The following is a 72,089-nucleotide window of genomic DNA, read 5'->3' on the forward strand; positions in this document are numbered from 1 at the left end:
TCAAGAGCAAAGCACCATTTAAGTACTTCTGAACCCACAAAGTATTGGTTTCACAAGAACTTGTGTGAGGAAGAAATTACGCTTCCTCGCTCTCAACATCATATACAGAAGTGACAATTTTTTTTATACTGTTGCTGCTGATTTTAGAAACATGACGGCAGATAAAGGCCAAAGGGCCTCTCCAGTCGGCCCGCCCGCACAGGGCCGTGAGCACCATAATTAACTTGTGCGTCAGAGCAGCTACAGGGCTCAATATTACTTCCTTAGAAAAATATATGGTAGGTACAATGGCACCAAAAACCCCAAAGAAAATATTAGCCAGATCCAATGATCAGCGCCATGTTTTCCAACAGTCAAAACAAGCAACTGGGTAGGGGCAACCACCATGCCATCCTAAGCTCCCACTCCTTCACAGGAACATTACCATATTAGAGGAGCCAAGCTGTCATCAGCAGGCTATGCCCCTCCCCTTCCGCCACATCTAGTGATTCAAGAGGCGTGCCAACCCCTCTTGTTCCAGGTGGGCATTCAACTATATGTGCTTCAGGGCAGTTGGAGGGTTACATTCACTGCTGCCCATGAACGCACTATGGCCCTTGTGCTAAAAAATAAACACACTCACCTTTGTGCGTTTCATTGCGTTAGTGCTTGGTGTTTTCGGATAGCTATTGTTAGAGATACATGCACCCTGTCATATTTAGTGCAATCAGAAACTTAAAACAATACTTAAACCGTAGCACCCAAAAAGTGGAGCAAGAGAGACCTCGAAATAAATGCACCCACATAATTCAGCACATGGGGCTAGTCACTCAAAAAAGCTCCACAGTACGATACTGTCCATTCGTACATGCAGCCGAATCTTCTTAAACACAGGAATCCACCACAACTGGAAACAGTTCTCACAAGAGAAGGGCAGAAGGACAGCAGACAGAAAACCAAAAACTCAACATCCTGTACAGGGCAAGTTTTTCCTTTGCTTTTCGGTTTTTTGATTAGGACTTGGGAGTTTTTGAAGGGGGACATTTGCCAGTGCTCTTGAAGCTTCAAAGTGATCAGTCCAGCTGCATGTAAAAATGGAATCAAAGGGTGAAAAGGCAAGGTTTAAAATATGGCCATCCTGGTGTGTCAGGACTGTGTCTGAATTCAAAAGGGCTGGGATAGGCACAAAAGGGCTGGGATAGGCACATGGGATCTCTCGGAGAGAGAGATAACGGTTACTGCGGATGGGCAGACTAGATGGGCCATTTGGCCTTTATCTGCCATCATGTTTCTATGACCTTAAATCTCTATGACCTCACAATGGAGTTGTAAAGAGCCTTAGCCTATAGGAAGAGGAGATGCAAATGTTAAGAGCCTTAGCCAATAGGGAGAGGAGGAGATAGTGGATGCTGTGGATGGGCCATTTGGCCTTTATCTGCCATCATGTTTCTATAACCATAAAGCTCTATGACCTCACAATGCAGGTGTAAAGAGCCTTAGCCTATAGGAAGATGAGATGCAAATGTTAAGAGCCTTAGCCAATAGGGAGAGGAGGAGATAGTGGATGCTCTGGATGGGCCATTTGGCCTTTATCTGCCATCATGTTTCTATAACCATAATGCTCTATGACCTCACAATACAGGTGTAACGAGCCTTAGCCAATAGGGAGAGGAGGAAATAGTGAATGCTGCGGACGGGCAGACTAGATGGGCCATTAGGCCTTCATCTGCCATCATGTTTCTATAACCATAATGCAGGTGTAAAGAGCCTTAGCTGTTGTGGTGGATTAATTTAGTCCTGGTGTATTACTGTGTTTAAGAAGATTTGGCTGCAAGTATGAATGGACAGTATCATTCTGTGGAGTTTTTTGAGAGACCTGGACTAGCCCCATGTGGTGAATTATGTGGGTGCATTTGTTCCGAGGTCTCTTTTTCTCCACTTTTTAGGTGCTGCAGCTGACTTATCCCTGTTTAACTATTGTTTTGAGTTTCTGATTTATATACAGTATAGTTCTTGTGATATCCAATGCACAGCACAGCAGCTAGACATTTACAATGTACCTATCACAAAGAGCTTACAGCTGCAAATAGGCAGACTGAGTAGCTTGTTTAAAAATCCCACCTTTTTCCTTTGAAATTAGAAAGGTGTGCTAACTAGGAGAGCAGCAGCTTATGTTGGCTGTAAACATGGTTTTCTTCAGTTTATCATACACATACAAACTATCTAACAATCGTATACACTTTTTTTTATACCAAAAAGTAGAATTTTGTTTTTGTTAAGAAAAAAAACCATACATAGTTGACCAGAATACTGCCTTCTTTCGGAACATATATTAAGTTAAAAGCCAACTTGTGCATGTACAGGAAAGCAAATCCACTTTTTCAAAAAGAAAAGAAAAAAACCAAAACAGCTCTTTTCCCCCTAAAACGTGATCCTAGGGTAATTCTTAAATTCATGTTAGACCTTTTTGGTTGTCTACCAATATTTCCTTAATTTCTAACAGGAGGCGGGACAGTGCATTTAAGTGTCAGGGTGCTACTGCTTCACCACAGGATGCTTTGCCACCACAGTCATGACTCATTTGCACATAGCTCAGCCCGCGTACTGCTAGGATTGTGCCATTTACAGGAAAAGGAAAAAAAAAACTATCCTAAAATAATACTGATTGGCTTCTAAGTATGAGTTGATCTAGGAGAAGTCAGGCCCAGGGCCTCCTCGTGCCCCTCACACATTCTGGTACTTCATTACCAAGCCTTGCTTTTCCTAACTTAAGGCTTTTAACAGTGCATTCGTGGATAGTGCTGCATTTTTAGGTACATTATATTCATTTTCTGAAGCCAAAAGATAATTGGAGCACAATTCACTTTTGTCTCCTCGGCAAAAAAAAAAAAAAAAAAATATCATTGCTTCCTGCTCAATACATTTTTTCTCAAGAGCACTGACCGTCACGTTGCTATAAACCGTTGCGTTGCTCTGTCCCCACAACTCTCTCAGAACTTAGTGGCAGATGCTTGCGTTTCTAACAAGCTAAAGTTAGTGCAAACTGAAAGTCATCCAGAACCCACCGCCAGGCCCAAAACAGCCTGTGAATGGACTCAATGGATGGATTTTCTAGCTTTTGAAGGTGATAAAGGAGGGAAACCTGCACTCAGTATACCATATTTTTATTCTAGAAGGGTCCAATACTTCTCTCCTGAACACTGTCAGCTTTCCTTTGCTATGGCATTCTATGAAGCACCCTGACAGCTTAACAGGCCACGGACTCACCCAGATAACCTTCTTAAATGCTAAAAGAGTAAGGATACCTGCAGGGCAGTCCAACATTTCATTTATAAATGAAAAGATCGAACTGGTATCTCAGTGCCAGTGGAAAACATGAGTTTCCTATGACCAGCTAAACATTTTTCCATTGCATAATTTACATAAAACCTAGTTTTTGTTGCAAGCTATGCTATATGTTTGGAGACAAGAACTGATTTCCAGGCTGGAAATTCAGTTATCACCTGCATGAAGACATCCTACATACTGCATGAGAACTTGTAATATCAGCCCATTTGACTTGGCCACCCCAAAACTTATCAGTGAAGCAAGTCCCAATTCACAGGAGTGAATGGGACCTTACCGGGAATCTAGGATGATCCAGCGCTGAATCAGCCAAGATAAATCTTCCTACACCTGGCCGTCAGCTCGGGGGCATCATAGCAGCACCTGACCTGGGTGGGGGGCAATGACCCCATGCCCTCTCCTTGGTCTTCCCCGTGAGTAGTATCTTCCACCTCCTACTCGCGTCGACCTCGGCTCCCCTCTGATGTGACTTCCTGGTCCTGTGACTAAGAAATGGCATTAGAAGGCGCGAACAAGGAATGGAAGATGCTGATTGCATCGGCAAAATTTTCAAGAGGTATGCGGGGGTGGGCAGAGAGAAGAAGAGGCACCAACACTCCTCAACAAGATGGCACCCAGGGTGGTGGGGGAGGCAGTCCACACACTTCACTCCCTAGTATGGCACTGGGCAGAGAGGAGAGGCACCAACAGTGTTGTGGAGAGAATGATTCAGCGCGGCCACGATGAATCGTCCTATTCTGCCTTACTGAAGCTGGGTCATTTTGATTTATTATTATAATACTGATGATAAAAAAGGCCTCATGTAGCGTACAGAGAAATGCCCCTTATTCCTTTCACTGAAACCCCCTGCCGAGCTGCCAATATCCTACATATCACTCATATTTATAAAGTGAAGTAAAGTACTGCAAATTAAAAAGAGTGACTGGATGCTGAGGCAAGGAGGGCAATGCTTTCCCTTAAATATCACCAGCTAAATGTACTATAGTGTGGATGAAAGCAAGAAAGCATGACATGGAGGCACTTGTGAAAAAGGACCGAGTTGCATTTAAAACAACATGCATTAGAGATAATTAGTGTCACCTTCTTGACAGCACAGATGAGGCTGCAGAGCGGTTCAAGCCAAAATTACACCAGACTCCTTAGCAGTGTCTTACGTGGTACATTCAGACAAACTAATACAATATCAGACTTAACTGCTCCGATCAAAGGCTGGACCAAAATAGCTCTGGCAGGGATGAGTATTTTTTGTGAACTTGGACCAACTCACACGTCATCTGGTACTCCTAATGAAGGCAGCCAGTGGATCCTGCTTGTCCTCAGCAGTAGAGCCAAACCCTTCCAAACCGTCCTAACACACACGGCTGGGCCATAAACGCCATGGCTTTATCATCAGCTGGTTCTGTGGCTCCCGCCTCCTGCAAAGCTTTCTGGAGGGTTCCTCGGAATGGGGAAAGATTTGCATAAGAGGAGGCGATGAAAAACCAAAAGCAACCTGAGCTCAGACGACCAGATGAAGTCTCTACCATTATGCTAGCAGATGTCGTTGAAGCCGAAAACAAACCCTCAAGAGCCCCACCCCTCCCCCCAACAATTTAAAGGTGCAGCGTGGATAGCACAAGCCTGCACTAGTTATTAAGAAAAAGTATTGCTAATAGTACTAATTAGTGCACAAACACACGTACACAACGTGTACACAAACACGATCATTTTCTGATCCACGACGCGATGCATCTCATCAGTAAAGGCCACACGTTCCATCCTATATATGAAATTTACAGATGCCACCTGAGTTGTTATTCCCTTATCCTAGGCAAGACTCCTTCACTCACTAGGGAAACAGGGAATGCCAGGCCTCGTTGGCTGAGCTTTCCAAAGAGTTTTGGTTTCGAGCTGTGCAAATCCCTCTTAAGCTCCAGGCAATGAAGTGAGCACAGTTGTATAGCACGGGAAGGCCAGATTTCCCTAAGCACAGGACCCGTATCAGGCAAGGTTTCAGAATCTAGCAACCAGTGGGCCAGCACAAAACTTCTAATTTAAGAATGGCGAATACATAGCCCCAGAATTCAGGAACTGTCAGTTAGGGCCCACATGTAGAAGTTGACTGAACTTCGGTTTTGGCACCAAACCTGACCCAAAATTTGGGTTCGGGTTGCTACCAAAAATGCCTGTGTATTTCTGGCACAATCTAAAAAAAACTGTAGCCCCGCTCCCACCTCCTCTGACAAAAAAGCACGCCACCCACCAATCTGCACTCCTCCTTGGGCCTACCTTGTAAATACATTAGTGGTATAATGGTGTCTTTGGAGCAGGAGCATCGCAAATTGCTCCTGCCCTGTTCCTCTGTGCTGAAAAAATGGCAGTTGCGGGAGGTCAAGGCCATCGTTTTTTCAGCAAAGACAGGGGCAGGAGCAGCTTGGGATGCTCCTGCTCTGAAGACATCCCTATACCACGAACTAGGGTCTTTACAAGGTAGGCCCAAGGAGGGCCTACCTCACCGGGGAGAGGGAAAGGGGGCATATTTTCTATCAGAGACTGGTCTGCAGCAGCTGTGGCAAGGCCACAGTTTTGGTTCTGGTTCTGACCAAAACCGAGCCGCGGATCTGGCCAGAAGCAAACTGCTGTTTTCAGTCAGCCTCTACTTACCTGATGCAGATTCCACTTTCCGAAGCAGCTCGGAAAACAGAGGATACAATTCACAACCTGCCACCAAATTTGTAACCAATTTTGGAACACGGTACGGCTCACACCATACCACCAAGCTTCTAGAAAAGGGAAAGGGGAAAAAGGCAGTAAAAAGACCAACTAAAGCAGGGGAGGGTATCATGTACCCCGAGGGCCTTACATGGCCCACCACTGAATTTTATATACTCCGAGACTATAGGGAGTAAACACAAAAAAACAGCTCACAGAGACATCATTAACTAGAGTTTTGTTGTCAGTGGATCTGCTGAAGGATACAAGAGGATAAGACTTGTTTAACGGTGTTAGCAACTGTTTGGAAAGACAGAAGTATATGGTATCAGACCATTCCGGTAATAAGTTATTGTCATTCAATCATCACACTGAGTTTTGTTGGCGGTGAATATATGAAGCATTTGGTAATTTTCTTTGTGCGGCCAGCTAAGGGTAGGACTAGCATTCATGCAAGCCCTCTGTATATAAAGGTTACCCACCCCTGAACCAAAGCATTCCAAATTTGTAGTTCCAAACCTGGTCTTTTAAACTTTCAACTTCATGTCCCAGCTGTTGTTGAGGAAAAAAAAATTGCTACAATGAAAGAAAAAAACTTCCTAACATGTAAAAATTAAATTATAAATCAGCTGTTTGTGTTGATTAAACAAATTCCTTAGCTCAACTAGGGAAAAAGCCATTCACTCGGTCCGCATCATGACTTTCTACCACAGCATCAGCCGAAGGCCACTTCATAAGGCTCTGACTTGGAGGTGGAAAAGAAAAGACTGAAAGGGAATCCCCCTGCTAAGTCAGTTTGAGAGAAGATTCTGGTGTATTTGCATGGAATGGGTTCCAACAATCTGGGCCACTCCAAATTTCTACCAACATGCTACCAAGCTGCAGATGGTCTCAACACTACTTTTAAAAATGTTTTCGATAACAGCCCTTTGTGTGTCTGATTAATGCTATCCACCTGACACAGGAAAGTGACAGAAGACCCTCCTTACGTCGATGTGCCTCTCTTTCAAGGGCGCATTTAAAGGGGCTGGGTTGAGACCCCAACGTCTGGGCAAGATAGCACATACCCCACAGTGCTATAAAAGTTCTAAACCACCACAAACAGCGTTTTCTTAGCCCCCAAAAAACAACAACAAAAAAAACCATTCAGTTAACCTGACACCACTGGTATAAAACAGCACAAACAAGTACATTAAAAAAAAAAAAAAAGTTGCTTATTTTCAGTAGCTATGAAAATGTGGAATATCTGCAAAGTGCAATGTTTAGGATTGGTTCTTTTGTAACTTTGTTTAAGGTTATGGACACAGATCAGTTCCTCCTGGTGGGCACAGAGGTATCGCTAAAAAACACACTTCCTTAGTTGTGTCTCTTCGTCTTTTAGGACATATAAAAAGTTGACATTTGCAGCATAATAGTAAGGCACTCACCCCTGGGAGAAAAGAAAATCTCTAGCCGAAACTCACGTTAGGTAACTCTTTTAACATTTTGTGGCAATGTAGGAGAGACCCATTCTTTTTTCTTCTTTTTGCCAGTTCTGAGCTAAGTGAAAGGTGCCTTACAATAACAAAACAAAGAGGGTGAGGGTGAAAGTGAGCAGAAAGAAGGAAACAAAATTAATCTGTTAGAATATTTCTATAAACTAGAAATTCTAAGTGATTAATCATCACAGATCCTCAGTTCCATTAGCCTAGCAAATCTAGTCTTGCTTTGGTTGGGGGCAAGGAAACGCCCCCCCCCCAACCTCTTCCTAAACTCACAAAACTGATCCGTGTGCCATTCTAGCAGCCTCTTAAGATGCAGAGAGTTTGAGGATCATCTTGGTTTTCACGGTCCCAAGTCTTTAGAAGTATTGCATTTCAAGTTAGATCACAAATTCTGCTTTTCCCTTTCTGCAGTCAACAGCGCGTGGGGTTCTCTCCGTCTCATAAAGATTCCTTCATTTTGTTTGGTCACGTCAAGTCGGCCAAAAAAGCGAGAACGTTCCCATCTCTTATCACAGGTGGTTCTTCTTCCACCAGTGTGAACGGTTTCTCGCCCGCCGACTTCTTAACACACAAAGTGCTCCTCCCCACAACGCTGTGTGTGTGTGTGGCTCCTACAGATCGGAAAAACTTCCGGAGTGACTGAGGTATCAAAAAATAAAAAAAATAAAAATAAAAATCAAGACATAGCTACGCCTTCAGGCAAAGTACATAGTGCGTAAAGTATCCTGATGAACCTGCACTGCTTTTGCCAGTGCCTGTGGGTCTCTTCCATTGCTCTGGCCTGATATATGGCTGCCCTCGCCGCTGGAAGAGAGGAAAAGGAATGAATCATTTCATTTAATATACCCCCTTAACATTCACTGCATCAATGGTTTACAGCATACAAAATAAATAAACTACATACTAGATACAATACAAATATAAAATCTACCAGAAACAGAAGGCAATGGCTCCATATTGGATAATTTTTTTTTTTTCCTTCAGTCAGAGCAGATAAATCCAGAGACAAGTGGTTTATGTCCATCTACCAGCAGGTGGAGACAGAGAGCACCAAGCTGAGCTCTGTCATATATAGGATGGTATGCTCACTGGTAAGCCAGTATTCCTCAAAATAAAGCAGCAGAATCAGCAGAATAGGCCTATCGGCCAAGAACTCCCTCTTCACACTATCACACCACACTGCTAACCACCAGGTCCACATCAAGCAGGTGCTATCTCCACTTGCTGGGTAGATGGGCACAACCTACTTGTCTCTGGATTCATCTGCTGCCGATGACAAGAAATATATAAAATATAAAAAAGAAAAAACACCCCCTCATTCCCCAAATACCTACACAAGCAGTCAAACCAACCGGCCTGGAGGAAATCATGACAAGGGTCTTTCACCAGCTACTGCCCTGCCTTGTTGAAATTTCTGACATGTAACAAACCCAATCCCAGAGGTTACCCACCTTAAGAGACCTCACTCCTGGCTACTCCCCAGTGAGCAGAAAGCACAGGAGATACTACCTTCACAGGACATGAAAGCAGAAGAAAAACAACGAAGGTGACCAACTGGTGTTCCATCTCGTTTACTGAATTAAAAGACTCGACACTGTGAGAGGCAAACACTGAAGGAAGCGACAGTGGAGTGTTATTGATTGCTGCTCCTTTCCAATTCATTCAATGTCCACATACTGGAACATAGAATTTACAACTGAAGATTGAACAGCCAGATAAAACATCATCTCGCCATACATTCAGACTCCTGAGGCAGGCCCGCTTAGGGCCAAAACACAATCGTGTCGACTCTTAATTCAATAAACGAGATTGAACACCAACCAGTCACCTTCGTTGTTTTTCTTCTACTCCCCAGTGGGTACAGGGCCTGGACACAAGCACTGTGCCCCTTGCAAAAAGCACCCATGAGCTGTTCCCCCAACTCTACCTTCTGACCTCATTCTGCAGAACTATTAGACTTACTGTCAATGAACAAATATTCATCTAGTGTCACTGGCCAAAATACACATAATTAACTAAACCTAGCTTATGGGACCTTGAGTGCTTCACTGCATACAGGCAACTGGTCTTCACGGTCCATACACAAATACAGCCAAAGGCCTTGCCTTTTCGAGTCAGCTTTTAAATCTCGAGCCCTGGCTCTCTTGCTCTTAGTTAGCTCCTATAATAAATAAAGTTCCCAAAGCCTCTCACTTGTCCTCCATGTTTACCAACCAGGCTAGCAGCTCCAAGAAGCAAAGGTCATTTTATGGCACTGTAGCAATACTTCAGTAATAAACTAACCAAGTCAGCTCATTTGTACCCAATTTCCAGATGTGATTATTTCACAAAAGCCTTTTATATCAAAGCACATTATCACTGTCTGTACCTTGAGCCTGCCTGCTTTTGCATGGCCCTAAACACCGACAGTTTACCTGATGTCACCCTGATGCCCAGTTTTCAATTAAATAATATAAATTGACAAGAGAAAAGAAACTTTAGATTCTGTTCCAGCACAGTATCCCCCAAGCTCCATCCAGCCGGAAAAAAAGTGACAAGAAAAGGCCACTAATCACATCCAACAGGCCCTAGCTAACAAGAGGAAAGACCGCACAGGCTTACCACCTCCACCTGCTGGAGACTGAGAACAGACTGATGGTAGATGGGACTGCAGAGCCCACTTGGATTACTGCCAAAAGCCAATGTGTTCTCAGTCATAAACCCATCCGTCTGTGCCGGTCTGGAGGGACGATAAAGAATTTTAGATTCTGTTCCAGCTCAGTCTGTCTTCAGATGCACGATCGCTTTGCGCTCTCTCTTCAATGTGCTCACCTTTTTTATGTCGCTTGAACAGGGCCTGGGGGGGCCAGGCCTCTTCTTTTCAGCGGCTACGGAAACCAATCACAAGAAAGTAACTTCTCCATGCAAGGCGGGGGGGGGGGAATTGAAACCACTCACCTGTCGTGCTCCTTGTCTACTAAGTGGTAGCGTGCTCTGAAGGCCACCAGCCTGGCATAATAAGCAGGGGCAGGGATAGAGACAGACCGCGTGCAGCGCACATACGTGTGACACAGCTGGTAAGTCAGGATCTGTAACTCGTCTGCTGTAAAGCGGTTATCATCCCACAGGACATAGTAGTGGGAAGGCCTGCTTGTACCCTTGAAGGAAAGAGAAACGCAAAGTGAGAACAATACAATACAATAGTCTCTCTCAAACCTTTTTATTTCACATTCTTTCTTTTGGCACTGTGAAATTGGTGGTGGGGGCGGAGGGTTGTTGGAAGTTGACATTGCCCAGAGCAGCAGAACCTCCAGAGACGTCGCAGTGGTGAAACAGTGTCCCACATGGAGCAGCTGCTTCTCGACTACCTTCCAGGGGCAATTGTTTCGACCTCTCCCCTTCCCCAGCTTATTAGACAGATTTCTTCAAACTGTCACAACATTTTGTGCTTTTCTTTCTCACATTCAAAAAATGTCTAGCAGAGATGGCCTCACATAGTAATACCAGCATGAGCGCAACATGAAATAATCCATATGAGAGAGAGAGAGAGGGAAAGAGAAAGAGAGAGAGGGAAAGAGAAAAAGGGAGAGAGAAAGAGAAAGAAGGAAAGAGAGAGAGGGAAAGAGAAAGAGAGAGGGAGGGAAAGAGAAAGAGGGATAGAGCAAGAGAAAGAGAGAGGGATAGAGCAAGAGAAAGAGAGAGGGATAGAGCAAGAGAAAGAGAGAGGGAAAGAGAGAGAGGGAGGGAAAGAGAAAAAGGGAAAGAGAAAGAGAGAGGGAAAAAGAAAAAGGGAAAGAAAGAGAAAGAGAGAGGGAGGGAAAGAGAAAAAGAGGGATAGAGAAAGAGGGATAGAGCAAGAGAAAGAGAGAGAGGGGGAGGGAGGGAAAGAGAAAGAAGGAAAGAGAGAAAGGGAAAAAGAAACAGGGAAAGAAAGAGAGAGAGAAAGAGAAAGAAGGAAAGAGAGAGAGAGAAAAAGAGAGGGAAAGAGAAAGAGAGAGGGAGGGGAATAGAAAGAGAGGGAAAGAGAAAGAGGGATAGAGCAAGAGAAGAGAGAGGGAAAGAGAGAGAGGGAGGGAAAGAGAGAGGGAAAAAGAAAAAGGGAAAGAGATAGAGGGAGAGAGAAAGAGAGAGGGAAAAAGAAACAGGGAAAGAAAGAGAAAGAAGGAAAGAGAGAGAGAGAAAGAGAGAGGGAGGGAAAGAGAAAGAGGGATAGAGCAAGAGAAAGAGAGAGGGAAAGAGAAAGAGGGATAGAGAAAGAGAGGGAAAGAGAAAGAGAGAGCAAGAGAAAGAGGGATAGAGCAAGAGAAAGAGAGGGAAAGAGAAAGAGGAATAGAGAAAGAGAGGGAAAGAGAAAGAGAGATAGAGCAAGAGAAAGAGAGAGGGAAAGAGAAAGAGAGAGGGAATGAGAAAGAGAGAGGGAAAGAGAAAGAGGGATAGAGCAAGAGAAAGAGAGAGGGAAAGAGAAAGAGAGAGAGGGAGGGAAAGAGAGAGGGAATGAGAAAGAGAGAGGGAAAGAGAAAGAGAAAGAGGGATAGAGCAAGAGAAAGAGAGAGGGAAAGAGAAAGAGAGAGAGGGAGGGAAAGAGAGAGGGAAAGAAAGAAGGAAAGAGAGAGAGAAAGAGAGGGAGGAAAAGAGATAGAGAGAGGGAAAAAGAAACAGGGAAAGAAAGAGAAAAAGAAACAGGGAAAGAAAGAGAAAGAAGGAAAGAGAGAGAAAGAGAGAGGGAAAGAGAAAGAGAGAGGGAGGGAAAGAGAAAGAGAGGGAAAGAGAACGAGAGATAGAGAAGAAAAAGGGAAAGAGAAAGAGAGGGAAAGAGAAAGAGGGATAGAGCAAGAGAAAGAGAGAGGGAAAGAGAAAGATAGAGGGATAGAGCAAGAGGGAAAGAGAAAGAGAGAGAGAGAGAGGGAGGGAAAGAGAAAGAGAGAGGGATAGAGAAAGAGGGATAGAGCAAGGGAAAAAGAGAGAGGGAAAGAGAAAGAAGGAAAGAGAGAGAAAGAGAGAGGGAGGGAAAGAGAAGGAGAGAGGGAAAAAGAAACAGGGAAAGAAAGAGAGAGAAAGAGAAAGAAGGAAAGAGAGAAAGAGAGAGGGAAAGAGAAAGAGAGGGAGGGAAAGAGAAAGAGGGATAGATCAAGAGAAAGAGAGAGGGAAAGAGAAAGAGGGATAGAGCAAGAGAAAGAGAGAGGGAAAGAGAAAGAGAGAGGGAAAGAGAAAGAGAAAAAGGGAAAGGGAAAGAGAAAGAAGGAAAGAGAGAGAAAGTGAGAGCGAGGGAAAGAGAAAGAGAGAGAGAGAGGGAAAAAGAAACAGGGAAAGAAAGAGAGAGAAAGAGAAAGAAGGAGAGAGGGAGGGAAAGAGAAAGAGGGATAGAGCAAGAGAAAGAGAGAGGGAAAAAGAAAGAGGGATAGAGAAAGAGAGAGGGAAAGAGAAAGAGAGGGAGAGAGAAAGAGAGAGGGAGAGAGAGAAAGAGGGATAGAGCAAGAGAAAGAGAGAGAGAAAGAGAGAGGGATAGAGAAAGAGAGAGGAAAACAGAAAGAGAGAGGGATAGAGAAAGAGGGATAGAGCAAGAGAAAGAGAGAGGGGAGGGATAGAGAAAGAGAGAGGGAAAGAGAAAGAGAGGGAAAGAGAAAGAGGGATAGAGCAAGAGAAAGAGAGAGGGAAAGAGAAAGAGAAAGAGGGATAGAGCAAGAGAAAGAGAGAGGGAAAGAGAAAGAGAGAGAGATAGAGAAAGAGGGATAGAGCAAGAGAAAGAGAGAGGGAAAGAGAAAGAGAAAGAAAGAGAGAAAGAGGGAAAGAGAGAGGCAACCCCCAAGCTCGCCTAAGGGAATTAGAACCATGTCGCACGAAATACATTCACAGCTGCCACCCATGCAAAAATGGGAGAAGTGTACTGAGACCTAAAGGATGACTGGAGATCCCCCTGAATTATGCCTCTAAAGGCGCACAGACTACCCTTATGTCACAACATAAACTACAACTTTGCAGAATCTGAAGACACCAAATTGTCCTGTGGTCCAAGCAGTTACCTGGATGCCCGCATGACTGCAAAGGTAGAAATCAAACTCAAATGGATGGGTGATGTTTGTGTCCACGGTTGTGCCAGCTGGGATGTTTCCACTTTTGCCGATCTGTATGCAAGAAGACGTGAACGGTTACACAAGAGTTATATCACCACCCTCCCGAACATATGGAGAGAGGTGCCTGCTAGGCACATGGCTGCTGAACCAGCGACTCCATCGCAACTAAGGACATGGAAATACCTGCCAAAGCCTGACAGAGGCAGAAGAGCAAACGACAAGAAGACAAGGCAAGAGAACACGAGAGAGGAATGGGTCTCAGGCCCAGCAGGAGGCTTTCTCTCTCTCCACTCGGCAGTGAAATCTAGGCTTAACTAAGAACATTTCCTGCAAGACCGTGGGTGTTCCTAGTTTATTCTTCCCTCCCCAGCCCTTTCTTGCAATAGCTCACCCGCTCGTTCCTGTCTGCACAGAAAAGCCGTGTGTGGTGCCGCTTCTGTACGACAATGTAGGTTATTCCAGGCTGATAATCCTTCTCCAGTTTAATGCAGGCATCTCTGATCGCTAGCAGCTCATAGTGCAGAATCTAAGGAGCAGGGAAAGAGCACCGAACAATTTGGGATTCAATCCTACATTAGTTCATTCCAGCTTCTGGGCTGTAGAATCTTCCACCATTCGATAACCCTGGCCTTAGATTGGGATGTATTTCTTAAGACACTTATTTTTTCCCCAGCTTTAAAGAGTTCACACGTTTTTCAAGAACTGACTCCAACCTAGTGCTGCCTTTCCCCCTCACTTGCAGGCCACCCCCCTTCCCCTTGCTCCCAAGAGCTGTCCCTTACCGGTCCCCAGCATGGCACCGTTTCCCTCTTTACAGGTGGGACTTGGCCCAAGGCTTCTCAGCCTAGAACTGCCCTGCTGGCATGGTCAGCGTAGCACTGCCCTCTAATGTACGTATGCAACAGTCACACGCTAGAACCAGGCTGTATAATCTTTGCTTCTGCACAGACAACAGCAACCAACTCTGGAACTTCAGGAAGGCCGTGAAAACCTTCCTCTTTACTAACCCAGCGCCTTAAAGTCATTCACCCTGAAATGCCACCCAGTCAACTCACCTTTGTCACTTAATTTCACCAGATGCTACTTAGTACATATGTTTTATTGTCATGTCTATATTGTAATTTATGTAAACTGTCATCTCTGCTCTGTCTGGATTATTATGGATGTACTTTGTAACCCGTTCTGGGCTCTTTTGGGAGGACGGGCTAAAAATCGCATAAATAAATAAATAAACAGAAGGGAAGGAGAAAGGAAAAAGTAGTCGAGTGGTAGAAAGAGAGCAATAAAAAAAAGAAGGAAACCGAGAATCAAGAGTTCATGTCTTCCTTTGCCACACTACCACCATTTTGCAAAGTTAGACACACTAGAGAATGACACGGAGACAAATTTGTTCCCATCCCTGCAGGAACTCAATTTCCCCGTCCAGTTTTGTTGCTATCCCTGTCCCATTAAGCTCTGCCTTAACCGCACAAGCCTCGAACACTTATGATTTTAAAGCGTTTGAGGCTTGTACAGATGAGGACGGAGCTTAGGCATTGGTGGAATGAGGCATTATGACATCACAATCTGAGCTCTAGAATGTTGCTACTTAGGATTTTAAAGTGTTTGAGGCTCGTGCAGATGAGGGCGGGGCTTAGGCATTGGTGGAATGAGGCATTATGACATCACAATCTGAGCTCTAGAATGTTGCTACTTAGGATTTTAAAGTGTTTGAGGCTTGTGCGGATGAGGACGGAGCTTAGGCATTGGTGGAATGAGGCATTATGACATCACAATCTGAGCTCTAGAATGTTGCTACTTAGAATTTTCAAGTGTTTGAGGCTTGTGCAGATGAGGACGGAGCTTAGGCATTGGTGGAATGAGGCATTATGACATCAAAATCTGAGCTCTAGAATGTTGCTACTTAGGATTTTAGTGTTTGAGGCTTGTGCAGATGAGGGCAGAGCTTAGGCATTGGTGCAATGAGGCATTATGACATCACAATCTGAGCTCTAGAATGTTGCTGCTTAGGATTTTAAAGTGTTTGAGGCTTGTGCAGATGAGGACGGAGCTTAGGCATTGGTGGAATGAGGCATTATGACATCACAATCTGAGCTCTAGAATGTTGCTGCTTAGGATTTTAAAGTGTTTGAGGCTTGTGCAGATGAGGACGGAGCTTGCAGGAATGGGGAAGGAGCAGGAGCAGGAAAAGAACTCGCCGGGACAGGAAAATTGAGTTCCCGCAAGGACGGGGAAAAATTTGTTTCTGTGTCATTCTCTAATGCACACAACTAGCATAGCCACCCAACCCCCCACCCCTGAAAAAATTTAGAAGGGACGTTACATCCTCCTTCTCACCTGTGGGAGCTGGCCCTCGGGAACGCCATCTCGATAGAAAATGATGCGTGTTGGCTTGAAACGCGTCGACTTGTAGAACTGAATGAGTAGCTCCCTCACCATATAGGAAAGGTCTTCGATAATCTCCTGGCGAGGTCGCTGCACACGCACGGTGGCACAGTAACGGCTGGGGTGAGCGTCCATGCTGCCAACAACCTGTAATGCACCAGCCCACAATGAGGAGAAGTCACGTCCCTAAGTTTGGATTTAGATCCAGCACATAATTATTGCATTTCCGCTTTTCCATAGGGCTACCTGAGGATTAAATCACCTCTAAATTGCCTCTATATCATCATATATTTATTTAAAACCAATCTTATATAGACTGCAAGCCTGGCGAGTCATTCTATGCAGTGTACAACAGAGTCGTCCCTAATAAATTAAAGCTTACAGTATTTTTCGTACTATAAGATGCACCTGACCATAAGACGCACCCTAGATTTAGAGGAGGAAAACAAGAAAAACCCATTCTAAACCAAATTGTGTCAGTCAGATAGCAGTGTAGGTGGATCGGGATCAGCCCAAGCAGTGACTTACTGCTGCTGGAAAAATAGAGAAGTCTGAAGGACAGGGGCAGGGTGGACCTAAGGGAGAATAAGGAGTACTGAACTCAGAGAAGTGGGGGATCTGAGACAGAGGTGCTGAACTCTTTGGGGGGGAGGAGCTAAAAGAAATGCTAGATAACAGGTGATGGAAGCAAGAAGGAGGAGAAACCAGACTATGGGGAGCTTTTGTAATATAAAGCAGGACCCAACAGAGAACACCAGCAGAAAGCAAAGGCTTCCTAGGCAAAGCGATCACTTTACAGGCTCCTCACAGCCCAGAGCATCCTCAACTGGTCGCTTTAGGAAGGCAGCAGCCACCATTCTCAGGCCGCAGCAGGACCAAGGCTCGTGGCGCACTGATATCACTCCCCAGCCGTGCACTTTTCCCAGCACCACTAGTGGAAAGGAGAACCCAGGCCCATAAGCCACTCTAACCACTACATTTATGGTGGAAAATGTGAGGCCACCATAACCCTACTATAGGTGCCACCTGAAGAACGAAGAGAGAGAGGGGACATGATTGAGACATTTAAATATATCACGGGTCGTATCGAGGTGGAAGAGGATATCTTTCGTCTTATGGGACCTTCGTCCACCAGAGGGCATCCGCTGAAAATCAGGGGAGGGAAATTTCATGGTGACTCCAGAAAGTATTTCTTCACTGAGAGGGTGGTCGATCATTGGAATGAACTCCCACGGCAGGTGGTTGAGGCCAACAGTGTGGCAGATTTCAAAAATAAATGGGATATTCATGTGGGATCTCTAATGAGGTAAGGGCAGGAGGTTGGTGAGCAAACTCATGGGGGAAGGGTCACTGGAGTGGACAGACTTGATGGGCTTTGGCCCTTTTCTGCAGTCATTTTTCTATGTTTCTATGTTTCTAGGTGCCACCTGCAGCCATAAGAGATATTGTAGTGGTAGACAGGTGGGTGTTCTAGGTTTTGGGAGTTTTGGAGGGATCACCATAGATAAGGGGGTTTTGGTGAAATGTACATCTGGCACCCTTTATGTGAAGTTCACAGCAGTGCCCTCTAAGGTGCCCCACTGCTCTGTTGGCATATCTGTGTTATGTTATGTTATTTATTTCTTATATACCGCTAAATCCGTTAAGTTCTAAGCGGTTTACAGAGAAATATACATTAAATATACAATAAAGGATACAATAAAATAAGATAAATAAATAAAGAATGGGTACTTTGAAATTCCCTTACTGTCCCGAAGGCTCACAATCTAACTAAAGTACCAAGGACAAATAAATTAGCAAGTAGTAGATAGGAAAATAAAGATAGTGGAAATGAGATATAAAGCATCCTAACAAGAATCCATTACAAGGCTGGCCCCTTCCACGTTCAAATAGTGCCAGCAGCTATACAGAAACATCCTGCCGATATGAGGATGGCCAGAGAGCTCTTGGTCAGATTTGGGATGCTGAAGAACTGTGCTTTCACCATTTTATCGAAACTTGAAGCTGCATTATTCTCCCCCCCACCCTCTTCCCATCCACCCAAGGCATGATGAAGCTTATTAGCTCAGTCTGCCCAAGCTTCTGACTGGCACATCCAGGAGCTGCCACTGACCTCATCTGCATGCCTCAGGAAGGGATGAATCAGACTGAGTCACTCGGCCCACTTCCTCTTTCTAAACAACTGCCCTGGACCAAAGAGTGAAACTGCAGTCTGCATTTTGCTCCAGAAAAACCAGAGAGAAGATGGCTCTCAGGCTGGTTGGGACCCCCTGTGCCGGAATGGGGATGAGGAAGAACAATGTAGTCACCGTTCCCCTTTCCCTAAAGAGCTCCTCAGAGAACCCCCCCCCCCCCCCCCAAATAATCTCTCTAAAACTTCCAAAGCAAACAGCTTCTATGGGCCAGTCACAGAAGCTGGAACCAGGAGGGATACCAAGTTCTGCCTGTTTGGGACACAGCAAGACTACAGGAAATCCCTTAAATAAAGCCAGAGGGGACCTCAATCATTTCCTTTTTCATTCCCCTGTTACATCAGTCCCCAAACTTGCCAAACAAGGGACTCTTATCCAGTACCAAAAGTGATACATTTGGTGGTACCATAAAGCTGGCTAACAAAGAGCACTGCAGGTACAGATAAAGAGGGCTCATGGAGGCACGAGGCCTAGAGATGGATGCTGCAAGAGTGTCACAGGACCTTTATCCTCCCATAGGAAATGCACGTCAACTCTGCCTCTAGGAGACCGTCAACACCATGGATATTCAAATCCACTTATGACTTTGCTTGTCCACCAGCACCACGTATTATCACAACATGCTGACTCGTGAAACCTCACAGCCCACTAGAAAACCCGAGTCAGCACGAGCTGAATGAGTTACTATGAAGCATAATGCAGTGGTTACATTCCAAGAGAGCAGGTAATTCAGGGGCGAGGGCAAGATTCATACACCCAGATCTACCTCTCGACCCCTGAAATTTCACCTAAAGTCCAAGAAAAAGTCTCTGCCATCATCTGAAAGTAAACATATCCAAGACTGAGCTGCTCCTCTCCCTCCGTTCTCCTTCTCTGTAAATAATACTGTCATTGTTCCAGTCTCCTCTGGAGTCATCTGCGATTCTGACCTCTCATTTTCTACAAACTGCTAAGGCAGGGGTGCACAACTCCGGCCCTCGAGGGCCGAGTCCAGTCGGGTTTTCAGGATTTCCCCAGTGAATTTGCATGAGACCTATTTGCCTGCACTGCTTCCATTGTATGCACACCGATCTCATGCATATTCATTGGAGAAATCCTGAAAACCTGGCCTGGTGAGGGCCGAAGTTGTGCACCCCTGTGCTAAGGCCTGCTGCTTCTCTCTCTAAAACGTCTATAAATTCGCCCTTTCCTCTCTGAGCATACTCTCGTAACCTCACACTTAGATTACTGCAATCTACTTCTAACTGGTCTCCTGCAGTGCCGTCTCTCCCCCCTGCAATCTGTGTGCGACTCATCTTCTACCAACCTCACTAAACTCATGTCACCCCTCTCCTTAAATCACTTTATTGGCTCCCTATCTGCCTTCGCATGCAGTTCAAGCTCCTATTGCTGACCTACAAAGTATGTTCATTCTGCTGCCCCTCAATTTCTCTCCTCTACCTCTCAGAGAACTCCGTTCCTCAGATCAGCTGTACCCTTCTCCTCTGCCAATTCCAGACTTTGTTCCTTTCATCTAGCTGCTTCGTGTGCCTTGAATCAACTACCTGAGTTAATCCGCCATGCTTTCCCTTCCCTTGTTTAAAAGCAGACTGAAAACCTATCTTTTCGATACAGCCTTCAATCCATAACCGCATTCCCCACAAGCCTAGCCGGCAATTAACTGTGCCCATGGCATCCTATTATTTGTCTTGTCTGTTTAAATTGTAAGCTCTTTGGAGCAGGGACTGTCCAGCGCTGCATACGTCTGGTAGCACTATAGAAATAATTTGTAGTAGTATACCAACCAATCTTTTCCCAGCTTCAGCTCCATGACAATTATAGACTATTTGCTGCTCTTGTTCTTCAAAGTCAAACCAATATTCACACTGAGACAAATGTGTTGCACACCTAGGAAAACTCACAGTTGTTTTGGTGTCCTGTCAAGATGATAATGCTGGGTGGAACCTGCTTCTACTTCCATATTCAGGAACTCCCCTCCAGATTTCTCCTCTATATCTATAGGACCTAGAAGATATGCTATGCAAGGATGCCACCTGCTGGTAACTACTGAACACACAATCAGAATTTTTTGAAGGGGAAATATTTGAGCAGTTTTCCCTTTGAAAAGGCAGGTCAAGGAAATGTGTTAGAATCACCTATGTAGTTTGCAATTAATTATGCATGCTCTTTGAAAATGCTCCTCTTTATAATGCTTTCAAACTTATCTGGATACTTTAAAAAAAGTCCACATTTCAGGGAAATACATGTCCAAAGAAAGAAGCAGCATCTCAAAATTAAATTTGTCAATTTTTCAGAATAGAAATTTAAAGCTTGTTTACAGCGGCAAATGTGAGCGCCAGTTAACTGCCAATTTGGACCTGAGGTTTAAAGCATGACAGACAAGGTAAAAGCTCTTATCCTCCTGATGTTTAAAACCACCTCGCAAATGAAAAATTTAGACTTTTGTAGCCTGACTCTAATTGGCTCCTTTTTGGCATTCAGTTTTGTAAAATTCAGCACGATTCTGCTTTCCTGTCTTAAATGGCTGTTTAGGCTGTCTTTTACAAAAGACTCCACGTTCAGAAAGCTTTCTATAAAATACCTTGGAAACTGTGCATGGCCAAACTTAGACACCCTTTTTCTATCTAGATGCCCTATGGGAAGAAAAACAAGCTCAATTTTTCAACCCGCATGTCCTTTTCAGCATACGATTGTGCCATGCAGTATCCAAGGTTCATCTGAACAACAGACATACTGTCCCTGGATACCTTTGTCCAACAGTTCTGACCTTAACTTATGTGAAGACAGAAGGGGCAGGATGCCTCCATCAGAATTTTGCGAGTGCAGAATTTCTGCAGAATTCTTCACCCCCTCAGGACACAGAGTATTCTGCATATGCTGTGCAGAATTCAGGGCTGCCACGGGCAGCAGAGGAGGACGTGACCTGCTGCTCAGTGGGTCACTTCCTCCTCCTGTGCCGGCTCAGACCCGACTGTTTATGTGAACAGCGATTTCACATGCGCAGAATTCCGCCTGGAGTACAAAATAAAAAGAACATAAGAACAGCCTTACTGGGTCAGACCAATGGTCCATCAAGCCCAGTAGCCCAAGGCAGGAGAGAAAAATCAAGAGAAATGTGGAGGCTCCCACTGAAATACTGAGAAAGCAGTTGGCAGATAAGGAGCAGATATACCCGTTTAGTTATTGATACAATTCTGAAGATCATTCTCTTACAGCGGTGATCGAAGGCTTCTTCCCATCTCCTGCAGGTGGATGTGTCACATCTGCTCCCAAGAAAATGACTGGCTGCTGGAAAACAGCAGAGCTGTACAGACAAACCAAAGATAAAGGTGATCATCCTGGACCCATAACACAGCATGCAATCAATGCTAAACACACAGAAGAGCCCAAAAGGGGACCCACCAACCATGTCTTTTCTGCTCAAATAGAACCTGTGTTTCCCCTGACTGATTCTATGCCCACACACCCTGTGGTCCCTCCAGTTGGTCCCAAATGCGTGGTCCAGAGACTGTGCCCTCTCTGGATGCTCCTACACAAACACACACTTCTTGCAAAAGAGCAAATTCAGTTGACGTGATCAATTATTTGAAAGGAAATTTATCCAACATGGCAGAAGGAATCAGGTTTAGGATGTTTTTCATGAAGGTTTAGCTTTGGAAAGCCTTTGTTAACAACTTTGTCTTGCCAATTTTCTCAAATGCTCACAGTGCCTTTTCCAAGAATTAATTTGGGAAATGTTTAGAGGCTCAGGTTTGATTTCTACATCTGGCTGCTAATCTTGAAGCACTATGTCTATTTATCATTTCTATAGAGATGAAAGGTATATACAATGCTGTAAGTTTAACATGTAAAAGATGGTCCCTGCTCAGAAGAGCTTACAATCTAATTTGAACAGACAGGACATATTTATTTATTTATTTATTCATTCATTCATTCAATTTTCTATACCGTTCTCCCAGGGGATCTCAGTACGGTTTACATGAATTTATCCAGGTACTCAAGCATTTTTCCCTGTATGTCCGGGTGGGTTCACAATCTATCTAATGTACCTGGAGCAATGGGGGGATTAAGTGACTTGCCCAGGGTCACAAGGAGCAGCGCGGGTTTGAACTCACAAACTCAGGGTGCTGAGGCTGTAGCTTTAACCACTGCACCACTCTAGAAATCAAAATGTAGCAAAAGTGAGTCTTGTATAGGACAATCAAGCCATTGTGACATCACTGATGAGGTTGGCTCTTATTGGTGGAATGAGGCATTATGATGTCACAATACCAGCTCTGGTTATCAGAGGCTAAAACTTTTTACACTATTTATATATCCAGTTTTCTATACCCGGGCTGCCCAAGTCTGGTCCTTGAGATCTACTGGCAGGCCAGGTTTTCAGGATATCCACAATGAATATGCATGAGAGAGATATGCATACCAAGAAGGCAGTGCAGGCAAATCTCTCTCATGCATATTCATTGTGGATATCCTGAAAACCTGGCCTGCGAGTAGATCTCGAGGACTGGACTATAACATTCCCAGGGGAGCTCAGGAATTATCTCAATACCCTGAAGCAACCTGCTCTACTCTATAATTCCTCTGGAAATATCCAGATAACTTCCAATGTAATCCGCCTTGAACCGCAAGGTAATGGCGGAATAGAAATCACTAATGTAATGCAATGTACTCAAGCATTTTTCCCTGGGGCAATGAGGGGATTAAGTGACTTGCCCAGGGTCACAAGGAGCAGCATGGGTTTGAACCCACAACCTCAGGGTGCTGAAGCTGTAGCTTTAACCACTGGGGAGTTTCTAACACAGGGAACGATCCCGCTTAGCCCTGCTGTTTGCCATGCTAACAGGGTAAGTGGTAAGATTGGCTTCAGCTGTCAAAAGTACAGCATTTTCAAGCTTCTAAAAATAATCCACGTCTATCATGGTTGATCACATACCGCTGGTGAGGTACAAGGATATTGTTGATACCCCCAAGTTTGACATTGATCTTGAGGCAGAGATTGGAGAGAGTTTGAGGGGAGGTTTTCACCACATTCTTGACCTGAACGCACTGTGTAGCCATTCCCAGGAGTGTGTCCCCGACACGCTTCACCTCAGCTGAGGAAAGAGAGAGCAGTACAGCACTTTACTCAGCAGTTAGTTCAAAATTCAAAGATGGCCGTCTTTCAAGGAAAGGCGAAAAGCACCACGTGACACTGACAACGATCGCTCAATACTCATTCACTGTGAGCAAGAGAAATAAAGGGACGTGACTTTTATTTATGTAACATTTATTTTCTGATTAAAACCTAAGTGGATTACAATTTGTATATATTGTATTAAAGGCATATTCAACTTCCCTCTCTGTCTCAAATAGGCTGACAATCTAAAGTGCCTACAAAAAGAAAGAGTAAGTATAAGAGTATATAAAGGCAAAAAATTAAATGTAGCCTAACAATAAAATCAAATTAAAATAAATTCCAGTCTGTAAACCCCCCCCCCCCAAAAAAAAAACCCCAACCCCAAAGCTTCAGTCCAGTCTAGTGTAGCACCAAATCCATCTCCATTCTGTGCAAGGCTGTTGAATCGCCAAATTGATGCAGGAAGCAGCTCCAGGCCGAGACCACCGGGCAAAGCCACGGGCTATTTCTTTTTCTTTTGTTTCGCTTGCCAGTTTCCTCCCCACTCTAGGAGAGCAGCTGAACTCTGTTGGGGATCTTATGTTCTAACCCAGTCATCTCAGCCACAGCCCTCAGCTCAAGGAGGAATTTGGATTTAGATCACATCTTTCTCAGTAGCTCAAGCTGAGTTACATATGGAGAGCTTAGGATTCAAGTTTATACCTGATGCAATCGAGGGTTAAGTGACTTTCCCCAAAGTCAGAAGGAGACGCTATGGGATTTGAACCCAGTTTCCCTGTTTCTCAGCCTGATCTAACCATTAGGCTACTCCATGACTAGATCTCCTTCTGCAATCACCGGCCCTAAATTAAATCCAGCCACTTGCCACACACACACAGGATCCCTAGCCTTGGCCAAGTTAGAATATGACCCAGGTAACATATCTGGGTCCTTCAGACAGTAAAGAATAGCAGGTGACCTACTTCTGATATTTCACTACCATACCAAATAAAATTCACTATTTAATCTCTCTTCATTGTATACAAGATAAGCAGGCCGACACATTTATGGTATTACATAAGAACATAAGAAGTTGCCTCCGCTGAGGCAGACCAGAGGTCCATCCTGCCCACGGTCCGCTCTCGCGGCGGCTCATCAGGCCTAATTGCCTGAACAGTATCCCTGACTAATTTTGTAACTGTCTCTATTCCTCTAATCATAGAAACATAGAAAGGTGACGGCAGAAAAGGGCTACAGCCCATCAAGTCTGCCCACTCTACTGACCCACCCCATTAAGTCTGAGTGCTGCTCGACCCACGTAGGGATCCCACGTGGATGTCCCATTTATTCTTAAAGTCGAGCACGCTTGTGGCCTTGATTACCTGCGTCGGAAGTTTGTTCCAGTGATCTACCACTCTTTCTGTGAAGAAATACTTCCTGATGTCACCTCTAAATTTCCCTCCCCTGAGTTTGAGCGGGTGCCCCCTTGTGACCGAGGGTTCCTTGGGAAGGAATATATCGTTTTCTACCTCGACACAACCTGTGACGTACTTAAAAGTCTCAATCATGTCACCCCTTTCCCTGCGCTCCTCTAGAGAGTACAGCTGCAATTTGCCCAGTCTTTCCTCGTATGAGAGACCCTTGAGTCCAGAGACCTTCCTAGTGGCCATTCGCTGGACCGACTCAGCTCGAAGCACATCTTTACGGTAATGTGGCCTCCAGAATTGCACACAGTACTCTAGATGAGGTCTCACCATGGTTCTATACAGTGGCATTATGACTTCAGGTTTGCGGCTGAATCCTATCCTTATAACCTACCTCTACTCCTATCTGTACCCCTCAATCCCTTTGTCTTCCAGGTACCTATCCAAACCACATATGCACTTTCCTGAGGATCACCACCACCCTGCAGGCAGATCACATAGACCGGGAGGATATGGGCCCATGTCTGGCAGAGCGAAGACTCTGTGCCAGGAGATGTGTTTAGTAGAGAGAGAAAAATGTATTCTGCAGTATTGGGTTGTGGGGGAACCCCCTGACACCGGAGGAATCACACCAACTGGGTTGTTGGGAGACCAGAGAGGCAACCTAGGGGGTGCAGTTTATTGTTAAATGAGTTATCGTAGGCCTACTGTATGCATAGCGTTTGGCGTGATGTGGAAGTGAGATTATTCAGGGGGTTGGGTATGTTAGACTGTTATTTGTAATTGAAACAGCAGTTTAGAGAGCCTCTTTATCTGTAATATTCACCCAATAGCTAGCTTGGGGTGGCATCCCGAGACTGCAGATGCTGTATATAAAGTGGTGCGTATTTCTTCACATGCTGTAGCGTTTGCTATTTGGTGTTGTCGTCACTACTTGCTGTGTTTCACTTACAATAAAAATGGTTTGAACCCAACAGATCATTTCATAATACACGTCTCGCTCTTCCTGAATATATGTAGGATAGGATGCAAACAGTCACGTTCCTGAAATATTCCCTTACCATAAACGGGCGTTTTCCCTGGCAGGATAACGATGATTAGCTGAAGCCCCGAGTAGGTGTTCTTCAAGTGACGGAACATGGGTTCCACGCTGTCTGCACCCTGCGCGTATTTACAGAAACACGGTTGGCCCTGGATCGGCATCCCTGCGTCCTTAGAGATCTTACGCAGCTGGTCGGTGAAATTCCTGTGCAATAAAAATCAACACATCGGCATCCGAATTCGTACGCCTAAGCGCAAGAGCAGAGCTGGGGAGTTTGCACTGCCATCTTCTTTACTTACTTTAGCACCTCTTCCCGGCACTGCTTCTGAGGGGCGAAGCAAGCGATAGCCCAAACTTTTATTTCAATGCCATTGTAGAACTGCTTCCCCCGCATGTCCCAGACTCCCTGGTTTGGGGTGGCAATAGCTCGGTTCTAGCAGGAAACAAACATCCCATTCAGTTAATGCCCAGTCCTCATTTTCAAAGCAGTGTCTGGAGCGTTAAAACATCAGATTTAAAGCCACTGAAACCCCAATGAACAAAAAAAAAAAACCAACAACTCCTTTGCTATTTGATATTGTATTAGAACCCTTATTGTTAGCCATTCAACAAGCAAAGGGGATACAGGGTATTCCTTATTCTGATATGGAATATAAGATCTCAGCATATGCAGATGATATTCTGCTTTATTTGAGGAATCCAGAGACCACTATTCCATGTTTGTTGGAATTGATTGATGTATTTAGTAAATTCTCAGGTTATAAAATTAATTGGAGAAATATCATAAATTTTACCTTTAAATGTCTATTGTTTGAAAGGATTATTTGATTCTTTTCCATTCATATGGAAAGAGGATGGTTTTAAATATTTAGATATCCAAATTAAAAATACAATTAATGAAACAGTAAAAGAAAATGAAAAATCTATATATATATAAAATCGGAGGTATGTATGTGTGTATGTATGTGTATATGTATGTATGTATATGCCGCGATCACGCAAAAACGGCTTGACCGATTTGAACGAAACTTGGTATGCAGATCCCTCACTACCTGGGATGATATGTTCTGGGGGTCTCGCGGCCCACTTGCACACGTGGGCGGAGCTACAAACAGAAAATCAGATTTCACCCATTCATGTCAATGGAAAAAATGTAAAAAGCTGCCATTCTCACAGTAATTCAAAAACGGCTTGACCGATTTGAACAAAACTTGGTATGCAGATCCCTCACTACCTGGGGTGATATGTTCTGGGGGTCTCGCGGCCCACCTGCACACGTGGGCGGAGCTACAAACAGAAAATCAGATTTCACCCATTCATGTCAATGGAAAAAATGTAAAAAGCTGCCATTCTCACAGTAATTCAAAAACGGCTTGACCGATTTGAACGAAACTTGATATGCAGATCCCTCACTACCTGGGGTGATATGTTCTGGGGGTCTCGCGGCCCCCCTGCACACATGGGCGGAGCTACAAGCAGAAAATCAGATATCACCCATTCATGTCAATGGAAAAAATGTAAAAAGCTGCCATTCTCACAGTAATTCAAAAACGGCTTGACCGATTTGAACGAAACTTGGTATGCAGATCCCTCACTACCTGGGGTGATATGTTCTGGGGGTCTCTCGGCCCACAACTCTATGTTGCTTGCTCAAGGGTGGGTTCACCCAAGAATTTATATGTTCTTGCTCCTGGAGGTGAAACTAAAAATGTTGTTTATAATCACGTTTTGCGTTAGTTGTATTGTATTCATTTTGTCAAATATTTCACATTATAATTTGAATATTGTACTTTTTATTAAGCTGTAAAAAAATAATTTCATTCACCACTATAAAGTATCTTTATTTGAATCCATTTACAGTGTTATTGCTATAATTAAATACCCGTGCAACGCCGGGGCATCAGCTATATATATATATATATATAAAATTGGATGTATGTATGTATGTTCCAGCATAACTCCGAAACGCATGGACAGATTTCAACCAAACTTGGTATACATATCAATTGCTATCTGGGAAAAAAATACTGTGGGGGTGAGAAGGGGATGACATGTAAAGACTCATCGAAAAAGACAGATATTGCTTTGACCAATGGTGTGAAGCTTGGGGAATGATGTCACACAGTCAGAATGATGTCACAGTCAACAGTATATAAGGAAGTGCCGCTGTGGTGTGGTGTGGTGAAGCCGAAACTGAAAATTTGTGTGATGTTATTCCTCAAGTGAATGTTCCTGAAGGGAATTTATATCCGGGCAACGCCGGGTGATCAGCTAGTATGTATTAAAAAGAGTTACGGAGTTATGTGAGCAATGGAATCCTCTACATCTTTCTTGGTGGGGGAGAGTTCAAACTATTAAAATGATGATTTTGCCTGTGGTTTGTTACCAAATGAGTATGATACCGATTTTTTTTCAAGGGTCCTTTTATAAAAAGCTTAATGGTATTCTTACGAAATTTCTTTGGCTTGGTAAAATGCCTAGAATTGCTTCAGTATCCTTGCAAAAGCCAATTGAGGAGGGCGGGGTACATTTTCCAAATTTTTATAGGTACCATCAAGCCTATATTTTACGTCAGGGTATGTATTGGATCCTCCCTGAACTCATAGATAATGCACCAGATTGGTTATATTTGGAATGGCGCCTCATGTTTCCTTTGAATTTAGTTCATTTACCAAGTATTAATATGCCTAGAAGATATAAAGAGAACATAATTTTAATGGATACATGGAAAACACTGAGGTATATAAGTAACTTAACACCTATCCCAATTAATAAATCAACTAATCAATCCTTATGGATAAACTCCAAGATTAAAATCGGCGGAGCCCAAGTCCTTTGGAAGAATTGGATTATTGCAGGTATTCGAACTTTGAAAGATGTTATTTCAGATGGTAAACTGCTTGACTTTTCACAACTGCAACATAGATTTGGTCTTAATAAATCACAAAGTTTTAAATGGTTGCAGTTGAAGCAGGCCATTCAGGTAGGGTTCCCTGAATGGAAGACTTTGAACAATCAATATAGTCTGGAGTTCTTATGCTTCCAAGCAGACTTCCTAGGACATCAAGCCGCATTGTGGTATAAATTATTATCTGGATACTTGAATAAAAAACCAAAGTGTGGTCTAAGAGACATTTGGAGCATTGAGATTAAGCATCAGATTTCTGCATCTCAATGGCCACAAATTTGGTCTTGGAGAATGAGCTGTACAGTGTCGGCATCTATGAGACAAACTTGGTTCTTTTTGTTACATAGAGTGTTTTGGATCCCTGTTAGATTACAAAAACTAGATAGTTCTAAGTCCAATAGATGCTGGCACTGTAATCTGGAACCTGGGACATTAGATCATCTACTTTATTATTGTCCCTTCATTAAGTCATTTTGGGATTCAATTTGGACTCAAGTAAATTCTTTATTGGAAAACCATGTTGCGCTCTCATATGATATTGTTTTAGTTGGAATGGCTATGAGAAAAAAGAGTCAAATTTCGACACACAACAACTAACTTTTATTAGTTATGTCATATTACCAACAATTGGAAAAATCATAAGAATCTTAATTATACATTCTGGTGGAATTTGTTGTGTCATATTTTTAAGATGGAAAGAGCAATAGCAGTACAAAAAGGGACATACAATAACTTTACAAAGATATGGGGGCCATTGGAAAAATATTATGATGAATAGACATCGTTCCTTTCTGTTCCTTTTCTTTCTTAGATTTATCTAGCACACTCAAGGGGGGAGGGGGGATTTGGGATGTAATTAAATATGAGATGTTATAATATTGTTGTATAATATTGCATATTCTACTTTAATAGAGCATGGGATGAAGGGGGGAAGGTGGGAATTTTACATTATTATAGTTCATATGTTAGATAATTACAGTGCTATATTTTCGTCAGTCGTAAGGCGGAAGTCATTATGCCATTGTATAGATCCATGGTGAGGCCCCACCTGGAATACTGTGTGCAATTCTGGAGGCCGCATTATCGCAAGGATGTGCTGAGACTGGAGTCGGTGCAAAGAATGGCCACCCGGATGGTCTCGGGACTCAAGGATCTACCATACGAAAAACGGCTTGACAAATTACAGCTATACTCGCTCGAGGAGCGCAGAGAGAGGGGGGACATGATCGAGACGTTCAAGTATCTTACGGGCCGCATCGAGGCGGAGGAAGATATCTTCTTTTTCAAGGGTCCCACGACAACAAGAGGGCATCCGTTGAAAATCAGGGGCGGGAAACTACGAGGTGACACCAGGAAATTCTTTTTCACTGAAAGAGTGGTTGATCGCTGGAATAGTCTTCCACTACAGGTGATTGAGGCCAGCAGCGTGCCTGATTTTAAGGCCAAATGGGATCGGCACATGGGATCTATTCACAGGGCAAAGGTAGGGGAGGGACATTAAGGTGGGCAGACTAGATGGGCCGTGGGCCCTTATCTGCCGTCTATTTCTATGTTTCTATGTTTATTGGAATTATTTTTATGATACATTTTTATGCACTTATTGTTTGATTTGAAAATGAATAAAGATTAAAAAAAAAAAGAAACCCCAATGAACTACCTGGTAAAAATCAATTTCAGTTTAACTAGCCTGCAACCCAGGACCTCAAAAGGAGAAAACAGCTTTTTAAATTCCAAATTCTTTTCTGCGTGATCTGCGGAAAACCAGCAGAATTCATCCTGGGTGCCGTGCTCTCCTGAAGCTCTCCCAGAGGGCATCTGGGTGAGCAGTGTCAAGCAGCAAGCCTCAGTTCAACGAAAATGATTTATACAAAGGGGAGATCTGAAGCTCACCCAACAGAGAAACCAAAATGATATTCCCCAGCTTGCTTACCCGGCCACCATACTGGAGAATTGGAGCAGGAAGCACTCGCCCTGTCACCTCTGTCATGTCATCTTTCACCTTGATCCCAAACTCTTGGATGTAGGGATCGAGGTTGTAGCTGGCATTCTTCATCTGCAAATAAAAGAGATACCGAAAATGAACTTCTGCCTTACCAAACTACTGCTGAAAGGCGTACACAGCGCTGTACATTTTGATATTTATAGACGGTCCCTAAAAGCCCCCAATTAGGTCTGCTGCCTGTTACCTTTACTCCTGAGGGACTTCTGCACATAATATTTTAAAATTCTGCAAAGTTTATTTGCAGTGTTTTGCAAAGAATTCACCCATAAGGCCTGAAATTCCTTCCTGTCATTTTGTTTCTTAGGCTCCAGCATTCTCAGTTTTCTCTCTCTCTCTCGCTGAATACTGAAAAGGGGTCTGTGCCCCGTCTTCTCCCACATGCGATACCCCAGACTCTAATTCCCACTCCATGGCACACCTTCAGATTTTCTCTCCTAAACACACAGCAGTGGCACACTCACCACTTTATTTTGCCTGCCCTCCCCCCACGGCACAAGAATCCTTTAACTCTGCCCTCACGGCCCCCCTTTACTCCGCTACCAATCTCTCGCTGCACACTTAACCTTTGCTCTGGCTGCTTTTCATTTTCAGCCACAATCAGCAGCAGCAACTCTGCTCACTCTCTCCCCCCCCCCATGAGCTCCGGCAGCAAGGGGAGGAGCCAGCAAACCACCGCACATTGGGTCACTTCCTCCCCCTGTTCTGGTTTAAATCCGTTTATAGGGAGCTCAGCAGGGGAGGGGGAAGAGAGAGAATGAGAGAGCAAAGCTTCTGCTGCCCATGTGTACACTCTATTCTATGCAGCAAATGCGGAATTCTTCACGGAGGACAGCAAATTCCGCGCTGTGCAGAATTCCCCCAGGCATCTACCTTTCAGTCTTTCTCCTCCCACTCACCAGCCTGCTGATCTCCTCCTGCCTATCTGGGGCAGATCTTGCAGTAGCTTTTATCATGGTGGACGTCTGGTTGTCTGTCAGCTTCTTGATGCATCGCTGGCCAGCTACAATATTACACACCTAAGAAATAGAGAAGATAAAAAAAAGTTAATACACATTTTATCTCAAATATAGGTGCTGCAAGTCTTGCAGTGCTAACTTTTAAGCATAGAACTTAAATCTTCTCAATGGCTGCATCTTGTCACTCTACTTCAGAGTTTATGTGAAAAGTTATTGCTGTTACACAGTCACAACTTTTTCAAACGTACCTAGGTCCAGCTAATATACAGGGTGCCCACAAACACACTCCTTCATTTTAAATGGTTACAAAATCAAAACTTATTGGAATATGTTTATAAATAAGATGACAGCAAATACAAGTCCCAAAAAGCACGGTTAGCCAGATCTTACACAATTGCTTGCACTTTCACCCTTAGAAGCAGTTGGTGCAGAAGTTACAACCTTCAGACAATGCAACGCGCCAAAATGACCAGGCGCTCCTCAAGTGGCCCCCGAGATCACCGGACATTACTGTTTGTGACTTTTTCCTTTGGGGGTACGTGAAAGACAGAGTGTACATACCTCTGCTACCCGTAACTATGGATGATCTGCAGGAACACATCACAAGCTATAAAGGCGATCACGCCGGATATGCTTCGGAGAGTCTGGTCTGAGCTCGATCATTGCATCGATGTTTGCCGAGTAACAGGTGGGGGGTGCACATCGAGTGTATGTAATCAACAGATACCATATGAAACTTTATGAGTTGATGAAACTGTCGCCTCAAAGGTGAAAGAATAGTCCAATAAATCTTGGTTTTGCAACCATTTAAAATCAAGGGGTGTTTTTGTGGGCACCCTGTATATTCAGAAAGGAAAGCTTCCAGCAGACTTTTTTGGATGTGTAAGAATCACTTGAAGGCTGTATAGTCAGTGGTGGAAGCAGGACTGACTCTTGGTAGCTATCCGATCGTACTTATCCACCTTTCACACATTTCCCCAATCCAGACCAAAAAGGCCTGGGAAATCCCATTTACTATTTAGTAAGAGCTGAGGGAAGCTCTGGGAAGTCCGGGCTTACCTCCAGGGGCAAATAGGTGTGTTTCTGTTCCTGGCCCACCTGGAGGCAGGGCAGGTGAGGATACTTCAGTTGCAGGTTGTATTTCTGCTTGAAGTACTGAGCGACTGTACACTCCACCGTCTGTCCACTCTCCAGCTGCAGCGGGAAACTAGAGAAGGAAGAAAAACAACGACAAAAAAAAAAGGGGGGAATGTGTTAAGGTTTAATCAGGATGGGCCACGCCCATGGAGCTTTCCCAGCACCCCTCTCTGGCTATTTCAGTGGCCCCTAAACCAGGGTCGAGACTGTAAAATCAACGATGACCAAGGCCGAAGAAATACCTAGACCAGTGATTCCCAACCCTGTCCTGGAGGAACACCAGGCCAATCGGGTTTTCAGGCTAGCCCTAATGAATATGCATGAGAGAGATTTGCATATGATGGAAGTGATAGGCATGCAAATTTGCTTCATGCATATTCATTAGGGCTAGCCTGAAAACCCAATTGGCCTGGTGTTCCTCCAGGACAGGGTTGGGAACCACTGACCTAGACGATACAGTTTATTACAAGCATGAGGAAATTCCCCGTCCCACCCCAAAATCCAGCAAAGTGGCTCACGTCTGATGGCTGGCTGGACGTCGGGTCACATTGCACACTCTGTACTTTCTCTTCATCTGTCCACAATGCGTCACCTCCACCTTCAGACCTGGAAGATTAAAGAGGCCCATCGCCATTACATATGGGCCGGGAGGAAGTCCTCGTAGATCATCATTGGCACTCATATCTCTAAAGTTCATTTTCAAAACTAGGTAAGAGATAATCTTCCCAATCACTCTTAACCTAGTCAATTATACATATTTGTGGACATTGATGTTGACTTAGGAGTAATGTCGGGAAGCACCATTTCACAGAGAGGGTGGTGGGTGCCTGGCATGCTCTCCTGCGGGAGGTGGTGGAGACAAACGGGAACAGAATTCATCGCAATCTGCTGATAAGCTCCTTTCAGAAATTCCTTCTTTTCAAATGATTAGATTAGAGACCTAGAAACATGACGACAGATAAAGGCCAAATGGCCCATCCAGTCTGTCCATCCGCAGCATCCACTATCTCCTCCTCTCCCTCAAAGATCCCACGCCGTGCCTGTCCCAAGCTTTCTTGAATTCAGACACGGTCTTTGTCGCCACCACTCTTCCAGGAGATTATTTCACGCATCTACCACCCTTTTTTGTAAAAAAAAAAGCATTTCCTTAGATTATTCCTGAGCCTATCACATCTTACCTTCACCCCATGCCCTCTCAATCTGGCGTTTCAAATGAGACTCGCCTTCTTTCAAATAAGATTCACCTCATGCGTATTTATGCCACATAGGTATTAAACACCTCTCTTCAATATTCCCCTCTCTCTCCCCTTTCCTCTAAAGTATTGACGTAGACCATCAACCATTTTAGTAGCTTTCCTCTGTACTGATTCCATCTTTTTGAAGGTGTGGCTTCACGAATTATATACAATATTCTATAAGACTTATACTGGGGTATCAATACTTCCTTTTTCCATACTTCCTATGCACCCTAGCATCCTTCTAGCGGCGTGCCCCAGGGCTCGGTTCTTGGGCCTATTTTGTTCAATATTTTTATAAACAATCTAGAAGATAAAACAACTTGCAATATAATAAAGTTTGCAGACGATACAAAACTATCTCACACGGTTGACTCTCAAAGGGACTGTGAGGAACTCCAGGAGGATTTGAACAAGCTAGAAGCGTGGGCAACAAAGTGGCAGATGAATTTTAACATAAACAAATGCAAGGTGATGCATCTAGGGAAAAAAAACAAAGAACACGAGTATAAGATGTTGGGGGTGACATTAGCAAATTGCGAACAAGAAAAGGATTTGGGGGTACTGATTGACAGAACCCTAAAGCCTTCGGCTCAATGCACAGCAGCAGAGGATGTTGTGACAGAGATTACTGTTCTGGGATTCAAGCGCAAGTTGGATGCACACCTTCTTGCAAATCATATTGAGGGCTATGGTATATCTGGGTCTCCATTCGGCAGTACCTAAAGGGGCCGCCGCGTGTGCGGATCACCGGACTGGATGGACCTCGGTCTGACCCGGTGAAGGCTTTTCTTATGTTCTAGGTTTTTGCTGTCGCCTTTTCAACCTGTTTGGCCACTTTAAAATCATCACGTACTATCGCAGCCAAGTTCCGCTCCTCTTTCGTGCACCATTCGCTTGTTTTTTTTGCAGCCCAAATGCATGACCTGATATTTCTTAGCATTAAATCTTAGCTGCCAGATCTCAGACCATTCCTCAAGCTTCCTCATGTTATTCTCACCGTCAGAGGTGTCTCCTCTATTGCAGATTTTGGCATGATTCACAAAGGCAATAACAGTAATATCTGAAGGCCGAGAAAGAGACAACGCACTTTCATGTTTTGCCACTATCTGACAAAATATACAGCAAAATATGACGGTTTTGGCCCTCCAAATGTTATAAAACATAAAATGCGACCCCTTCCCCTCCCCCCCAAAGAAAAAGGTTGGCCGAGCCTGATTTAGGCAACAGAAAATGAGGGTTTGCTTAGCACATTTAGTACATGTCGCTAGAACGCATCTTACTTGCATAATACGAAAGCGAGCATGCATTTTCAAGTGACTAAAATTCACCGATTCCCGTGTGGTGAGACTTGACGTAAAACTATTGCAGAAGTCTTTAAAAATTTACACCAAAAGATGTGTAGCCGATAGTTTCAAGCATGTTCTAGTTTATCTGAATTTCATGCTACTACTCTTTATCACTTATATAGTGCTGAAAGACTTACGCAGCGCTGTACATTTTGACTAATAGACGGTCCCTGCTCTGAAGAGCTTACAATCTAACTTGGACAGACAGACATGACATAGAGCAGGGGACTCAAAGTCCCTCCTTGAGGGCCGCAATCCAGTCGGGTTTTCAGGATTTCCCCAATGAATATGCATGAGATCTATGTGCATGCACTGCTTTCAATGCATATTCATTGGGGAAATCCTGAAAACCAGACTGGATTGCGGCCCTCAAGGAGGGACTTTGAGATCCCTGACATAGAGGGTTGGGTTAATGCTGAACCCAAGGTGAGAGGAGTTAGGAGTCGAAAGCCCTCTCAAAGAGGTGGGCTGACATTTATAGACGGTCCCTGCTCAGAAGAGCTTACAATCCAACTTGGACAGACAGACATGACATAGAGGGTTGGGGATGCAGAACCCAAGGTGAGAGGAGTTAGGAGTCGAAAGCCCTCTCAAAGAGGTGGCCTTTTAAACAGGCCTTGAACACTGTCTGAGACGACGCACACTGTAATAAGAATAATAATTTATTTTCTTGCATACTGCCCTGCCAGTAGTTCTAGGCGGTTCACAACAGAGAAAGTTAAAAACATTTCAATTTATAAATACAATCACGTACACACTGCTAATGAGCAAATGAATACACCATAGTTAAAATACAATTTCAGACACACAGTTATTAATACCTCAATTAAATACAACATAATTGGAGGAAAAGGTTACTTAAGACACAGCCTAGAAAAAATACCTTTGTAAACTTAAACTTAATAAAAATCAACATTCTTGTTTCTCATATAAATGAGTTTTTAATAATTTCCTAAATATAGGGAAAGAATGAGCCTGAGCAATCAATGGGCTTCTCCAGGAATTCACTTTCCCCGCCTGATATTCTAATGTTCTGTCAAAGAAAGTTTTAAAACGACAGGCCTTTGGGAAGATAAACATACCTGAATTTCTGGTATGTTTGTTCTAATTAAACAGTTTCAAATATGGTACCAGCTTGTTCCAAACAAGCAAGGCAGAAGGGACGGAGTCTGGAGTTGGCAGTTGAAGAGAAGGGCACAGATAGGAGGGACTTACCAGCTGAGCGGAGCTCTTGGGGGGGTGGAGAACGGGACATAAGGGGAGATAAGTGAAGAGAGATAGTGAGGGGCAGCTCAGTAAGTGCATTTCTAGGTCAGTAAGATGAGTCTGATGCTGATGTAGATTGAAATGGCAAACACAGAGCCCCCCCCCCAATGCTGCTTTCATTTACCTTTGATTTCCTTGGTAAAGCGTACCCTTTGCGAGTCGGTGAGAGGTTTGGGCTGCTCATCAATGTTCCGGATATCCAGTACCTCACACATGAACTCAATAACCGGCTGTGCTTTGTAGAAGGCTGTGGCTGAGACTGCAATGAAAGCAGAGGAGCTCACTAGACAGTCGAAACTCCAGAGCCAAACAAGACGGGAAGTGAATGCAAAGCTGGATTACTCTTTATCCATTATGTGCAAAATCTTTTTCATGCATATCCTGCACTCCAGGACTGACTTAGGAAACACTGATTTACATACTGTAACTGTTAAGAATTCTTCTGATTCGCAGTCTTAGGTTTTTCTAGCTTTACTGTGAGATTAAATCAGTCACACAACTGGTGACAAGACCTTCATTGCACCTTTTGCAGAGAGAACACAGACGGCTTTCTCAATTCACAGTGGCTCAAACTCTTAAAATATTCCAACAATTTATGCAGAATTTAGATAATGTAAAGCCTGTCTATTTAGCATTTACTTTTATATTTTATAAACTGCCTCAAACTAGGCAGTTGGCAGAAGCGGTATAAAATGCCATATTAAAACTAAAAATTAGATATTAAAATGTTCCCTTTAAACCTCATATGAGGAGAGGTCATCTTGCAAATCATCCCTAGGTGGTGAGAAGCAATTGATGGCTCAAATCAAGTTCTCTAAAAGGCCTTGATGACAGCCAAATTCCAATAAAGGCAAAGGGGATGGGACACGATACACCGCTGTGTGATTTACACAATCAGAGCGGTTTGCATATTTTAGACAGGTACTTGCCTAGACTCGCAAGAAGCTGCAGTGGGAATCAAACTCATCGCCTCAGGGTGCCGAGGCAACTGCTCTACCACTAGGCCACTCCTCCAGGCCTGCCAGAAAGGGGTTACAGTGTGAAAAGGGAAGAAATGATAGAGCACTGCAGGCTGGGTAACACTGCTTCCGTACGGATGAGGCGATACAGTGACCACCTAGGAAACAGCACTGAGTCGGAGCATGGGATCATGGCACAACTGATATTTTCCAGAAGGTATGTATGTCTGCAGCTTTTTAGGACTAGCTTTACCCTCTGACATCCCAGAGGCTGGTATTTACTTTGCCCTGGTATTTTAAAATTTCATGAATGAGGAAAAGCCTTTGATGCTAAAAGACCTCTGCACGAGGGATGCCTCTTCCTTACTGGTACGGTAGTTTCCAAGGCAAACTTACCATCAATATTAAGCATCATTTTCCACATGGACGGTCTCACAGACTGATGAAAGCCAAACCAAACTTCTCTGCCCCCTCCGAGTGGGTGGTAGTAACCCTCAGGGGGAGAAAAGAAAGATCGTCCCACCGGTGTGTACCTGGAAAAATCAGAGAGCACCATAATGCAATCAAAGTGGACTGCTTGTCCTCCAGGCATTGCTCAGTTCTGTAGAAATATTCTCCATCACTGTGCTACATCTGTGCTACACTGCTGCCTTCCATTCTTCTTTTCCAGCTGCTGGAAGACAGCGCCAGATGGTCCTCAAAGTAAGTGGCCATTTTGACACCCTATTTGTGAAAAGTGGTGCCTAAATCAGTTACGTCACCATTTCCTACCAGATTTCAGAATACACTAGCTGGAAGGAGCCCCCCTCCCCCAACCACCGTATGGCTAATCTTAATAGGAAAAGTCTATATGCCACAACTGAACAAGATCACCATCGTTTCGGAATGTGAAAATATCGAGTCCTTCCATCTTTGGCTTTGGTTTCATTAATTTTGCCACTGGTTTCCATAGATGTCACTTTGTAACTTGCTCTGGAGAGACTTGAAAGAGGTTATTCACATTCACCTCTGTTCATGTCCCAACGGGATCTTAGAAAGGTCAAAAATCAGAGCACGAAGCCAAAACATAGGCTGGTGCAAAGGGAGCTTGATGATACAACATACAGAATCTGTGAAATAACGATGAGGCTCAGTGTGACACCAGTTCACATGAACAGCAGCAGGCTACGAAATGTGATTACAAAAAAAACCAGGTCTGAGATGTCACACGCCAGGGCAACCCTCCTATTCATAGCATGTGTCCTGCCTCATTTATGAGGAAACCTCCCCTACTCAACACTGGAATAATGTCGGTGGCCTTGGTTGACTTTTGCAGGACCTTTCTTTCGTGTCTCTTTTTTTTGTTTGTTTTATCTGAGCACTTGTCTATTTTAACAAACAAGCTATTCTGGTAGCCCTGATCTTATCCTGAAAGAAGTCTACCATTAGTTAACAAAATATATTGTGAAATGTGTTTAAAAAACAAAAAGGGGATAAAATGAACCGTAGTTACAAATGTTTTAAATGATCACAAAACAACAATAAATAGGAATGATTTTACTAATGGTAACAATGGCCCTCTTTTACTAACAAAAAAAAACAAACAATTGGCAGAACCCTATATTAAGCTCTCAAAGAACATCTGCTGGCTTTATTTAAATAGAGGTTAATAAAGATGAGACACCTCAGTACGGGCCAAAGTTGAGCACTTTAATACTGCTGTATGACTTTTATGGCCCCGGGCAAAAGACTCTTAGGTGACCAGCACCAGGTTTAGAAAATCTCAATAAGTCCTGCCCCGTACATCATTCGGTCTCCATGATAATAAATAACAAATGTGAATAAATGCTCAGCAAGAGGCTTTAAGAGCAGAATAGAGGGCCAAAAAACGGTTCAAAAAAAACCCCACCCCTTAAATGAATGATTTCAAAAATGTTTTCAAAAGTGCTTATGTGATAAAAATATAAAAAGGTATAAGAAAAAAAATCAGATAAGTCTTGCGAATGGCTTGTGACTTTTGATTATTGTTCGCTGGGATTTGCATAAGATTTGTGAATGAAATGATTTTTTTTTATACCTTTTCCTGTCCGTGCCCCATTCCTGCAAGCTCCGTCCTCATCTGCACAAGCCTCTAACATTTTAAAAATCATAAGTGTTCAAAGGCTTGTGTGATTAAGGCAGAGCTTACAGGAATGGGGGCAGGGACAGCGACAAAACTCACAGGGACGGAGAAATTTGAGTTCCTGCGGGAACGGGGACAAATTTGTCCCCGTGTCATTCTCTAATTGACACCCCTCGCATTCAAAATGTAGCTCTAACAAGGCTAGCAACAAGAAATGCAATAAAATAAAAGTGCTCCCCCCTAAAAAAAAATGTAGGTAAGAAAAATGAAAGGACATACAAAGACCTTAGAAGCAGGAAGGGCGACAATAATATGGCTTTAAAATCTCCTCTTTACTCCTGAGATAGCTGTGTTTTTAAATTAATCCTTTACCTCATTGATGCCAGGTGCCTCATGGCTACATCCAGAGCCTGAACGGAGTCCAGTGGGACTAGTATCCGGCCACTCACCAGCGCCTCGTGCAGCATCCGCCAGCTGACTATTGCCATCCATTTAATTGAGACCTTAAATATTCTATCTTTTCCCTCCCCAGGGATTGTCACCTCAAAATCCACCTGTGGAGGAACGAGATCGTCAGTCTAAGGTCAGTCAGAAGGGAGGGGACATGAGACATGCATTCCTGGACCAATGAACTACGAAGCCCCCGATTTCCAATCAATCGCCTTAAGCCGAACCCAGCAGGATCAGTGAAGCTCACACAACCGTTTACCTGCCTAAGTTATCACAACAATGTTACTATCAAAGCATGTCCGCAGATAAGTAGTGCAGATACCGTGCTGGTCCGTTTTTAATGATACGGAGGAGCGGTGCTTTAATAGAAAAAATAGAAGGCCAGCAGCAGGGCAGGAAGATGTTGGACGGACTTCTATGGTCTGTGTCCCATATATAGAAAGGCAGAGTCAGGGCAACTCCAGCCATGGGGCAGTGTAGCCAATGCTGGACAGACTTCCACGGTCTCCATCCAATATGCGGCAAAAAGGACCAAGGGCAATTACCGGTATAAGTAGCAGGTGATTGAGGCCAGCAGCGTGTCAGATTTTAAGAGAAAATGGGATATTCACGTGGGATCTATAGGGGAGTAGAAGTCAGGGAGTGGGTCATTGGTATGGGCAGACTCGATGGGCTGTGGCCCTTTTCTTCCGTCAATTTCTATGCTTCTATCACATTCAAATCGTCTGAGTACAGGTCTTACCCATCTGGGTTGTGGGGGGGGGGGGGGAACTTAACAAGTAAAAGGAGTAATTACTGGTTTGTTGCCTTGAGAATGAGTGAGACTGTTGGGCAGACTAGATGGACCACACAGGTCCTTTATCTGCCGTCATTTATTATGTTATTATGAAACTAGGGAAGGGATTGGGACTTGTATACCACGATTTACATACAGCTACTTCAAGCATTTTTCTCTCTCTGTCCTGGTGGGCTCACAATCTATCTAATGTACCTGGGGCAGTGAAGGATTGTGATTTGCCCAGTGTCACAGGGAGCAGCACTGGGTTTGAACCCACAACCTCAGGGTACCGAGGCTGTAGCTCTAAGCACCGCGCCACTCTCTCCACACAAGAAAAGAAAATAAGGCACTCTCTCTTTCTTTTGGGCTGACAATATCATTCTTGATAAGTTTTTGAAGAAACAGCCCTTCAAAAGTCGTCAGCAGGTTTTTGAATTCCATCCCATCCAAGAAGTGATTGTAAGAACATGCATATGATGCTGGGTCAGACCAAAGGTCCATCGATACCAGCATCCAAGTCACTCAGAAGTACCCAACAGATCCATTTCCTGTTTCCTCCCAGAAGTTTCTACCAGTTAATGCAGACATGGGCAACTCCAGTCCTCAAGGGCCGGAATCCAATCGGATTTTCAGGATTTCCCAATGAATATGCATGAGATCTATTTGCATGTACTGCTTTCAATGCATATTCATTAGGGAAATCCTGAAAACCTGATTGGATTCCGGCCCTCGAGGACCAGAGTTGCTCATGTCTGAGTTAGTGGATCCACTCTCTAAAAACATACAGTGATGTGAAATAGCTCCCCCTCCTGTTTTCCCCTATTATTGTATACATCACACTGAATGGTTTCTGATCTTTAAACAAAATTTAATATTAGTCAAAGGGAGTCTGAGTAAATACATATTGGGGGAAATCAGGAGGGGAGAGGAACTTTCACACACCACTGTATCCAAGAGGGGAAAAGAGGGGACATGATCGAAACATTCAAGATAATGAAGGGAATAGACTTAGTAGATAGACAGGTTGTTCACCCTCTCCAAGGTAGGGAGAATTAGAGGGCACTCTCTAAAGTTAAAAGGGGATAGATTCCGTACAAACTTAAGGAAGTTTTTCTTCACCCAGAGAGTGGTGGAAAACTGGAACGCTCTTCCGGAGGCTGTTATAGGGGAAAACACCCTCCAGGGAAGCAAGACGAAGTTAGACAAGTTCCTGCTGAACCAGAACGTAGGCAGGTAGGGCTAGTCTCAGTTAGGGCACTGATATTTGACTTAAGGGCCGCTGCGGGAGCGGACCACTGGTACGATGGACCACTGGTCTGACCCAGCAGCGGCAATTCTTATACTATTTGTCTTGATCAAATCCTCCTGTGAGACCCCTGGCAATTGTTCTCTTTCATTTTTTTCTTTATACAGACCAAGCATTAAGCCTGATAACATTTTTCTCCCAAGCACACTGTCATTTCTACAGGATCAGTTAAGGGTTTGCGACCTGGTGGAAGGCGGGGGATAAATCATCTAAGTAATGAAGCAGCTGGGTCTGACAGCCACTAAGTATTTTTTCAAGACTAGCAGTGAGGAGGTGGATAATATCTGAACTCTTCCTATCACGATGTGATCTAAGCAGCTTCAGCTTTAGCACAATTCAGGTTCTCCAATTCACTGAAAGCGCTGCACGAAGCCTACAGACCACGGCTTTTCCCATGCAAGCTGGGGCCCTTTCTTCTCCTGAACAGGAGGTGCACAGTTGTGCTCCTGGAGCCGGAACCAGAATTTGCTCTGGCCCATGGGTTAAGGGCACAGAGAAGGGGGTTGGGGTAAGGTAGAAGTAGTAGGAGAAAAAGATAAAAGGGATCTGTACATTGTTCTTGCAAAGCTGAGCAGGTACTGCCAGTGGGGGGCACTGTTTCACTATCATATTTTCAATTGTTCTGCAGGACTTCAGGGAGCCTGCCTGTCCATAGCGATTGGAAACACACCACCCCTACTGATAGCTATGCAGTTGAAGGATACATAAGACATAAGAAGAGCCGTACTGGGTCAGACCAATGGTCCATCAAGCCTAGTAGCCTGTTCTCACAGTAGCCAATCCAGATACCTAGTACTTGGCCAGGACCCAAGGAGTAGCAACATTCCATACAGAATCCCAACGAATAACAAGATTCCGGAATCCCAGAGAGTAACAAGATTCTAGAACCCCAAAGAGTAGCAACATTCCATGCTACCGATCCAGGGCAAGCAGTGGCTTCCCCCATGTCTTTCTTAATAACAGACTATGGACTTTTCCTCCAGGAACTTCTTAAAACCAGCTACACTATCTGCTCTTACCACAACCTCCGGGAACGCGTTCCAAAGCTTAACTATTCTCTGAGTGAAAAAAAAAAATGTCCTCCCATTGGTTTTAAAAGTAATTCCCTGTAACTTCCATCGAGTGTCCCCCTAGTCTTTGTCATTTTTGACAGAGTGAAAAATTGATCCACTTGTACCTGTTCTACTCCACTTAGGATTTTATAGACTTCAGCTTAGAGGGAACACTGGGGTGAAGTGTCAGAGCAAATCATTTGATGTTTCAAAAATGTCTGCATTGGCAACCTACAAAGAAACAAAAAACTTTGGAGAATCAATGGCCAAGTTGATGGCTTTATAGGGTCAAACAAGTAATCCACATAGATACATCTAGGGCCATATGTTTCTAGAGGTTCCGGCCCTAGATGTATTTATGAGGATTACTTGTTTGTCCCAATAAAGCCATCAACTTGGACATCCGTTTGCCACTTTTTTTTTTTGTGGAGTGAACAGGGTCCATTTCTTTTGTTGCATTGGGAACCTAAGCATTCTGAGAGGAGATCGGCTGGAGATGGAGAGAAAAGGATAAGAAACATGATCGCTGATTCAGAGAGTGAGTATCTCAGATTACATTGAGGTAAAGCTATGTTTTTACATAAAGTCACTCATTTAATGAACGTGTTATGTTTGATCAATAAAACCAACAGAAACAGTTTCATAAAATAAATCTAACACTTAAGCACATCTTGGAATCCCTCCCCCGCCCCCAAATATCATTCTCTAGGATTTTACCCATACTGGGCTCCAGCGCCTGTGAAGTGCAAGAACAGGGTGACATCCTCAGAGTTTGGGAAGCCCTGATCAATAGAGGAGCTTCAAGCTCTGCTTAGGGTCCAAGGAGCGTGGCACCGAGGTTTCCCCTGATGAGCACCGATCGCTGGCCTTTCAGCTGCCTTCCACTGGGATACATACATACAGGCAGAAGAGGACTTATTCGGTTTGAGCAGTTTAAACATATCAAACAGCGGAGGTACTGCCTTACCCGTTCGTGGCCGATGGGAAGGGCAGTGACTGTATAGATGTTCTTCTTCCCATCATACACCGGTTTTCTATCACCAAAGATCTGTGGTTTGAAATGCTGCACCATGTATTCCACGACCTCTCTAAAAATGAAAGAAAATAAAATGTCAGAAAGCCACGCCATCTCGACGGAATGTGGACGTAGAAGTACAGTACACTTCTCCCTCCGTATTCACGGTTTTTAGCTTGCTGGCTCCTCCCCCCAAATTACATCAGCTTGCATAGAGAAATCGCTGATTCCAAGCGTTTACAGAGAAAATCACTGATTCCAAGCACTTTCTTCACTGTGTTTCGCCTCTCCTTCAGGAACAGGCCAGGTCTCCCACCATGTTATTCGCGGTTTCACCATATTCACTTTGGTTTTTAATAGAAAACAGTGAATAACGTTTGAAAAGGTTATTCACTGTTTTTCTGTATTTGCGGTTCTGTTAATCCCCTATCATAGCGAATACGGAGGGAGAAGTGTAGTCAACTGTGATCATCCTGGTGCACAGCAGGCAACGTGCCAGAAGGTGGCAGCCTTGTAAGCAAAGATCTTTCCGGCTTTGGCAAAAACCTTCACGATGGATTCTGTAGCCCACGTTTTTCCTCAGGTGAAAGTATAGAATGCTCACCACTGTCTGTCTAGTGCAAATATCAGAGGAGAACTGATAAGCTGGGGTAAAAGTGACCTGTTCCCATCTCTGTCTATATTGTGAGGCAAGAAGCTAGTAAAATGAACAAGAAAAAAAAAATTAAAGCAGCCGCCACTCACTCACTTTAAAAAAAAAAAAAATTTATATTCCACATATTCTACAATTCTATGCGGTTTACAAATTATTCAGGTAATGGAGCATTTTTCCCTAACTGTTCCAGATGGGCTCCTACTCTATCTAATGTAACTGGGGCAATGGGGATTAAGTGACTTGCCCAGGGTCACAAGGAACAGTGCGGGATTTGAACCCACAAGCGCAGGGTGCCAAGGCTGTAGCTCTAACCCACTGCACCACACGCTCCCACTTTTCTCAGTGTGTGCTGAATGAGTGCGTGCTTTCATGCTTACGGGCTACCAAGATGGAGAGTAGCAGTGAGCCCCGTCTTCTTCCTCCACTCCTCTCGCTGTTTCTATGACAACAGATACTGATACAAGACAAGTGAGTGCACAATCAGTCCTACAGCACTGTGTTAGTTATTTAATTCATTCATTTTTCTATCCCAAAGAGCCCAGGACGGGTTACAGGTCAACATAATCAATTTGCCATAGTTACAGTGCAAGATTTTTCAATAAGGCAACACGTACCGAGGATCTTGAATCAATATAAATTTCTTTATAATCTATCGGGGGAGTTAGGTGAAGAGGTCTGTTTTCATTGCTTTCCAAAAGTTGAGGAGTCCTTCAAGGGATTTAATCTGTGGGGGCCGTTGATTGGTTTAAAGAGGTGGGGATATGGGATGTTCCAGATGATAAAATCTGTGTCTTAATTATCTGAAAATGTTTTGATTAAATGTAACCAAATACACAAACAAATGTTGACTACAAGATTAAAGTTGAGCATTAGAAAATACCCACTCGCGAATCAACACATCTCCCCTCCCATTACAGAGAAACCCCCATCCCCTTGTTCTTCAGCAGTCTGTCTGAATTAAACCAACCATATAGCACCCCCCAAAAAAACCCAACCCTGGATCTAACTGAACAAAGAATAAAAGTAAAAAACAAAAGGAATTGTGTATCTCACTTCCGGTTCACCACACAATTGTTTCCCACGTACTCACCTTTATAGGACCCCCAGGGACCCCTGAAGAAGACTTTTTGTCGAAACGCGGACCGTGTTGGGTCCTGTATCCCTAGCGGACTAGGTCCTTTAAGGCTCTTATGTGGATGATTTACTTTTATGTGGATGGAATTATTTTATGTAGATGATTTCAGTGTACCTTTGGAACTTTGACACTTTCAAATAAAGTCCATTTGGGAACATCGTCACTCCAGAGTTTTTTTGGTTTTCAAAGAATAAAAGTGACATCCCTGAGCTGAGCAGATCAGTACGGAGGAAGGAGTTCAGAGAACAGCTTAAAAATACCAATAGAAAGAGCCCCCAGCCCTCCACGCCTCTGGGAGAAGAGAGGCATTTTAGGTTTATTGTTTACGAGGAGAGAGAAACCAGTATTTTTTTAAAAAAGGGACATGTCATTTTCTAAAGAGGTCAACAATGCAGGGGTTTGCAGTTCACTTCCTGTCCACGAGTGTTACCCGAAAGCTTGCACAGAGCATGAGATCATGCACTGAAAAATCTTTTCAATCGACCGCAAGTTCAGGTACAAAGGTAACACTGAACAGGGCTGGGCGACACAAATTCAAATGGTCACAGAGTCACGATAAATCCCAACCGAAAGAGCATTCTGGTATGGGCCTGATTCAATTTTAGCATGCCGATAACGGCAGCTGCCTAAGAAGCAGCCACCGACTGCGCATCAATCACACATCGGCGTCCTATTCAGAATCATCTCTACACTCCTGGAGACACGCCTTAAATGTAGGCCAGCATTTTGATGACTTACATTCAAGGTGCCTGTCTTGCATTTTCAGTGACGCTTAAGCCCGTCCAATGACACTTCCAGGCGAAACCAAGCCCTCGCCTCGCCTTGGGCGCACTTAACCTTAGGTACACGTTTCCGTAGATGTGCTACAGAGGCCTACAACGTAGGCATGCTGCCTCGGACACTTTAAAAAAAAAAAAAAAAGTGCATCCCGATCGGCAGCCTACCACTGCCTGCAATCAGGACGTGCATTTCGAGAATCAGGCCCCCTATGTTCAGGGTGAGGCAAAAAGGTAACCCCCCTAGATGTTTTTTTGCTGTTTTCTTAGCAACTACTTGGAATTTCAAAGTGAAATTGTACAGCTCTATTTGATGTTACCATTTACGTATATGTGCCAAGTGGAATGAGATTATCTTTAAACACGGTAAAGTTACAGACTTTTTAGTGTGACCATCCAGCGATTTTTCCACATTCAAAAATGTTTGCCTTGTAAAATCAGCTTAAAGAGAACGATGTCGTAGAGACGTAGACTTTTGTCAACAATAATTTGGATTTCATAATATGACAATTTACAGATAATTTCTTTAAAAGCATTTCAGATTGGAACAGCAAGGTGTCAATAGCGGCCAAAATGAGAATCCAAACAGTGCGTGCAAAAGGTTTTGAGCAAAGGCGACAGTGGCTGCATTATCTTCCCAAGAACCAGAAGCTCTGCACTGTGAAGAAATTTTGCTGGAATCTGGGGTCGTTTCTTCTACTGTTTTAGCTCAAACATTTTTAACGTGCAAAAATTGCTAGGTAGTAACGCTAAACGCCAGCTTACGAGAATTCAACGTGGTTTAATAGTAATACTGTTAAGTCAAATTTCTGGTCGCAATTTTTTGCCTCATCCTCTAGAGTTTTACAAGCCATACACACCAATTCTCACCTTACCTGTTGACTCTTCGTGGACACTTGTCTGGCTTGATGTCCACTTCATAATGGTATACATCAACTTTGGGAATTTCTACTTGGAAGTAGTTTGCAAGGAGTTTGATGGGTTTTCCAACAGTTCCTATCCCGGGCCGACGGGGGGCCTGGAAAACCTGCTGCAGGGGTGGCAGGTAAGTGCTGGTGGCTGGGGCAGGAGAGAGAACAAGCAAAAGTCAGGGAAGTGACAAGCACGCAGACCTCCCTGCTGCCAATGTACTCCTCAGGCTCAGATTCTCACCCTTACTGCTACCTTGACATGTGAAAACAGAACAAAAAATACTGTGAATGTTATGCCCTAAGCCACAAAGCAGAAACACAGAACAGAACCTGGTTCTCGGCTCCAATTACGCAGCCTCCCTCCACACACAAACCTCTGAATCTCTGCATCTTTTGTGCAGTGCTGCGTGCCACATGGATCTTTTTTAGTTTAAGTTTTTTATTGATTTTTTTCATTTAACAACAAGTGTCATAAATTTTCATACAATTATCTTAATAATACACTTGATATTTCTATAATGTATTTTATACATAACATTTCTTATCTTATATTTCTTATGATTTTATATATCATATAACTGTAATTATTTTTCTTATAAAATTATACAACATATATATTGTAATGATTTTATCAATTATTTTTTAAATTATTAACCTTTTTCCCCTCCCTTTATTACATTGTTTTCATGTAAGAATATCATCTATTAATAATATTTTATTTATAATTTATAATAAAGAGTATAAATCCCCCTCCCATATCCCCTCCCTCCCTTTCTTCTTTAACTATTTTCTTATTATGGGAAAATGAAATTCAATTATTACAATATTTTGTTAATGGTCCCCAAATCTTTTTGAATTTATCCATATATCCTTTTTGTGTTGCAAATGTATGTTCCATTTTATATATATGGCAAACTGAGTTCCACCAAAAATTATAGTTCAATCTGTCACAATTTTTCCAGTTGTGTGTAATTTGTTGTACTGCTATTCCAGTCATTATAAATAAAAGTTTGTTGTTATTTGATAAAATTTGACTTTGAGATCTCATTGCAGTACCAAATAGAATTGTATCGTATGTCAAGGCTACAGGATTTTCTAACATCCTATTGATTTGGGGCCAAATTGATTTCCAAAATGTTAATATGAATGGACAATAGAATAAAAGATGATCTAATGTCCCTGCTTCAAGATGACAATGCCAGCATCTATTAGACTTAGAGCTATCAATTCTATGTAAACGTGTATCTTACACTCTGCACAGCATAAAACACACAAGACAGAGGCAAAGGGAAAAAATCATTAGAAAACCCAGAAGAAACATCCCGTGACTCTGTCTCCATCTCTCTTTTAAATGGTAATGTCATTTAGAGGTGCACTGCTCTAAGAGGTGCCTTGCCAGAATCCATTTCAACATTCCAGCTTGTTTCTCAAATACACAAAGCACCTGTAAGCATTCGCTCTATGTATGAAGCCCATTCTGTGGGCACCTGTGCTCAGAAAATTCATTCATCTTTGCCCTACGTAGAAGGAGCTGAAGCTTGAATGTTACGAGAGAAAAAAAATGGCACAGTTGATAAGTTACAATAACTCTTAATATGAGGAGTGAAACATTTATTTAGTTATTCATTCCATTTTCTATACCGTTCTCTCAGGAGAGCTCAAAAAGGTTTACATTAGTTTATTCCCTGTCTGTCCCGGAGAGCTCACAATCTATCTAACGTACCTGGGGCATTGGGGGGATTAAGTGACTTGCCCAGGGTCTCAAGGAGCAGTGAGGGATTTGAACCCACAACCTCAGGGTGTTGAGGCTGTAGCTTTAACCACTGCACCACTCTAGAAATCAAAACAGTGAAAGTGAGCCAAGTATAGGACAATCATGCCACTGTGACATCACTGATGAATTTGACTCTTATTGGTGGAATGAAGCATTATGACATCACAATAGCAGCTCTGGTTATCAGAGGCTGAAACTCTTCACATTATTTATTTCATTTTCTATACCATTCTCCCAAGGGAGCTCAGAACGGTTTACCTGCATTTATTCAGATACTGAAGCATTTTTCCTGACTGTCCCAGTGGGTGCACAATCTTTCTAATGTACCTGGGGTAATGAGGGGCTTAAGTGACTTGCCCAGGGTCACAAGGAACAGCGTGGATTTGAACTCACAACCCCAGGGTGCTGAGGCTGTAGCTTTAACCACTGCACCACTCTAGAAATCAAAATGTAGCAAAAGTGAGCCAAATATAGGACAATGAAGCCACTCTGACACCACTGATGAGGTTGGCTCTTATTGGTGGAATGAGGCATTAGGATGTCATAGTACCAGCTCTGGTTATCAGAGGCTGAGACTTTTCACTCTATTTATATATTCAGTTTTCTAATCCATACCATTCTCCCAGGGGATTTCAGAATGGTTTACATGAATTTATTCAGGTACTTCAAGTATTTTTCCCTTGTCTGTCCTGGTGGGCTCACAATCTATCTAATGTACCTGGGGCAATGGGGGGATTAAGTGACTTGCCCAGGGTCACAAGGAGCAGTGTAAGATTTGAACCCACAACCTAAGTGTGCTGAGGCTGTAGCTTTAACCACTGCGCCTCTCTCTCCAAATGGTAACTGTATTCAAAGCAACAAACTTCACTTAACTTCCCCCCCCTTTTACAAAACCATAGCGTGGTTTTTAGCGTCAGTCACAGCGGTAACAGCTCCGACGTTCATAGGAATTCCATGAGCATCAGAGCTGTTATCACCACAGCCAGCGCTAAAAAAACACGCTACGGTTTTGTAAAAAGGTTAGTGCCCAGAATATCTTTCAGAACTTAAACATTACATTAACCCCCCCCCCCTTTTTCAAAGCCACGCTGCTAAGCAGTACAAATGAAGGGCTCCTTTTATGAAGGCACGTTAGGGCTTTAACGCGCAGAATAGCGCGCACTAGCCGCTACCTCTTGAGCAGGCGGTAGTTTTTCGGCTAAAAATTAAAAACGCTAGCACACCTTCGTAAAAGGAGCCGTAAATGCCGAGCCGCCCATTCTATTCCTATGGGGGGGGGGGGTTAGGTGAAGTTTGTTACAATTATCAATAAGTTCTACATTATGCAAGACCCGAGTACACATAAAGTCTCACTACAAGGAAATATATAGCTCTGATAGCCATACTGGTCCCAGTGACAGTTTTGATAAGAATCAGTACAAAAAGATGTAATAGGCCATGTGCTGCGGAGATCTCCAGCTGTGGAAACTTCCATGACTCTCGAAAGCAGGGGTGTCCAACCTGCGGCCCCGGTCGAGGGCAATACAGTGCTTTCCTCTGCTGCCCCTGGGTGTTTACCGTCTTGCCGGCTCCCGCCTCTGTCTTGCTGCAGCGTTTGCGCGGCCCCAGAAACATTTTTTTTTCAGCCAATGCGGCCCAGGGAAGCCAAAAGTTTGGACACCCCTGCTCTAAAGCTTGACCACCTCACCAGCTTTTCTTGAGATTCAACGGAGAAGGGAAGAAGGTGGGCAGAAGGCCACTCAAGGTTTTTATTTATTTTTTTTGTAAGAAGTCAAAACCATTCGCTTGGCAAGAGGATTTGTTTGAACCACAGCTCTGACTGATGCTGGAGACTGCCATATGCCCTTCCTTACCATGACACTGGAAGTTCAGTGTCAGTGAGGGTGCAAGAAGGCAGCAACAAAGGGGGATTTTTCACTGCCTGGAAACCGGGGACCCACATACCTCTGCTCTCCATGGCAAAGCTCCATAAACTCTTACTTTGTTATGCAAATGTGACCAGCTGGGCAGAAGGGCTGGAGAGGCCCATGGTTTGGTGGAGTACAATGTATTCAGTGAGCAGTGTAAAATCCAGCTGCCATTATAAATTCAACAGGCCGGTGCAGGAAAGCACAGACTTTTTCACAAAGGAAAGCTGTTGTGCCTGGGGCATTTTGAGACAGAAGTGGAATGAAAAAAGAGAAAGAAACCCCATAACCCCTCTATACACAGCCTAGCAGGAGAGGGACATGTGAAGGGGGACCTATGTGATCTGGAAAGCTTGTGTACCACAGCAGGCATCTTGGATTACATCCTTCTATAGATAAAACTAGTTGTGAATCTTTGATTCACACATTGCTTATCTCAAAATTGTATTAATTGCAACATCATTTATACGGGTCTTCCAAAACTAGCTCTCAAAAAAATTACAGACTGTACAAATACTGCCACTAGGATGTTAACCAATGCCCATAGATATGACCACATCACTCTGCTTTTGAAAGATTCTCATTGGCTCCCGATAAAATTTTGACTGGTGCATAAAGCTTTGACTTTAGCTTTCAAAGCATTACGGACTGGGCAACCAGAACACAGTAGCATAGTAAATGACACTCCATCCAGTCTGCCCATTAGTTATTCTCATTAAAAATACATGATTAAGTTAACTTAATCATGTAGAAGTTAGAAATTTGCGCTCTTCTAATAGTCATCAATTGGCCTTGGCTTCCGTCCACCTAGTGAGATTAACCTCTACATGTAATTCTGCTTTTTTGGCTTCTGTACCCTATTTATAGAATTCTTTGCCAATAGAACTACTTAGGGCTCCTTTTACTAAGGTATGCTAAATGAAAAATACTAACGCAAGCTCTATGGAGGCGTTAGCATTTCGCGTGTGCGGCATTGTAGTAAAAGGAGCCCTCAGTGAACTTTCTTATATTAAATTCAGAAATTTGTTAAAAATCTATCTTTTTGAATTAGCATTTTCTTAGGTCGAATTTTTTCTGTCAAAAGGAGAATTAATATTATATTGGTGTGAACACTGAGGGAGAGATTTGCAGTTGCGGCCTTTATATTTTTATGTTACCCATTTTAACCTGTATTTACCTTTTTTTTTCTTATTGCTTATTTTGAATTTTTATAGTCTTACTTTTCTTTTGCTGATGGAGTTCCTTTCCTTCTGTTTTACATTATGTAAAAAGCTACGATGTTGTACCGAACAGTGGTCTATAAATACAAATCGACAAAAAAAAAAACCATATCGCTCCAATAAATAAGAGTCACAGCCCAAAAAGGATGCAAAAGAGCAGAATTGGAAAAGCATTCTGAGGGTGGGAGCCTCACGGCCCAAGTCTCATTCATTTTCAGAATCTAAACCTGCATTTTGCTTGCCACCAGCATTACCGGTTGTGTCCGGAAAACATTTCCATTGACCTCTTGTAGTAAAGATATGCAGTTGGTCATGAAAGCCTGTATACAGCATCCTAACTGGATCATTCTTATATTCAGCCAATAAACAGTACCAGAATCTACAAAGAACCAGATTTTCTCAAAGGTTAATACAAGAAGGAATGAAATTGTGATAAAAAGCCCTTTCCCTGGGTATACAAGCAGGCAAACCCCTTTCTTTAAATTTAGACCGAACAGCTGTCTTTTATCAAATGCATATCTCTCAGAACAAGAGGTTTAAAAGTTTACCTTTGCCCATTAATCAAGTTTTCAACTTTGAGGAATTGTGCAACAGAATGCTCCTTCTGCATTGCATTGTTTTTTTTTACATTTTTCTAAGATTTCAGCCTGCAAATAGTAACTCAGAAAAAAAAAATGCAGCCTTTAACTTTCTTGCAAGTGCTTCGAGATGAAATAATCCCTGTTGCTGTTCTACAAATAAGACAGGCAACAGAATACTTCTCGAGGCAAAGTCATGTTCCACAGACACATTACCACCAGAATCAGACATACCAGAGGAGCAGCCTAGTGGGTTTGGCAGCAAACTGGGAAACCTGGGTTCAAATCCTGCTTCTCCTCCTTATGACCTCAGCTTAAATCATTTCACCCTTTACTGCCTGTGGTACAAACTTAGGCTCCCTTTTATCAAGCCATGTTCGGGTTGTTGGGTTTTTTTTTATCACCAGCAGCTGCGGTAAAAGCTCCAACACTTATAGAAATTCTTTGCATGTCAGAGCTTTTAGCATAGCGCCCGGCGATTTAAAAAACCCCTAACGGCCTTAGACTATGAGCCCTGTGATGCAGGAAAATGCCTATTGTATGTAATCAAAGCAGTTTCCTTGGAAAGGCAAATAATCCAATCAAAAAAATCTAAAACTTTCAGACACCTGACTAAATTTAAGAAGGGTATGATAGTTTTTCTTTGTACAACCCCCAGTGCAGACACACCACCATCAACTGGACCGATACAAAAACAATAAAACTAGTGTTTCCTATTGTATCATTTGCTTTTTCTTCTTCTCGTATGTTTTGTAACTTTTTTTTATTATTGTAAACTGCTGATGTAGTTGATGGGCAGAATATCAATTCCCAATAAACTGTAACTCCCTGACTTGTATTTGCTTCCTGTTACTCTTGGGGCTGCAATGCAGTTGAGCTCGACATGCCAGCAGCCTACATTTCATAACAACTTAGCCCCAAGAGAGGATTTATCAGCGTTAAATTCCAAATTAACTGATGTTTCATTACAGTTACATTCAAAACCTTGAATTCAATTCTTTGTTCACTGGGCTGACCAAGCTCCCAAAAGAAAATGAATTATCTGCCACATAGCAATGAATTGTATCCATCACATTCCAATGTTTTCAATATCCTGTTCGGTTCAATGTTTGCAAAAGGTTATCAGCTGCATCTTCCAGGATCTGAACTGCTCCTAAACTTAAGTGAATTTGTCAATCCAATGAAAAGATACTTGGGCTGTTTTTTCTTCATGTGTTTTGGAGCAGAGGCAAGCAGTTTAAGTCATATCATTCCACTTGTGATGTATCAGCAAGAAGGGGGCTCCAACTCACTTCAAAGACCTTGGATAGCCCAGCAGTGGAAGGCATCAAGACATGCACATCTCACTTCAAGGCTTATGCTCATCATTTAAACCCATATGGCCAACAATTTCTACTGCAAAAATTTAGGAAACTTATTTTCAGTAATGTAAAAATTAGACTGTATGCCAACTTGGGCAGAAAAATAATGTGTAAACTGGACTGCAACCCACCTTTGAAAAGAGCAAATAATAAATTTAAAAATCTAAACTCATTGATTATTTTACTGACCTGATATTAGTATGGAGTTCAACTCAAACAGAATAAGGAGAGAAGCAGCATCTTATGGCCTTAGCAGCCAGACTTTAAAATGAAAAGTTCTATCCTCACAAGATATCACTAGAAATGCCACTATATATGACAAAGACTGGCGATGAGAAGTCACCCCAAAACTGCCCCAGTAGGAAACAGCTTATAGCATCTAACAATTTATGAGCATGAATGTTTCAAAACAAGAGCATACAACCATATTATCATTGTGCATGTTAAACATATACTATAAACACAGAGAAAAGATTTTCTCAGCCTTCCCAGAAGCATCTCTGATCAGCAGAAGTGCTGAGCCCACAAAGGGTCTTGCCAAATCCTAACCATACCTCAAAGCAAAGACCTCTGGTCTTCACATGTCACAGCTACTCTTTGGCATTCAGTTAAACTTAAAATACATTTTAACATACCATTCGATCAATGAAGTCCACCTGGCCTAAAGAACAGTGAGGACATATTCATCCCTATTTGATTAGGGAAAGACTATAATTTTAAAGAAACGTTTCTTGCAATTTTGAAGAGGAATCTAAAATACAGTAACTTGTATGACAAAGCAACGCCTCTGTTGTTTCAATGATGTCTACAAGAATGGTGAAACAAAAAAAAAAGAAAAACTTTTCCTATTAGGAATAAGATGAATGAGGTTTTACAGGCTTTATAAAACTAATTCTAAATAAGCCCTTACTTAACATTTTCCTACTGATAGATCAGTTACTTAAAAGAGGTTAAATTGCAAAGAAAGAGACTCAGAATAATGGAAGATGTTGGCATTCTGACTGATCCATTAATGCCGAGAGAGGGAACAGCTGAAAACTTATTTCCTGACGATCTTGTCCTCTCTGGCTGTTGCTATGCATCAGCTCTTCCCGCTGGCACCTAAGGAACTCCAGGATTCCCACCTCATCCTCTACTCTGTACATGCCCTCCTTCCTCCCTGCAAACTCATCTCACCACCCCTTCACCACCTCTTCCCAATGGCAGCAGCCCCCTCTCTTCCTCCTCCCTACAGACTCCTCATAAGAATAGCCTTACTGGGTCAGACCAACGGTCCATCAAGCCCAGTAGCCTGTTCTCACGGTGGCCAATCCAGGTCCCTAGTACCTGGCCAAAACCCAAAGAGTAGCAACATTCCATACAGAATTTGAAAGAATAGCAAGATTCCAGAATCTCAGAAAGTAACAGGATTCTATAATCCCAGAGAGTAGCAACATTCCAGCATCTCAAAGAATATCAAGATTCTGGAACCCCAATGAGAGCAACATTCCAGGGCTGAGATTGTGATGTCATTCCACAGTGCCTCAGAGCCAACCTCATCAGAGATGTCACAATGGCTTGATTGTCCCATACTTGGCTCAAATAAGAACATAAGAATAGCCATACTGGGTCAGACCAATGGTCCATCTAGCCCAGTAGCCTGTTCTCATGGAGACCAATCCAGGTCACTAGTACCTGGACAAAACCCAAGGAGTAGCAACATTCCAGCATCTCAAAGAATAGCAAGATTCTGAAACCCCAATGAGAGCAGCATTCCAAAGATCAGATTGTGATGTCATAATGCCTCAGAGCCAACCTCATCAGTGATGCCACAATGGCTTGATTGTCCTATACTTGGCTCACGTAAAAATAGCCATACTGGGTCAGACCGTTCTCACGGTGGCCAATCCAGGTCTCTAGTACCTGGCCAAAACCCAAGGCGTAGCAATAGCAAAATTCCAGAATCCTAGAGAGATGCACCACTGCATGCTACCGATCCAGGGCATTTCTCAATAGCAGCCTATGGACTTTTCCTCCAGGAACCTGTCCAACCCTGCCTTAGCTCCACGGGGTGCACTCGTCCCCTTCGCGCATCCCCTCACCTGCTGCGGAGGCTCCCGCTTCCATCCCATAGACGCGGCGCGGCGCGGCGAAGATCGCTCGTACAGCCGGCGGGCTTCCCTCCCTGGACTCTGCGCAGAGCTCGGCGCAGGCGCCCAGCTCAGCCAATCGGGTGCCGGGCTGCCCGCGGCGTCAAGAGCGGCGTCCTTGAGCGCCGCCGTGCCCACAGCGCCCCCTGCGGCACCGTGGCAGGACCACTTCAGGTTTTTTTTTTGCATTCCTCTTTGAGGACCAGAGAAATGATTATGCCAGGTCTTTGGCTTCAGCAGTGAATCGTGACCCCTCCTAATTCTGACCCAGCATTTTAATTACCTGTAATTAGTGCCCTTTTCCACCCCCCACCCCTCTCCTTGTAGTTTGCAAATGTGCTCCCTCTGGGAGCTTGGCCCAAGTAGTTGGGCTCGAAAGGGGCAGCTGAGTATAGAGATGAGCAGACTGGCTAGGCCAAAGAGCCTTTTTGGCTCCATAATCGCCCCAGGGTAGTCTACAACAACACTATTAGCCATAGGCTCAACCTAATTGAAACATTGCGAGACACAACCCTCATTGTAATGTTCATCTCATGAATGCAAGACGCACCTCTCCACTAACAATCTAAAAATAAGCTCACATTACATTCCAAATTTAAAAAAAAATGGACAAATATAAAAACCATCTTTTCTTGATCATGACAGGAATAGCTATCCTAATGGTCCCAAACAACTGGAAGAGCCATGACAGACTTTATCCCAGGACAAGCAGGCAGCATATTCTTTACGCATGGGTGACGTCACCGACGGAGCCCTCGGTACGGACCTTTTTACTAGAAAGTTCTAGTTGGCCGCACCGCGCGTGCGCGAGTGCCTTCCCGCCCGACGGAGGAGTGCGTGGTCCCCAGTTTCTTCGTTTCCGCGGAGCGAAGAAGACGTGTGTTTTTTCAACAGAGTTGAAATCCTCCTTTTGCCTTCCCGCTCGCGTTATTTTTTTCGGTTTTTCACCTTCGGGTACTTTTTTCTTTCCAATTCCAAAAAAAAAAAAAAAAAATCTTTCTTTTGTTTTATTTTTTCGTTCCTACCCCGGCGGGGCCTATTGCCACGATCCAGGCCTCGGGGTTTGATTTTGCGGAGGCCGTGTTTCCATTCATGCCCCCGCAGCCAGGTTTTAAGAAGTGCCAGCGGTGTGCACGCCCGATCTCCCTCACTGACCCACACAATTGGTGTTTGCAGTGTCTGGGACCAGAGCATCGGGCGGACTCCTGCACCCGCTGTGCCACTCTCAAAAAGCGCACGTTGAAGAATCGTCAAATCCAACAAAATTTACTTTTCGGCACCGGCCCGTCTATGGATTCGACATCTTCATCTGCGGCACCGTCGAAATCGACACCGACCACTTCGACGCCGCCTGAGACGACGTCGGCGCCTCCGGCGCCAGGTAAGCCGGCTAAGAAGCCTTCCACCCTTGAGCGCCCTCCCGCCTCGGGGACGGCACCAGTCCTCTCGGCTCCACGCCGGGCCAAGAAACGCTCCACTCCGATATCGGTGAGTGCCTCGTCATCAGCACCCTCATCGCCGGAGTGTAGAGCGGCACCCAAGGAACCAAAAAAGAAAAAAGTGGTTCCGGTGCCTCCCCTGGATGACCGCATTGCGGCCATCCTCCAGGACAAGTTGCAAGAGCAACTCCACCAGCAACTTCAGCAGCTCTTACCATCTATCTTGGCACCGCTGCTCTCGGTACCAGACCGGCCCGAGCCCCGCACCGTCCAACCGGTATCCACTCCATTGGTACCTATGGACTCCTCCATGCCCATTCTCTCGGCACCGCATCTCCATTCCCATACCGAGCCAGTCGCCTTAACGACGACGGATCCTCCTCGGGACCGAGCAGGACACCGGTCTTCCCATGACCCGGACCGGCACCGGTCTTCCCAAGACCCGGACCGGCACCGTTCTTCCCGGGATCGGGACAGACACAGGTCTACATCGCCAGGAAATGTCTCGGTACGCTCAGGCAAGTCTTTGTCTAAGACTCACCATGCCGACCCTTCCACTCCGGTCTCTCGACACGCAACCACCGATGTCAGAGACCCGGACCTATGGGAAGAATCCCCCCCCGGTACCGAGGAGGATGCATCGTCGTCGGACGAAGAGCCTTCCGCTCCCGAGACCACTTCCAAACCTGACCAATCTTCCTTCTCTAAATTTCTCAGGGAGTTGTCAGGGGCTTTGTCTTTGCCATTGGAATCTGACTCCAAAAAGTCACAAGCTTTCCTGGAGGCTCTGGATTTCGATCAACCTCCCAAGGAGTTCCTAAAGTTACCTGTTCACGATATCCTACGGGAAACTTTTTATAAAAATTGGGAGAACCCGCTAACTGTCCCTGGGGCCCCCCGTAAATTGGACAGTCTCTATAGGGTCATACCAATCCCAGGTTTTGATAAACCCCAACTGCCCCACGAGTCTCTCCTGGTAGAATCCACCTTGAAAAAGACTCAGGGCACCAGTGTGTATGCCTCCACCCCTCCTGGCAGAGAAGGAAAAACTATGGACAAATTTGGCAAACGGCTCTACCAAAATGCCATGCTTGCCAATAGGGCAAACAACTACTCCTTCCATTTTTCCTTCTACCTGAAACATCTGGTAATGCAACTCTCCTCCATGCAAAAATACATGCCGGAGCACAAGGTCCCTCTTTTCCAGCAGCACATCTCCAGCCTGCTTCAACTGAGGAAGTTCATGGTGCGCTCTGTCTATGACTCCTTTGAGCTCTCCTCCCGTGCATCTGCCATCGCGGTGGCTATGCGCCGCCTGGCCTGGCTCAGGGTCTCTGATCTAGACGTCAACCATCAGGACCGTCTAGCCAACGCCCCATGTCTGGGAGATGAACTATTCGGAGAGTCCCTGGATACCACCACTCAGAAGCTCTCCGCCCATGAGACCAGATGGGATACTCTCATTAAACCAAAGAAAAAGACTCCTCCTGCTCGTCCTTATAGACCGCAGACATCATATCAACGCAGGTTCTCTGCCAGACCGCTCAACCCACCTGCACAGCAACCTAGGCGGGCCCGCCAGCACCAACACACCCAGGCTCGTGCCCAGCCTAATCAACCTGCCAAGCCTCTTCCTCCTGCCAAACCTTCTCAGCCCTTTTGACTCCTCTCTCCAGGGCTTAGCCAGTCTTCCACCCTCATTGCCTCTTCCTCAGCCAATCGGAGGCAGGCTCCACATTTTCTTCAGCCGTTGGGAGGTCATCACATCGGACCAGTGGGTCCTCAACATCATCCGCCAAGGCTACTCCCTCAACTTCCAGACTCTTCCGCCAGACAATCCTCCCGTCGAGTCTGCTTCTCTCTCAACTCAAACCCCCCTCCTCCTGAGGGAGGTTCAATCCCTCCTCCTTCTCAATGCCATCGAAGAAGTACCTCCAGATCAAAGGGGTCAGGGATTCTACTCCCGCTACTTCCTGGTACCCAAAAAGACAGGAGACCTTCGTCCCATTCTCGATCTCAGGGACCTCAACAAGTGTCTAGTCAAGGAGAAGTTCAGAATGCTCTCCCTTGCCACGCTTTACCCTCATCTCTCTCACAACGACTGGCTATGTTCCCTGGACCTCAAAGAGGCCTACACTCACATACCAATCAATCCAACTTCACGTCGCTACCTGCGATTCCAGGTGCACCATCGCCATTATCAGTACAAGGTGCTACCTTTTGGCCTCGCTTCATCACCCAGGGTGTTCACCAAATGCCTCATTGTGGCGGCGGCCTTCCTCAGGTCTCACAACCTCCAAGTGTTTCCCTACTTGGACGATTGGTTAGTGAAAGCTCCTACGTCTCCTCTTGTGCTACAAGCCACTCAACATACCATCTCTCTTCTCCATCTACTGGGGTTCGAGATCAACTACCCCAAGTCGCATCTGCTTCCCACACAGCGCCTTCAGTTCATCGGAGCAGTTCTCGATACCACACTAATGAGGGCATTCCTCCCCTCCGATCGTCGACGGACTCTGCTCCGCCTCTGTCATCAGGTGCTCCTTCATCAAACCATCCCTGCTCGACAGATGATGGTCCTCCTGGGACACATGGCATCAACGGTGCATGTGCTTCCCCTAGCACGACTCCACCTCAGGACACCTCAATGGACTCTGGCCGACCAGTGGTCACAGACCTCGAATCTTCTTTCTCATCCCATCTCTGTGACATCCTCTCTTCAGCGATCTCTACAATGGTGGTTGAACTCCTCAAATCTTTCCAGGGGCCTTCTGTTGCATCTGCCCCCACATTTCATGATCATCACCACGGATGCCTCCCCTTATGCATGGGGAGCTCACCTGGGAGACCTACGCACCCAGGGTCTTTGGACCCCACAGGAGCGTCGACATCACATCAATTTTCTGGAACTACGAGCCATGTTCTATGCTCTCAAGGCCTTCCAGCACCTTCTTTGTCCTCAGGTTCTGCTCCTGTGCACGGACAACCAAGTCGCCATGTACTACATAAACAAACAGGGCGGCACAGGATCTCGCCTCCTTTGTCAGGAGGCTCTTCGTATTTGGACCTGGGCCACGGCCCGCAGTCTCTTCCTCAAGGCGGTCTATATCCAGGGCGAACAGAACTCCCTGGCCGACAATCTCAGCCGCATCCTTCAACCTCACGAGTGGACTTTAGATCCTCCCACGCTCCACTCCATCTTTGCTCGCTGGGGCACTCCGCAAGTGGACTTATTCGCAGCTCCTCACAACCATCAGCTGCCCCAGTTCTGCTCCAGACTCTTCTCTCCTCGCCGTCTGGCCCCAGATGCATTCATACTCGACTGGACGGATCGATTCCTCTATGCCTTTCCTCCACTACCTCTGATGTTGCGGACTTTATTCAAACTCCGCAGGGACAGAGCCACCATGATCCTCATAGCCCCCCGGTGGCCTCGTCAACACTGGTTCTCCCTCCTGCTTCAACTCAGCTCCAGGGAGCCCATTCCTCTACCTGTGTTTCCTACTCTACTTACACAGCAGCATCAGTCTCTACTACATCCCAATCTGTCTTCACTCCACCTGACAGCTTGGTTTCTCTCGGGCTGACCTCTCCAGGAAATCTGTCTCAGCCTGTTCGTCTCGTTTTAGACGCCTCCAGGAAACCAGCCACCCTTCAATGCTACCATCAGAAGTGGACCAGGTTCTCCTCTTGGTGTCTCCGGCATCATCACAATCCCACCTCCTTAGCGGTGGAACCTGTTCTGGACTACTTGCTCTCCCTGTCCAACGCAGGCCTCAAGTCTACCTCAATCAGAGTCCATCTCAGTGCCATCACGGCTTTTCATGAACCTGTCCTGGGAAAACCCCTCACGGCTCACCCTCTGGTTTCCCGATTCATGAGGGGTCTCTTCAACATCAAACCACCTCTACAACCTCCTCCGGTCGTCTGGGACCTGAATGTGGTTTTGTCTGCCCTCATGAAACCTCCTTTTGAGCCTCTTGCCACAACTTCGCTCAAATTTCTAACCTGGAAGGTGCTTTTCCTCATTGCCATCACCTCTGCCAGGAGGGTCAGTGAGCTTCATGCACTGGTAGCTGATCCACCGTTCACTATCTTTCATCATGACAAGGTGGTTCTGCGTACCCATCCAAAGTTCCTCCCCAAGGTGGTCTCGGCTTTTCACCTTAACCAATCCATAGTGTTGCCTGTTTTCTTCCCGAAACCCCATTCCCATCCCGGGGAACAGGCACTGCACACTCTTGACTGCAAGCGTGCCCTGGCTTACTATCTTGATCGTACAAGGGCTCACCGCTTGTCCCCTCAGCTCTTCCTGACCTTTGACCCGAATCGTTTGGGTCGACCGGTCTCTAAACGAACGCTATCCAACTGGCTTGCAGCTTGCATCGCGTTCTGTTATGCTCGGGCCGGTCTGTCACTGGACGGTGCTGTCACGGCCCACAGAGTGAGAGCTATGGCCGCTTCTGTTGCTTTCCTCCGTTCCACACCCATTGAGGAAATCTGCAAAGCGGCCACCTGGTCCTCAGTTCACACATTCACTACTCACTACTGTCTGGATGTTTTCTCCAGACGGGATGGGCTCTTCGGCCAATCTCTACTTCAGAATTTATTTTCCTAATGGCCAACCATCCCTCCTCCCTCTTTGTTAGCTTGGAGGTCACCCATGCGTAAAGAATATGCTGCCTGCTTGTCCTGGGATAAAGCACAGTTACTTACCGTAACAGGTGTTATCCAGGGACAGCAGGCAGATATTCTTACGTCCCACCCTCCTCCCCGGGTTGGCTTCTTAGCTGGCTTATACTAACTGGGGACCACGCACTCCTCCGTCGGGCGGGAAGGCACTCGCGCACGCGCGGTGCGGCCAACTAGAACTTTCTAGTAAAAAGGTCCGTACCGAGGGCTCCGTCGGTGACGTCACCCATGCGTAAAGAATATCTGCCTGCTGTCCCTGGATAACACCTGTTACGGTAAGTAACTGTGCTTAATTGCACAGTTGGTAGGAAATGTGTGTACCACATATAAATATGAATGTTTGGGGTTTAATAATTCATTTTAAAGTGTGGCACACATTGACTACATTTGTTACCTCACCGTAATGGTCATGTATTTCTCCTTTTCTTAGATTTCCTTACAGATCCAGGGGAGGGAAGTGGATTTTGAAGATTAAAATTACTTAATTATAATATTGTAGTCACATGTTTCATTGAATTAAGAATTGGTAGGCAGGTGGGAGAAAGAGTTTTATGTATTACTTGTATAATTAATAGTGCATTTTATGCAGTATTTTATATTCAATTAATTGTATTGCACTGTCATCAAAGTTTGAAAATCAATAAAGATTTAAAAAAGTGTTTAACAAACTTTAATTTCTAAAAAAAGTTCACTTTCAATAAGTTATGGCATGTTATTCAATAAGAAAGGTGATAAAACAAGAAGTTGATGCATAATGAGCTATTTTTAGTGAGAACAGTGCCAGTCTCTACTCCAACCGACCATAAGATATGGACTGATTACAGCACCCAAGTATGATACAGCTACATAATATAAAACTTTAAATATCAAAAAAAATTTAGATCTATAATGTATAGGCAATCAGTGTAAACTTAACAATGAAATAACCATATACACTTTAACCTTAAATAGAAGCCTAGCTGCTGAATTTTGTAATATCTGCAACCTTCAAAGTAGTGTATTGATTCCACCATATATTGAATTACTATAAGATAACCTTAATATGGCACAGGTACAGTAACTTGATAGCCTATAAGGCCCCAGATTATCCTATAAGGCCCCAGTCCACCCTACCATATATACTCTTATAAAGTGATTGAATTTGTTCTTTTTCTTAGATATTTCAGGGCCTGAACACAGCACTCTGCCCTGTCCACTGCTTTATGTTCCATCTACTGGAGTCTCCGTTAAAGTTCACCCCAGCCCATCCTCAAATGAATGGCATAGACAAGACACAGACCATGCAACTCTGCCCAGTACAGGCCTTAGTTCTTCAATATATACCCTTAGTTTCTGGATTAGAGGTCCTCTGTGTTCATCCCATGCTTTTAACTTGTCACTGTTTTCCTACCACTCTCCGGCACAGATTCCAAACATCAACTACCCTCACTATATAAAGGCAACTTTCCTAACATTACGCTTAAGTCTACCACCCCTCAACCTCCAAGAGTGGGTTGCAATGGTTAAAGCTACAGCCTCAGCACCCTGTGTTGTGGGTTCAAACCCACACTGCTCCTTGTGAACCTGGGCAAGTCACTTAATCTCCTCTTCTCCCCTTCCCCTTCCCCTCCCCCCCCCCATTGGCCCAGGTACATTTGATTATGTTACCACCTGGACAGATAGGGAAAAATGGTTTAAGTACCTGAATAAATTCATGCAAACCGTTCTGAGCTCTCCTGGGAGAATGGTATAGAAATTGAATAAAATAAATTATGCCCTCAGGTTTTACCAGTTTCCTTTCACTAGAAAAGATTGTGTTCTATATTAATACCTTTCAAGTATCAGAATGTCCAACCTTTTTGCTTCCCTGGGTCGTATTGGCTGAAAAAAAATTTTCTGGGGCCACTCAAACGCTGCACCAAGACGGTAAACATCCAGGGGCAGCAGAGGAAAACAATGCATTACCCTCAACCGGGGCCGCACAAAATACTTCACAGGACCACAGGTTGGACACCCCTTATCTAAATCCTATCACCCATCCTTCCTTTCACTTACCACCAGCACTACATAATGCCACCTACTCACCTTTAAAGCAAATTATGGAAGCCTGCATTGGATCACTGGTGCTATAGCGAACCTAGCAGGCTGCCGTTAGCCTCAGCAGGACCACAGCAGAGGGGGAAAGCGCTGCAGCGGTCAACAGCAACCTGCTAAGTTCGCTACAGCACCAATAATCCTCTGCAGGCTGTTGTAATTAGCTTTACAGGTGAGATTGGAAGCCATAGGACACTAAAGATAAGGGGGAAACATGTATGCCTTGAAGAGGGGGCCCTGGTGTAGAAGTACAGGGATGGGGGTATACAGAGAGACACCCATATGCTAGACTGAAGGTGGGTGGGGTTAGGGGAAGGAAAGAAAGAAAATTGTAGGAGTGAGTAATAGAGGGAGAAGTAGACATAGGGTGGAGGAGAGGGAGACAGTGCATGGGGAGAGCATGTTGGGTTGGGGGGAAGGAAGGAGGGATGTCACTCAAGGAAAGAAGCAGAGAGAGAAAGCATGCAGGAGGTAGAATGTGTTGGACTCGGAGAGGGTGAGAGGGCTGGGGAGGACAGAAAGGAGGGAAGGAGAAATGTAATTCGGGGGAGAGGGTAGAGAGTGAAAGGTTGGACTCATGAAGAGAAGTTGGTTGGAGGGAGGGAAGGAGGATCAAAGGAGAAGCAGTATGTAGAAGAGAAAAATGTTGGGCTGGTGGAAAGGAGGGAGAAATGTTGGACTGAGAGTAGGACCAGCAAGGAGGAAGGGAGAGGGACTACAGGGGCAGAAAGGAGGGAGAGAGAAGTGTTAGACTGGGGGGTGGGGGAAGAGGAGAGATGACTAAAGGAAGGGAGAGATACCAGACCAGGGAATGGAAGGCGGAGAGTCTGGAGGAGAGAGATGTTGGACTACTGGGGGGGGAGGGAAGGAGGGCATGAGAGATCAGATCATGGAAAGAGGGAGGGAATGAGATAGAAATAGGAAGGAAAGGTAAGACATGGAAAAATACATTTTAGGAAGAAAACATTCAATTTTTCTCCTGTTCAATGCCAAAGATGGATGCAACTTCGTAAGACCAAACACAGGGACTTTCTGTAAACAGTAGTCAGTAAAGAGCTGTGATTATAAATGGAAAGACTGACTATAAAGTGACTACCAGTGAGGAGAAAGCGACAAACTCTTTTGGATATATGCTCAGAGAAGTGAAACTCTGAAGAGGGGGTGAAAACCTCCTCTTGGGGTAAGAGTTTACCATCCAGTCATTGCATATACTTTATGAATGATCACTCTCTGAACACTGGTAAAATGTTATATTGGTTGTTAAATTTTTCTTGCAAGGTTGGCGTGAATTTTTTCTAAATTTCTTATGTCAAAAAATTCGCTGGAATACTGGTATAATGCACTTATCGTCATATTCACAAGATAAGTGCATTATACCAGTATTCCAGCGAGTTTTTTGGCATAAGAAATTTAGAAAAAATTCACGCCAACCTTGCAAGAAAAATTTAACAACCAATATAAGATTTTACCAGTGTTCAGAGAGTGATCATTCATAAAGTATATGCAATGACTGGACGGTAAACTCTTACCCCAAGAGGAGGTTTTCACCCCCTCTTCAGAGTTTCACTTCTCTGAGCATATATCCAAAAGAGTTTGTCACTTTCTCCTCACTGGTAGTCACTTTATAGTCAGTCTTTCCATTTATAAAGATGGATGCAAGGCAGAAAGTGAAGGAGAGAAAACCAGTCAATGGATAAGGCGGTACTGGAAACATACTACTACTATTATTTCTAAAGCACTACCAGCCACGCGCAGCGCTGCACAGAGTCTCCAAGAGTAAGAAAACAGTCCCTACTACAAAGGGCTTACAATCTAAACAGGCAAGACAAACAGGATGTCATGGATATAAGTCAAGCGGGGGAATGGTTAATAAGCAGGCTGGGTTGTAGGGCAGAGGAGTAGGGTAAAGGATTGAAAGCTATAGCAAAAAGGTGGGTTTTCAGTCTGCTTTTAGGAAAGGGGCTTGACAGAAACTTGGGCAATTTATTCCAGGCATAGTTAAAAAGTACAGAAAAATAAAGTCACCAGACAACAAAGGTAGGGAAAATTATTTTATTTCCAATATAGTGATTGAAATGTGTCACTTTTGAGAATTTATCTCTGTTGTATATATGGAAAAAGTTGCATTACAATTAGTAAAGGGGCTGGGGTGTCTGTGGTTGGGGTACTCAATTGATATTTGTTAGACTTAAGGGGTACTTACCTTGAAATAGTTAAGAAACACTGCTGTGGGGAAGCAGCCAGGACCTCTTCCCTACTGGCATCTCAGGCCCATCTGGAGGGCCTCTGCCCATACGCTGACATCATACAAGCACGTGATATCACGATGCTGTTCGCACACTTTCGAGTGCCTCAAGCAGTGGCCACTACTTTAGTGTACCCTGCCTCGAGAAAGTTTGAGACACACTGCTCTAGGGTATACATATTCAGGGCTTCCAGTCTCTCCTCCTACACCTTTTGGTGCAAACCTCCTACCGTTTGCCACCTTTGTCTGGACCACTGCAAGTCTTACGTCCTTTGCCAGATATTGTCTCCAAAATTGAATACAATACTCCCAAGTAGAGCCTCCCCAACAACCTGTACAGGGTCATTAATACCTTTCTTCTACTGATCACACCTCTCTATACAGCCTTCTGGCAATAGCCACTGCCTTGTCACACAGTGTGCAAAGATCTAAAGGCAAAGAAATCACTCCAAGGTCCCTCTCTCATCTGTGCATACAACTCCTTCTGATTTCTAATCCCCAAATGCATTAGTCTGCACTTCTTTGCATTGGATTTTAGATGCCAGATATCAGACCATTCCTCTTTTACAGATCTTTTCATGTTTTCCATTTCCTCCTTGGTGTCTACTGTTACAAATCTTTGTATCATCTGCAAAAGGCAAAACCTTTCCTTCTATGTAAACCTTCAGCAATGTCACTCAAACATATTGACCAAGATCAGCCCAAGCACCTATCCTGAGGGACTCCACTACTCACCTTTCCTTCGTCCATTAACCATCACCCTCTAGAATCTGTCCGTCAACCAGTTTCTAATGCAATTCACCACTTTGGGTCCTAACTTCAGCCCTTCAAGTTTGTTCAAGAGCCTCCTATATAGAACAGTATCAAAGGCTTTGCTGATATCTACATAAAATTATATCTAACATGTGCCCCTGATCCAATTCTCTGGTTACCCAATCAAAAAATTCAATCAGATGCATTTAGTAAAAGCCATGTTGCCTCAGATCCTGTAACCCATTAGATTCTAGGAATTTCACTATTCTCTCTTTGAGCAATGCTTCCATTCTTTTGCCAATAACTGAAGTGAGGGTTACAGACCTGTAGTTTCCTGCATCATCTCTGCAATCACTTTTGTGAACATCCGCTCTTCTCCAATCCCCTGAACTACTCCCCCATCTCCAAGGATTTGTTGAACAAATCTTTAATAGGACCCCGCCCCTGAACCTCTGAGCTCCCTCAATATGCTGAGATGGATCCCATCCAATCCCATTGCTTTGTCCACCTTCAATTTTTCAAGTTGTTCATGAACACTTTCTTCTGTTAATGGTACGGTATCTACTTAGTCTTCCTGCTTTCACTAATAGATCTAAAACCCTCTGAAAATCCAAATCTAAACTACAGTACAACACAATTTATCCACTTAAAAAAGTAACCTAACAAATTGGTTAAGGCAAGAGTGGCTTCGACCAAGCTCATGCCGACACATTCCTAATAAAGTTACCAACTATATTAATAATAATAACTTTATTCTTATATACCGCCAGACCATGGATGGTTCTAGGTGGTTCACAACAAGTAAGCTGAACATTCAGGAATATAGAATTCATAAAAGTGCATCAGTTTCTTAAAAAGTATAAACAGTCGGTTCTTATCAGCATTCAAACATTTGGGCACTCACTTGGCTGACAGCTTCTGCATACCCAGTTGCTTGTGGATTATATACTTCCCTCTCAATAATCACGGGGGTTAGGAGCAGCGTCGGCTAATGAATTATTTAAAAAATGCGAATAAGGCTTAACTTAGGTAAAACAGTTGAAAAACTTACTCAGATGTCAGCTCGCTCAGCTCACCCAAAAGTCTTTTGTAAATAACTGGCAGTCTAGCCCTCTTAAGCGATAGTAATCTAACAGGTCAGCACTTTCATAACACTAGAGTGAATCGTATCCATTTCTGGTCATTTGGTGCTTGAGGTTGTTCATTTATTACATCTCCTAGAAACTTGCAGAGCAGCTAAAAGCATGCCATTGTCTCACCAAGAACATGTTTCTAGTGGTGATGTGACCCTCAACCTTCTTTGTAAGGACCAGGAAATAGTGAGGAGAAAGGCCAAAACCCAGATAAATGCACTTCAAATCTCTGATCTTGAGCAAATTGCTTAACTGGCCCTTGCCACTATAGAAAGACCTAGTGTACCGAAGGTATTATGGAACACTTTTCCAGGGTACTTAAGATTATGTAGAGAAAATGTCATTTAAAAAGCAATTGAAAACACTTCTGTGAAAGCTTTTTGTTAGCTCTTTATAACAATATTTTACAGTTCATTAAGGGTGAACCATTTTATTAGCATTTGCTAGTTTTAGCTATTATTTATGTCAGAATAGGATAGGATGCATATAACATATCGAAATATAAGATAAGATATATATTTTGTAAGATATATAAGTATGCCATGAATATGTCTGTTTTGTATTACAGTAGCACACTAGGTGTTAATTGGGGAAGACAAATTTTAAAATAAAATTTATAAAGCATGAGCAAAATCCAAAAATCTCTTCCCTCCTCCCTAAATATCCCCAACACTCTGATTCAGTTTTTCTACGATCATCTTTTACCTTAGTGATCCAAGCAAACCAAGAGTCCTTCATGAGCATTTTGCTTTGAAATGCACTGGAAAGCAATGTTACTTACCGTAACAGTTGTTATCCAGGGACAGCAGGCAGCTATTCTCACTAGTGGGTGATGTCATCCGACAGAGCCCCGATACGGACATCTTGCAAGCATGACTTGCTTGAAGAAACTCAGAAGTTTCAAGATGCCTGCACCGCGCATGCGCCAGTGCCTTCCCGCCCGATGCTCAGGGCGTGTCTCCTCAGTTCAGGTAGGTAGCAGAGAAGCCAACCCAGGGGAGATGGGTGGGACGTGAGAATATCTGCCTGCTGTCCCTGGATAACAACTGTTACGGTAAGTAACATTGCTTTATCCCAGGACAAGCAGGCAGGTATTCTCACTAGTGGGTGACCTCCAAGCTAACCTCAATGGGATGGAGGGAGAGTTGGCAACTTAGGAGAACAAATTTTGTAACACAGTTTGGCCAAACTGCCCATCCCGTCTGGAGAAAGTATCCAGACAATAATGAGAGGTGAACGTATGAACCGAGGACCAAGTGGCAGCCCTACAAATCTCCTCAATCGGTGTCAATCTGAGGAAAGCTACAGAGGTTGCCATTGCTCTGACCTTATGGGCTGTGACCTTACAGGGAAGGGGTAATCCAGCCTGGGCATAGCAGAAAGAGATACAAGCCGTCATCCAGTTGGAGATGGTGCGCTTCGATACAGGTCGTCCCAACTTGTTTGGATCAAAGGAGACGAAAAGTTGAGGAGCTGTTCTGTGTGGTTTGGTGCGATCCAAGTAGAAAGCCAAAGCTCGTTTACAGTCCAAAGTGTGAAGAGCTGATTCTCCAGGATGAGAATGAGGCTTTGGAAAGAACACTGGAAGCACAATGGATTGGTTGAGGTGAAATTCAGAGACCACTTTAGGCAGGAATTTCGGGTGAGTACGGAGGACCACCTTGTCATGATGGAATACTGTGAAAGGTGGGTCCGCCACCAAGGCCTGAAGCTCACTGACCCTGCGAGCAGATGTGAGGGCCACCAGAAAAACCACTTTCCAAGTGAGAAACTTTAGTGGAGCCTTGCTCAGAGGCTCAAAAGGAGGTTTCATAAGCTGAGAAAGGACAACATTTAGATCCCAAACCACTGGAGGCGGTTTGATAGGAGGATTGACATGAAAAAGTCCTTTCATAAATCTGGAAACCACAGGATGAGAAGAGAGAGGTTTCCCTTGTAGAGGCTGATGGAAAGCCGCAATAGCACTCAGGTGGACTCGTATAGATGTCGACTTGAGACCAGACTGAGACAGATGTAAAAGATAGTCCAAAACAGAGGATAGGGAGGCTCGCTGAGGCTCTTTAGAATTGGAAATACACCATGAAGAAAATCTAGTCCATTTTTGGGAGTAGCATTGACGAGTAGCAGGCTTCCTGGAAGCCTCCAAGACATCCCTCACCGCCTGGGAAAACTGGTGCGGAGTTACGTTGAGAGGAACCAAGCTGTCAGGTGGAGAGACTGCAGGTTGGGATGAAGCAGAGACCCCTGATGCTGAGTAAGCAGTGAAGGAAACACTGGAAGTAGGCACGGTTCCCTGCTGCTGAGTTGAAGTAGAAGGGAGAACCAAGGTTGCCTGGGCCACCGAGGAGCTATCAGAATCATGGTGGCATGGTCGGACTTCAGCTTGACCAGAGTCTTTTGAATGAGAGGGAATGGCGGAAACGCATACAGAAAGCGATTCCCCCAATCCAGCAGAAAAGCATCTGCCTCGAGGCGATGAAGAGCGTAGATCCTGGAGCAAAACTGAGGCAGCTTAAAATTGTGGGGAGCCGCAAAAAGGTCTATCTGAGGCGTTCCCCACTGAGCAAAGATCTGATGAAGGAGCTTGGAGTGGAGTGTCCATTCGTGAGGCTGGAGAAGACGACTCAGTTTGTCCGCCAAGACATTGTCCCTCCCCTGAATGTAGACAGCTTTGAGGAAGGTGTTGTGGCGAACCGCCCAATCCCAGACTATGAGAGCTTCCTGGCAGAGGGAGGCCGAGCCCGTGCCCCCTTGCTTGTTGACATAATACATGGCGACCTGATTGTCGGTGCGAATGAGGACCACCATGTCGTGAAGCAGATGTTGAAAAGCTTGAAGAGCATTGAAGATGGCTCTGAGCTCCAGAAGATTGATTTGATGGAGTCGGTCCGCACAGGTCCAGAATCCGAGTGCGAAGCCCATCCAGATGAGCCCCCCAGGCATAGGTCGAGGAATCGGTAGTGAGAACCTTCTGATGAGGAGGAGTGTGAAACAGCAAACCTCTGGATAAATTCGAAGAGGTCATCCACCAAAGTAGAGACTGCCGAAGAGCAGGAGTGACTATGATGTGTCGAGTCAACGGGTCTGACACTTGAGTCCATTGA

General features: G+C 44.3%; 1 protein-coding gene across 2 annotated transcripts; it reads right to left on the reverse strand.

Moving 5' to 3' along the window:
• Positions 1-1,630: 1,630 nt before the first annotated feature.
• Positions 1,631-56,682, reverse strand: LOC117365281 (protein argonaute-1). 2 transcript variants are annotated; one of them, XM_033955504.1, is made up of 19 exons: positions 56,603-56,682; positions 47,646-47,829; positions 44,157-44,277; positions 39,976-40,157; positions 37,899-38,035; positions 36,668-36,802; positions 33,212-33,299; positions 32,616-32,763; positions 31,497-31,616; positions 30,529-30,651; positions 25,990-26,123; positions 25,710-25,894; positions 23,063-23,222; positions 21,340-21,430; positions 15,887-16,081; positions 13,941-14,075; positions 13,499-13,600; positions 10,437-10,636; positions 1,631-8,303 (listed from the first exon to the last, which is right to left on the reverse strand). In XM_033955504.1, exons 1-19 carry the CDS (start codon positions 56,625-56,627, stop codon positions 8,195-8,197), a joined length of 2,574 nt encoding a protein of 857 aa, XP_033811395.1. In that variant the 5' UTR covers positions 56,628-56,682; the 3' UTR covers positions 1,631-8,194. The 2 variants fall into 2 exon arrangements, with proteins under 2 accessions (XP_033811395.1, XP_033811396.1); XM_033955505.1 differs by lacking the exons at positions 47,646-47,829; positions 56,603-56,682 and having other exon boundaries at positions 40,053-40,157; positions 44,157-44,177.
• Positions 56,683-72,089: the final 15,407 nt, after the last annotated feature.

This window comes from Geotrypetes seraphini, chromosome 8, assembly GCF_902459505.1.
Source record: "Geotrypetes seraphini chromosome 8, aGeoSer1.1, whole genome shotgun sequence".
NCBI lineage: Eukaryota > Metazoa > Chordata > Amphibia > Gymnophiona > Dermophiidae > Geotrypetes > Geotrypetes seraphini.

Excerpts from the sequence above, each read along its gene's own strand:
- LOC117365281 (XM_033955504.1), bottom strand. The coding sequence starts at position 56,627 with ATGGAAGCGGGAGCCTCCGCAGCAG. Across the intron at positions 38,036-39,975 it reads AGGCACCTGGCATCAATGAG|GTACACACCGGTGGGACGAT; the intron begins GTAAAGGATTAA and ends TGATTTTTCCAG. Across the intron at positions 33,300-36,667 it reads CTTTACCAAGGAAATCAAAG|GTCTGAAGGTGGAGGTGACG; the intron begins GTAAATGAAAGC and ends TTAATCTTCCAG.